The sequence below is a fragment of the Miniopterus schreibersii genome (assembly GCF_964146895.1).
Source record: "Miniopterus schreibersii genome assembly, chromosome: 14".
In the NCBI taxonomy this organism is placed as follows: domain Eukaryota; kingdom Metazoa; phylum Chordata; class Mammalia; order Chiroptera; family Miniopteridae; genus Miniopterus; species Miniopterus schreibersii.
Genome location: NC_138114.1, coordinates 44,477,619 through 44,549,707, shown reverse-complemented (window position 1 = coordinate 44,549,707; position 72,089 = coordinate 44,477,619).

Sequence of the window (72,089 nt, the reverse complement as noted above, 5' to 3'; positions counted from 1 at the left end):
TTCCATATTTGTCATCTCAGTGAATAACATCACTTTCTCATTGGTCTCCTATGCCAGAGACTTTCTTTTCAGTCTCACTCTCATAGCTCCTGCATCTAATTTCTCATGAAATTATATCAGTTTCAGATTCTAATGACCCCCCTCTCCCCTTGTCAAACTCACTGTTTAGGTCACCTCACCCCACCCTCCCATTTTTTCTTGTCAGAATGAATACAAAAGCTTGCTATGGTCTCCTGCCTCCAGCCTTGCCAACTTTCAATCCATCTTTTACAATTGTAGTATAATTTTCCTAGAATGAAAAAGGAAATTCTTTCGTTGGCTATGGCATAGCTGGGATGTGGTCCTGAGGGAAGAGGGAAAGAGAAGATGGAGAAATGTGAAGGACCGAGGTGTGGCTCTTGGTAATCCTCATGCTGTAGGTCAACAAGTCTGACACTCATAGAGATGCTACTTCCCCCTAAGTGACCTGTTTAGGGAAGTCCAAAGCCAAAAATCTTTTTGGAGAGGCCAAGAGTATTATTGGCCTCATTTGTGACAAAATACGCTTTTGAACAGAGCTATCTCAAGATACAACAGACAGGAAGTGAAATCCTCCTCAAATTCAGATTCTTTTGTATTGTTCACAGTGTCATCTGGGCCACCATTCTGGATTCTTGAAAAATCGTTGTGGAGATTATAGAAGGTGCTCTTCCCTGCAAATTTTCTGTTGAAGTTAAGTTCTTTCCTTGATAATTCGTATCCCTGTCCCACTCTACCTTTACAGGGTTGGTAATGCTTCACATACAAGAAGAACGTGTCTGCCTTTAATATTATGTAGCATTTATTGAGTATTTTTCAGGTGCCAAATCCTATATGTAGTACTTCACATGTCTTATCACATTTAATTCTCATAATCCCTGTCTCAAATAATTCTGAGAATGTATTACACAAAACCCAGCTTTTATAAATAATTTCCAAAATCCAAGTTCCCCAAATTCAGCTACTCCCTATAATCATTTTGTTCCATTTTCCCAAGACAGCCTCTTAATTCTTCCCAATTTCAGAAGGAACAGATTTTTTTCCCCCCTGACAGCCTTAGCATGCTAATGATACAGTGAAAATTATTTAAGACCCAGGTATGCCAGTGAGCAAGGCAAAGGAGGAACCAGGAGGTTTCAATACACCTCAACTTTCATATCTTAATTTTTCTCTACATTTATTAATACATTTCTCAAAAGTGTGTTGCAGAAAGAAGAAAGAGAGAATGGTAGGGTAGCTTGTAGACTGTGCTGCCAACGGTGAAAGAAAAAAGCATGAACATAGTAAGAGTGAGAATTTGGCTGGCTCCCTTGATAAAGCCCTGTTTCTACTCCTGAAGGTTATACACAAGAGAAAAATCATCCCAGGAATGTCCCCCCCCCCCCCATGTGTGTGTGCGTGTAAATGCTTAACAACTCTATATGTATAAAATACATTTAGCAAAATGCTACCCTGGGTTTCAGAATTCATAACACTGAAAAGCAGCAAGTAAGACCTCCTGTGACTCAGAACATGCAATAAGGGGTTTTTGAGTAAGATTGAAAATACAAGGAAAACTTGTGTTCTTCGCAGGGAAAATATTGCTGACAAATTTAATAATAATGAAATATAACACCTCCTCGGGGCAAAACTTAAATCCATTGTGCAGTGAAAGAAAAGATCCATTTAATTTGTTCAGGTTTCTTTGTTCGTCTTGTGTTTCTTAATAAATCAGTTTAAGGTTACGGCTGGCATTGCCAGTGTCTGAATGTTGAGGGGAGGGAGGCATGGTACGGAGAACTCACTTTCCCAGGCAGATTTTGGAAGGTGAGATGTTTATGTGAAAAGTGACTTCTCCCCCTTTGCTGTAAGAATATACTTTTGTTTACTGTTCAAAAAACCCCTTTCTTTTCTATAATCTATATTGCCCTAGATATGCATAAATTTAAGGGTATATTTCTGTTTCTGGTTTAGGTTTATATATTGTCACATTTTTGGATTTTTCTCAGGAAAGTTGTCACCACATGGATGCCTTCGTGGTGTTCAGGTAAAATATAGGATCCCAGCTGAATCTGAATTTCAGATTAATCGCATGTGATTTTAAGTATAAGTATAATTAGGTTCCAAGCGATAGGTGGGTCATACTAAAATATATATTTGCTGTTTATTTGAAATTCAAATTTAGCTGGACATCATGTCTTCTGCTTAGTGGCATCTGGCTGTCCTGCTCATTGCTCATCCTTGGGCAGGGAGAGACGGGGACACAGGGCTATGGTTTCTAGTAAATTCAGGTTCCGTAAGTCAAGCTTTAGACTTGAAGAAACACCCTATTACTTGAACTTCAATCGGCCTTAAAATGATGCAGTTTTAATGGTGCTTTAAAAAGCCTTAATGTGAAATTTAAAATTTGTGCTGCCTGTATGGACACATAGGCGCGGCTGGGTTCATGTGAATGATGGTGACAGTGTACTTACTCAGGGTGTGCTGGGTTCCAGAATAATTTTTTTTGGTACAGTATTATTTGTACCACTCAGAAAATTTCCAAAATATTTTCTACCGTATTAACTTATTTAAATATTATGAATGTTATTCAAAAAATAGTTTCAGCTTTAAATAAGTTTGTTGAACCTGGATTCTTTAAAATTTAAATATATGTGGTTCATAGCAGTTTTGGGATTTTTTAAAATGAAAATATACCAAGACTTTCTAAGGCATAGAGAGTTATGTATCTATGCTTTCCTAAGGTTATTTAATCACAGATTCCTCACCCCTTTTATCTGAAGTTCTTTCCTCCAGGAGTGGTTTCCACAGATTACTCTGTGAGCATGCTGGGTTAGGTTTGGGGAGTTCTTTTTTAGAGTTCATTATCTTGTTTACAAGACTCATCTCATCTCACCCAAGAGCTCTCCGAAACCCTCCTCAGGTGTCCGTGGGTCTCCGTGTCAAGGAAAGGTGTCCTGTCCCGCAAAGGAGGAGGCGCTTGTGTTAGTGGAGATGCCCAACTGTCTCTTGACTCATCTGACCAGCGAATTAGGTTGTAAAAAACAAACTTCTCAGTCATACGTACACTTTTTCTAACCATCCAACTAATTACCAGGAAGAGGAAGACATTAAAAAGTACTAACATTGCTGAGAAATTACAAAATCAGTTAAGCAGGGTTCTAAATGTCGTGAAGGAGATGGAGGGTGGTGAATGTCAAAAAGGTGTCTAGTTACCAAAGCTTTAGTAGGACATGACATGCAGGACATTCTTTTGTTCTCTGAGTAACACTAGTGTTTACTGAGCACCTACTATCTGACAGGCCACTTCCTAGGACATTCAGGGGTGGTGTCTCAGTCAGTCCCTGAGACAGTCCTGGGAGGTAGGACTTGTAAACCCCATCTCCATTTTTTTTTTTATTAAGCCATCTGGAGCTTAGCAAAAGTACATAAATATCCCAGTTATGGAGTTTATAAATGGCAGAGGTGGGAATGACACGGGACTTCTGGTTCTAAACCTGTGACCTCCAGCCTCCCTACCACACCCTGACCAAATTCATCTGGCCTTTCTTGGTAGTTAGAAGAACTGACCTCAGAATGGCACACACAAAAAAATAGCTGCTAATTTAAACAAAGTAAATAAATCGATTCACAGCATCACTATTTGCCCTCTGGAATCAGAAGGTCAGATTTCTAGTATTCCATTGTATAAATATACAAAAACTTGTTTATCCATTCACCTCTTGATAGAAATTTTCACTTGTTCTTGGTTCTTAGGAAGAAGGCTCCTGTAGACATTCATGTTCACACCTTGTTAAGAAACTGCCAAATTGTTTTTCAAAGTGATTGTACCTTTTACGTTCCCGCCAGAAGCACGTGAAAGTTGCAGTTGTGGTTAAGGGCTGGGGCCAGCGTGCGGGTTCACATATGTGGGCAGAGGCTTCTCGTGTGGTTTGAACGGACGCTAGTGCCAGAGGAGAGAAACCCCAGGCTTTGCACCAGCTTGCCCAGGTGGGGGGCAGGAGGGAAAGAGGGAGCGGTGCGGGCTAAAAGTTGGAAGCAGTCAAATATGTAGAAAAGAGAGTTGGACTCTTATTATCACGCTCCCCTGATGTTTGACGACTGAAACATGCCCTGTTTCATTGAATTGGACTTCAACCTAAGTGAACTAGTAATGTGTTCTATACAGAATCCTGTAAGGAAGATGGATGTTTTCTTTTCTTTTTGATTATTTTATATTCTATTATCTTTATTTTGTTTTCAGTGACTGGGAATTAATTATGTAAATCTTAAAAATTAAACATTGCCAGTAGAGACATTTAAATGGCGACTCATATCTCCTACCTCTCCCCAAATATATTTAAACAGTTTTTGACCCAATACTTGGATGGTGTAAGAGGGTTTTTTGTTTTTTTAAATGAAGACTTTATAACATGGAAGGAATAAAATTAAAATATTTGAAAAACATAAATGAAATTATTGTGGCTTTTCCCTGTAGTGACATATGCTCTATCATTTTAGGATTATTATAATTTGTGTTGGGGAAAAATAAATTGGTACAATTATGTTTAAATGATTCCAACGTCTGTTGTTTATTTCAGCTTTCACCTCTGAAAAATGTTAACAGGAAAAATTAGTTTTGTGGTGTCATTTACATCAAATAGTCCCTTCTTCACGCATCCACACCTGGGAATCTCCACCTGGAACACTGATTAGATGATTTTTCCATACCCTGTGATGTGTTGCTTTCATCATTGCCCGTAGGACCCTACATAGAGAAATCCTGATAGTACTGGTGCGATAAAGCAAAATCTGTTAATAAGTAGAAACAGTTCTGTATAGTCATTAGATTAGAGGGTATTAGCAGAGCCACGGCATGCTGTATTGTCAAAACTGTATTACAAGACCAATCAATTTCTGTATGGACTTTTAAAAATCTGTAATCAGTGTAAGTGATGCTGATGGCTCTTGAATACCGTCGGTACACAAGATAGAGGACTAGATGCTGGGAGGAATATGGATTATTTAATTGATTTCTCAGTTAAAGCTGACACATTAGGTAGAGAAATCTGCATCTCATCTTTTTTATTCTATGATTCATTTTTCAGCTGTGTGTATTGTTTTAATAAGTAAGCATATTATCTCATTAGGTCAGCAGTTTTATAAATAGAGCAATGTAGGTTACTCATACCCACCCACAACATGTGTGCCCCAAATGGAACCTCAAGAACAAGTTGTATGAAATCCAATGATGCTGAAGGTCAGGCCTTATGAGGTGGAGGCTGCAGGTGTCACGAGGTGTCACAGCAAAAAGCAACGTGTTGCTAAAGTTTTTCTCTTTCTCGAGTTCTTCTAATAATAAAGTTTTTCAGAAACATATGGTTGTTTCCCAGCAATAAATGTGTTTGGCGAATTCCGATCAATTGCAGGTGGATAAATGTATTGCATCCCACCTTAGCCCCTCTCTATGGCTCATGGGGCCACAGAGACTGAGGAGGAGAGACGGGAGCTCACCTTGGGTGCTGCAATTAAAGCTTTAAAAGCTTTAGTCTTTGAACTAGGGAAAAGTGACCTATATTCTGAAGCATACAGCTGTTCTAGTAAACTCTAAGAGCATCTCCATTAGAAGGGGTGGTAGTGGATACCGATCGAGTCCGTCAGTCAGTCAACCAGCCAACATGTTCTTACTGAACACCTGCTATTGTCCCCAGATTCAAATGCCACCTCGTTCTCTGTAAGACTTTAGTGAAGGAGAGGGTGTTGTTTCTGAGCAAAACAGGAAGGAAAAAATGTCACTGGCACACACAGAGGCTGAGAGCCGAACACTTGCTCCTGCTCTTTTCGTTTCAAAGTGTTTCAAAGAAGAAAGCAAGAGAGAGGTTTCGCGTGTTCGAGTGCGGGGCTCTTGGGTGCGGGTCCTAAAATGTCTTTGCTCGTGAGTGAGTGACTTTCATGGTTGCAGCAGAGGCTGAGTGTAAGCACTGGCTCATCTTCCACGTGACTTCTTCTTGTGACAGCTGCCGCTTCCCGATCGCTTCCTGAATTCATCGTCGCCTTTTGAACCTGCGGGATGAGGTGCATCCGCCTCATGTATCAACAAGCAGGAGGAATGAGGCCGACTCGTTAGGGGGGCTCAGGGCGTAAATGAAATAACTGCAAATTGGACACAGCCATGTCTGCCTCCAAGACCTGCTTGGATATTTGCATGTCCTCGTGGCTGGATTTCGCGGCTGGAATATGGCTTTTCCCTCATTCGCGGCGGCTGCGGGAACTCTGTCCCGCTCTCTGTGCGCGGCCTGCTTCACGCACCCCTGTTGTCGCTCAGCGGCTGAGAAAAGCAGCCAGTTCCTGCGGCGTGTGGCCATTTACCACCAGCGGGGCTGGTGGCTGTTTGAGTGGAAGGGCGATGCTACCGTTGGTTTATGCGACTGAAGTTGGGATTCACCCTGGCCTAAGATCAGGTCCTGCTGGCTTTGTGATGAGGCGATCGCACAACTAGCGACTTATTATGACTGAGCTGTGGCAAGTCCTTCCTTCAATCAGGTGGCAAATCCAGTTTGGAATTATCACAGGGGTTGTGAGGCGGCTCCTGATCCCTTCTCGGCAGCGCTGCTGGTGTAAAAACATAGGGAACATGATTTATCTTTGCCACAGGCACCAGGGTTCCATTTAGGGAGGAAAATGCATATGTGGAAAATCAAGTGTTTGGTGCAAAGCGTGGGACCCAAGGACCTCAGAAATAAGGCCCCAGGGCCTGTGCTTTGACACAGAGAGGACTTGGTGGCTCTAGACAGAAAGAAAGTGAGCAAGAGAAGAAATGGGAGAGGTTAGAAGGGAAACGGATTTTGAGGTGTGATGTGACACCCGTGTTTTACTAAGTGTAAGGTTTTGAAAGAATATAGAATTAGCTCATTTTGGAAATGTGTCCGTTTGAGTCAGGTAACGGGTAGTCCTCTGTGGTCGAGGGTCAGGGTGATGAATGTGGCTACTAGACCCTAATCCTCTGAATCAGTGAACCAGGGCCAGTGGGAGACCTAAGCAAAAGGACTTAAATAAGAACTACAACAGGGCCAGAAGGCACCGTAGACCTACCCTTCCTCCCTGATATTTAAAGGAATGCCAGCACCTCCCACGAATTTCCTCTCATTGTATCAGGTCAGGTGAAACGGACATGTCACCTGCTTCCTAGCATTGCTTGGAGAATCTCTTCTCATTTAATCAACTCTCCCTGTTTAATTGTATCTATATCCATTGTGTCTTTCTTACCATCTCTCTGCAGATCCTCCAAAATAGCACTACCTTTCTGGAAAGTACAGTCGGATAATTATATGGCACATTCCTGCTTACTCTGAAGGTCTTTCACCAGCAGACATAGCAGTGTTTAAAATAAAGGAATAGGGTGGCCTCTAGGCACGCTGTAATTCTTCTTTTTACAAGCCTTGTGCTGTCGTCAGGCCCCGGGAGTCTGTGAATTCAACTTAGTTTTTAATTCTGCAACTCACACAATTGAATTTTGAGTATGATTTTCAGTGAAAAAGAGATTCTTTTAGGGACAAGTTGAAGATGTCTTGTTCTTTGTCAGTTGAGCTAAGATTTTAAGCCCTGAGCATGTCACTTACTTTCTGGGTGCTCTCCAGTACAATGCGAAGATACCCTACCCCATATCTATCAAGAGCAGCTACTTGGTTTCACAAGTGTCCTTAGATAATTATTCACAATCAACCACAGATGACAATTTAATGAATCATAATGCATGGCATGCCAAGAATTACTGATTTGCCATTGGAGAGGAGCTCAGCACATTATTCAAGGCCAAGGGTACAACTAAACCAATCTATGATTATGAGGGTTTGTTTCCTGGGATTATTTGGTACCAACAGTATATCAGACTCGGGGCCCAGTTAGGAACAGAAAAATCATACTAAATATGGCAACAGAGAGAATTTAGTACATTGAATTGAACTAAGAGGTGTTAGAGAATGGAAATATCAAAAATAGAACCCTAGGGTACAACAGAATGATACCCCTAAGGCTTAAGGCATGAAAAGGGGGTTCCAGAATCTGGAAACTTAGAGAAGATACCCTGGAGAATTGAGACTCGGGCCTCTGAGAAGGGGGTGCCATGTGGCTGCAGCTAATCACACAGGAGCTTAGAGATGGGACTTTGCAGGGATCAGCTCCAAACTCTGGCCAGGAGCCACTGCTTGGCTATTCTTGGCACCTCAGAAGATCAAAGGTTGATCACCACAGAGTTTGGGTCCAGGCTTCTGGGAATGGGCCACCGCCCAGTCCTTCTGTAGGGACATGGCGATGTGTCTTGGAGAACCAAAAATTATTAGGGACCGGGGCTGACTGTCTATGAAGGGCCACCGCTCGAGTGAGGCTGGAGTGATGCTGGCAGGAAGAGTAGGCAAACAGAAAGGAACAAGGCTTTTCTTCCTTCTCCCTGCCTTCCAGTTTCAACCTAGAGCCCCACTGGTGGGACTAAGCAGGAAGCCCTCTGAAAAGATGAGGGCTATCGTTTTCAGAATTCCACCTGCCTTGTTAGAAAGCACAGTGTAAATGGATTGATTAGAGATTAATTATATACTTAAAATAAACTAATTTAGCTTTTAAATGATGTTTGTATATATAATGGAAGAGAGGTTGGCCAGTCACGCTCAGGGAAAGTATAAGGTTGGGATGTGGGAAAGATAGGGAATGACCATAAGATGATAATATACTATATTTATATGTTAGATGGAAGGAAAAGTTATATGTCAGAAAGTGTTTGATATTCTTTAAACCTAGTTAAGAACCATCTGTGTGTTTGTGTGTGTGCATGTGTGCGTGTGTGTGTGTCTAGGTTTTTACTTCTCCCAATAACTAGGGCTTAGGTATAAATAGTTCAACTTATATTTATCTTGAATTACCTATATCCCTGCTTTTTTGAAAATTACTTTTATTAAGTGTAATATCCTATAATACAGCAAATCATCATAAATGAAGATACCAAATCCAACATAAAAATAAGACATAAACTATGAGGTAATGAGAGCCTATTGAGAAATCCTTATGACAGCTCTTCCTTTCCCTAGGAAGATTCATCATCTATAATAAAACAGTGTATTAGAACCCAAGTGTAATATGCCATTAAATCTGCCTTTGAAAGAGTAAAAGAGAAGAGGAATTTGAAATTTCTAACTTGGTGTGTTTTTGCTTTTAGAGGGTAGGACCATCAAGAGATCATGGTAATGGTGAGAGCTTTGTGCATAAACAGTAGATCCATTCTCTCTTTACAGGAAGTGAAAAGCAACAGAGATGCCTTGTTTGAGTTAAGTATTGTGTGTCACCTATGTGTCTGGAATTTAGTAAAAGGCGGAAGAGGGTCATTCTGGACATGATTTTAGAAAGATGAATGGAAACAAAGAATGAGGAAAAGCTAGGTTTCGAGAACCAACTGAAAATTGACAGGATCAATTCTGAGTGCTTCTCAAGCTGTTGAGTTGATAGATAGTTGCATCTGTTATTGCCAAGTAGTCCTGAGTAATCAGGAGAAATGGCCATTACAGTTGTCTGGGTGGAAAAGCAAAACATCTTGCGAATGATCCTTGGTAGGCTGAGAAATTTCTGCTGGAAGATTTGGAGGCTGTGCATATCTTTTCAAATACAGCCCCTCAAGAGAATTTTCTGAATGGTGAGCAAGTTCAGGGCATCCTGAAATGACGTAACAGGGAGGAAAACAACCGTCTCTGTAAGAGAACTGAGCTTTAAAATTGCAAATAGTTATTTGAGGTTAAATAGCATAGTCTTAATCCAGGAGATAGTGATCTTTCTAGAGGGTACAAAGTGGCCAAAACAGGGAGAGGCTGTTCTAAAACTCTAGATGGAAAAATGGGCCCCACTTTGATGTTTGTCATTTTTGGAAAGGTGGAAACATTGGAAGTTGAAAAACAAACTAACTAAGAAATAGGGAGTCCTTTACATCTTTTTCTTGATTTTGGTGAGAGTACTTCTCAGGTTTGCCCTAAATGCTGGCTAGCTTCTTGGTGGCAAGAGTTTTTGAAAACAAACAAATGAGCTGTTGGCACTTTTCTGCCCAGTCAGGATGCCTTGAGAAAGAAAGAATGTGAAGCCACTGAAGGGGTTAGAATCAAAGTCAGCTGCCGTTGGTGTGATTTGGGGCTCGGCTGCATCCCACTGGTTTGCATCCAGGTCCTCAGTGGGCCCCTGCTTTAAGGGCTCTCACACTGATCAGTGCTCAACTGCCAAAATGTAACTTCCAACTACTGATTTGGAAGCCAATTGAGTGAGTAACATCTATCAAGCCCAAAAAATGCCAATGCCCTGGCAACCTCCCAGACTACGGATACTCATCCTGTCCCCTCTGAAGCTGGCTGCGGACGTCCCATGACTTCCCATGAGAAGCTCAAGTGCACTGAAAGCCAGCGGTGGACAAGATGCTGGCTCTGGATTTAAAGAGGAACAAGGCACAGCTCCTGTCCTCAGATGCTCACAGTCTTCTGAGGGGAGATAGGAAACTGTGTAATCAAGTTAAGAGCTAAAACAATAAAGGTACCTTAGGTTTTGAGGATGTGATGAGATGTGAGAAGGCAAGTCAGGTAATATTCCTGAAGACTGTATGGTCTGAGCTCTGAAATACGAATAGGGCCTTGGGAGGTGGAAAAGAGAGGAGTAGTAAGATTAACATGAAGAACTGACACACGTGAGCGCTTATTGTGTGCCAGGCACCTGCTGAGTGGTTTGTGAACAGGATACATTTACTACCTCAACATCGACGCGAGGTAGATATTATCATTATTACCCTCATTTTATGGATAAGGAAATGGAAAGTCAAGGAGGTAAGTGGTGAACAGAATATTCAAACATTTTCTGTGAAGAGCCAGATGATAAATATTTTTGGCATGCGGGGTAAGAAGGCCTCTGTGACAATTACTCAGTTCTGCCACGGTAGCATGAAAGCAGTCATGAGGACAATATGTAAATGAATGAGCGTCGCCACACTCAACTAAAATGTTATTTACACGAGCAGGCGGGGACCAAATTTGGTGGTCCTCCAAGTGGAGATGCCCAACAGAATATGTGGATCTGGGATTCGCATGAGCAATGAAATGGACTTTGCAAGAAATAATGAGGTCTTTAACCTTAGCCAAATTTCCCTGTTGGAGATGTTGGAGAGGAGATTTTATCACCAGTTGGATAGCCAGATTAGATGGCATAAATATTTCTGTGCATGTTCCAAGGGCTCAGTAATGTAGAAGGTTAATGGATCTCATAATTATTTTACATTATGGTAATGATGATACATGAGAAAGTGAACAGTGAGTACTTGCTCAATATAAAGCTGTATGGAAAGTGCCATAAGCATTCAGAGAGAGAAAAATATGATATGAGGCACTTTTAGGATTTTAAATTATATATGCATTTATAAGTAGTTTTTGTGTATTGTTATGCATATAAACATTTTTAAGTATTTATTCATTGTCCCAGGTTTGGTTTGGTCCATGTAGAGAAAGAATGTCATTTCTAGTTTCTCTAATTCTGGATTATTAGGAAGCCATTTGCTGGAATCTGAAACTATGGTCACTTAGCAAGAGCAATAACCATTCAGCCACCACTGCTTGTTCCCCGAATTAGCTTTCACATCTCCAGGCCTGGTTGATGAGAGTCATAAAGGTAAATGAAACATAGATGGTCTGTGAAGTCCTGGGGCTTATAGCCTAGTGATGGAGGTAGGATTAGCCATTTACTCATGGCATTGGATATATATTCGTAGCTGTTATTTATATTAAAAAGAGGAAGTTCATGGTTTTATGAGAGCTTGGAAAGCGGGGATTTCACCCATGAAAGGCTAGGGAGTTGGGAGGGCTCACATCAATGCAGGTAGCAGCGGCAACTTAGGTGGAGCCAGCCTAGTAAACACCTGTGCCTCAAATGAAATCTTTTTCTGTGAGGTCTCATCTTTCCCTGGCAGCTAATGATGCAGATCATGCATGGGGAGAGGTCGGCCCTTTACCAGGGGCTCATCTGCAACCAGCTCCAATGACATCCATCTAACCTCTTCTGTGCTAACATTGGCAGGAATTTATTGTATCTCTGGGACAGAGACTATGTCGGCCCATATATTAGTATTTGGAAATAGGCAGTATTTTCTGCTTTTCTCAGCTTACACTGACTAATGGGAACCTTAATAGCTCCAGATCATTTCCTCAAAGTGAAAACCTAGGAAAATTCATATTACATAAGTTGAATATGGGAACTCTCCTGCTATTAAGGTTACTGGACTTTTTCGAAATGAGCCCTTCATTTCCCTCAGTGAGCTGCAGAAAATGAGGCCCATTTTAGTATAAATCTTATCTGGATGGTAATAACATCCTAAAATAAAAATTATAGAAGGAAAAAAAATTGTTTTCTCTGGATTGAAATTTACTCTACAAATATATTTGAATTCTAGACATATGCACAATAAATCAGGAGAGACAGTTTTCCTAAAAGTGCTTTTCTTTTCTAATGTTCACTATTCTTCCATGTTGTGGGCTAAGTTGTGTCCCTTTAAAGTTCACATGTTGAAGTCCTAACCTCCTAGTACCCTGAAATGTGACTATATTTGAAGATAGGGTCTTTGAAGAGGTTACTAAGTTCAAATGAGTTCATTAGTATGGGCTCTCATCCAGTATGACTGGTAGCCCTTATAAGAAGAGGAAATTTGCCCGCTGGCATGGCTCAGTTGGTTGAGTGTCATCCTGTGCACCCGCAGGTCTCTGGTTCCATTCTTGGTGAGGACACATGCCCGGGTTGTAGGCTCAGCCCCTAGTGAGGGGTGTGCAAGAGGCAGCCAACATGTGCAGCATTGCAAACCAGTGCAAGTGAGCTCCGAAATTCTTCGTCCTTGTAATTTGGGGTTAGTCTTCAATTGTTTGTTTTTTATGGGTTGTATTAATTTGCTAGAACTGTCACAGGAAAGGACCACAGACTGGGTGTCAACAGAAATTCTTTCTTTTTCTCACAGTTCTGGAGGCTAGAAATCGAAGATCAAGACATCATCAGTGTTGGTTTCTTCCAAGGAGGCATGCGGCCCCCTCTCTCTCTCAGCTGGTAGATGGCCGTCTTCTTTCTGGGTCTTCACATGGTCTTCTCTCTGTAACTGTTCATGTTCAAATGTCCTCTTCTTTTTTTAAAAAAATATGTTTTTATTGATTTCAGAGAGAGGAAGGTAGAGGAAGAGAGAGATAGAAACGTCCATGAAAGAGAAACATCGATATTTCTGTAAAGTGAAGCCCCACACTGACACTGTGAGAACTGGGTGGATAATAGTGGCCAATAGGGTGTCACCCCCAAGAGAGTTACCATAAATCTGGGAGCACAGTTTTACCCATAGACCTTTCTGGTGTGAGGAGGCTAAGGTGTAGACCTGGAAGGTTTCTTCCAATCATCTCCCTTACCTTAGCCTTTTAGAGCTGCTGCTCCACCTATAATGTCTCTGGAAGAGGTAGAATTAGTGACGGTGATCCTGAAGTGTAGGGAAACACCAACACCAACAAGAATGTGTTTGCAGTTTCAGTGCTTAGTTTTCATTGTCGGATTGTCATTCCCTGACAATGATGGAAAACAGCACTGCTCATCAAATATTGTGCACCTTTCAGATGGCACCATTGTCTCTGCAAAAGTCGGGGGTGAGGAAGGCGCTCCCACAGCCTGGCCTGCCATTGCTTCAAGGGGTGATGGTTGAGGTCAAAACCTGTGCATCCAACACTTCATCTTCTTATTTCTATTAATATAAAAGAAGTACCAAAGAACTTTGCTTTTGGGTCTCCAAGAAAAGTCTGGCTTTGTTTCATATTGTGATTTAAAAAACAAAAACACTTTCTTGCTTTTTCTGCCTTATTGGCAAACTCTCCAATTCAATTCAATGCCATATTTATTTAAGGCTATCAAGTGCTGGTTTTTGGCATGCAGATCATAAACATTTTCAGTGGCCCTGGAGCCTCTGACTTTGTCTTCAGTCTCATCAATACATGTGATCAGGGCTGGCTTCCAGGGACTGGAACCCATGCGCTTGCACAGGGCTCCACACTCAGAAAGGAGCCCCACTCTTGGAGTTTGATGCTCTGCAATGACTGTCATGAAATTCTTAATTTTATCTTTGACTCTATGTTTTGTAAGTGAAATCTGATGGGACAATGGAGCATGCACTGGGGCTTAGGAGCCTTGTTCCCAGCAGGGGCCTGGACACAGGCAAGGGCCTGCACTTGACCTGAAAATGTCTCCGTGTCCAACGGTGTGCGACGTTAAGCAGCAAATGAAAAAACGCCACAACAGGTTGAGAAAAAGACTGTGGAAGAAAGGAAAGAAAAATCTTTTTTTTCTTTACTTTTTGAACAAGAGATCCCACATTTTTATTTTGTAGAGCACCTTGTAAATTACATAGCTGGTCCTGACCCACGGCCCTTCTACCCAGCAATAAATAAATTACCTTTGTCCCTTGATATTTTCAGCAAACCGAAGCCTCTCTCAGATGTCTCTCCTTTGACCTCATGGGCTTTGTGTCTGCCTGCTTGTCAGTTCCTTCTACCTGCCCTGCCTCAGTTCAGTGAAAGACTGCCTGCTTTGTGCTAGAGTCTGACTTGATATAGAATCAAAGTCAACTGTTGCTGCCCCTAAGAAATTTATAGTGGGTGTGGGAAGAAGAGACACGAATTTATGTCTAGGGATTTGAGAAAAAAAGAATAGGAAGTTTAAATTAATGTGATGGGGAAAATGACATGTCTTAGAATAAAAGCAGCTTAGTTGAAACCAGGATCACCAGAGGGTTAACACACACTGGAGCACTTGGCATTTCTAATTATCATTGTCCTAACCTGAAAAAACTTAGAACAAGATAAGACTGCATTATAGGGATTAAGGAAGGTAGAATGCTTCCCTGCATGTGAAACTGTCATGTAATTCTTGGCATCCTCCAGTGATAAAAAAAAAGAATATGGCTCCTGGCCAGCTGTGGCTCAGCGGTTAAGGATCGATTTATGATCCAGGCGATCTGGGTTCGATTCCCGGTCAGGGCACATGCCCGGGTTGCGGGCTTGATCCCCAGTAGGGGGCGTGCAGGAGGCAGCCGATCAATGATTTTCTCCTCATTGATGTTTCTGTCTCTCTCCCTCTCCCTTCCTCTCTCTGAAATCAATAAAATATATTTAAAAAAAAATATGATGAAGAATAATATATTCAATAAAAGAAGGCAGTGAAGTCATGAAATTTAGGTAGATACTGGCCAGAGATTTATTTTTTCTCTCTTATGGTTGATATCAACTGTTTTCCCACATTTTCCCCCATTAAAAAAAAGCCCTTTCTTCAAGTTTTCCAAACCATAGAGCAACTGGGACAAGCTCTGAGCATCCCTAAATGAGCATCAACGGTGCACTTTCTCCACTCTCTGAATCCCCAGGAAGACGCAGGCATCTGCTCGTATCAAGCAGCCATGAGGCTCAGTTAAGGGAAACTGCACCTTGCAGACACTGACTGAGGAGACCCGGGAGTTAGATGAAATCGCAAAGTGCTATAGATCCCTCTATCCAAGGTCCCTGAGAGTGAAAGGATGCTTAATGGATTTATCAGCCAATGGATGGGGTCCTTTCAGTGGTCGGGATCTATACAGTTTATTCATATCCTTCAATGATAAGGACAGATATCTCTTCAATCCAAGCAGCTGTCCTTTATGCTGAAAGTCATTAGCCCAACAAAGACAGAGCTAAGACTGGGACCCAGGCCTCCTGGATTACAATTATTCAATAAATCCAACAAATATTCCTGATCATCAACTGGGCTAACTCTGAGGATATACTAGAGAATATGACAGGATACTTTCCAGCTACCACGGAGCTCTCGCTCTGGGACGAGATTCACATTAATGAAATAATTACACATATAAATCAAATTATAGCAGAGTAATATTGCATCATGAGATTACAGAACACGAAATATTAACCTTGTCTGGAAGGTTGGGGTGAGTGAACCCGATGGGTGGCATGTTGACCAGGATATGGGGGATGCGTACTAGTTAACGAGGAGCTGATGGGGAAGGGAGAGAAAAGTGGATCAGGTGGAAGTTCCCATGGCTGGAGGGTCTGTGTGGCAAATGTGTGAGGCGTAAAGCGGGGGCAGTTGGTGTGTTTGAAGGAAAGAGAGAAGGGGTAATGCATGGTGTGAGACGGGCTGAATTACTCAGGGCCCCATGGATCATGCTAATCTTCCTCTTAGGAGCAATGGCAAACCATTAGAGTGTTAGCTTTAAGCTGGGGAACTAGAGATAAGATCTCAGATTTGCTTTTTTTTTTTTTTTTAAAAAACCTCTTTTGTTTTAGTATGGACCTGAACATGATGAATATGGAATTCCTTTGAGACATCTGTTGAGGTCGATGGGACCCCTGGTAAAATGGATCCATAGCTAGGAGGGGAGGCCTGTGGGTCACCCGCATACAGCTGGCAGTTGAAGCCACGGGTGTTATGAGTTCCCTCAGGGAGAGTGGAAAGCACCAGAAAAGACTGAGACACAGGGCTGACCATCACTAGCATTTAATGATTGAAGTTACTTGAGGTTGACTCTAAAAAGGAATCTGATAAAGGTGGCAAGAGAAAAAAAAGAAAAGTCACTGCAAAGTGGGTCATGGCAATCAAGGGACAGAACGTTCTAAGAAGTAGAGTTGGACTCATATCTCCAGTGAAATCCCACATCAGCAAATCATCTCATGAAATCAGCCCCCACTGTCCTCATGTGCCACAGTCAGGCTGCTGTTGGAAGTTTCAGAGATGAAAAGATGACATTGCACAGCCCACAGAAGGGCTTTATTTTGGTAAACAAATCTACAGCTCTGGGAAATATATTAACATAAACAAGTGATGTTTCTGTTAATATAGCTGCATTCAAGCGCTGAGAATAGTTCTATTTTCCTAACAGCCTGTTTCATTAACTAAAGTTGTTAAATTCTTAGCATGAACTCCCTGATCTTGACAGATTAGGATAAACAGACTGTATAAATATACTTATTTATGATTCCTCCAAACCCTTCTTCTCTAAAGCTTCTTTTATTTTTGAGTGAGCTTTATGTTGGTGAAACATTGTAGTCACCTGTCATTTTCTGGGGGCACTAATTTAGCATCTAATAAATGAAGTTCATAGGTTGCTGAGAAATGCAGAAGACCTGCAGCTGATGCTGGGGGTGCAGGTGGAACGTCCCGATCAGGCTGAGAAAACACTCTTCATCAAGTCCCAGGTAACGGAATAAATACAGAGGGTTTTCAAGGGAACATATTGATGGATGTCGCATGCACTAACGAGGGACACTGTTATGGTAGTAGAGTTAATGAAATAATCATAAATGGATTAAGAACTCTTATTTATCAACTCTTCAATTATGAGGTCATGCTGTGCTTTGGTGTTTGCAAGTTTATCTTATTTAATCACAGTAACAACTCTGTGAGGTTGCCAAATTGCTTAGCTTCCCTGAACTTCAGCTTATAAACCTGCAATATGGAAATAATGACAATGATTAAGTTTATAACACCAGGTTTAAAGTGAGAGAAACAAGTTTGGAAACTAGGTTCAGACTTCTTTCAGTTAAGATAGAGTGACTAGAACATATTTACTCCCTGACCTGAAATGAGCAAAAATACCAGACAACACAGGGGAAGCAATGGTTTCAACAATAGCTTTCAAAGGACTGGTAGGGTGACCGACCATCCCAATTTAAAAAGAGTTATCAGTCAAGGAAGGATACAGTTTTCAACAAGTAAAGCAGGAACAATTGGATATCCATATGCCAAAAATCAGTGTTAGTCTTTCTTTCATCACATAGAAAAATTAGCTGAAAATTGGTCATAAACATAGATGTAAAATTTAAAACTCTGAAACATCCAGAAGAAAACATGGAAGAAAAGATTACTTTGGAATAGTAAAATAATTATTTTAGATCCAATACCAAAAGCATTATCCATTAATAGAATTGCTAAATTGTACTTTATAAAAACTGGAAACTAATTTTGCTTTTAAAAGATACCATTCAGAGAATGAAAAAAACAAATAGTAGTTTGCATGTTTTAGAGGTTTGTATAATCAAGTTGCAGTATACATTCTTTTTCGTCTGGCTTCTTTCACTCATTACAGTTATTTTGAGGTTTGTTTATGTTGCTGCATGTAATAATAGTTAAGCCATTTTTATTACTGAGCAGTGTCCCATTGTACGGGTGTTCCACAGATTGCTTATACATTAACCTATGGATGAACATTTGTTTCCCAGTTTTGTCTGTTACAAACAAAGCTGCTGTAAACTTCCTTCTATAAATCTTCATACAGATATATGCTTTCTCTGTTCTTAGGAATACACTCAGGAAAGGGATGGCTGGATCCTATGGTAGGGCTGTGCTTAACTTTTTAAGAAATAGCCCTACTGTGTGCCAGAGTGGTTACACCATTTCTCATTCCCCACAGTGAGCATCCCAGCTCCTCCACATCTTGGCTAATAATTGATATAATCACACTTTTTAATTTTAGCAATTCTAATAAATGTGTAGGGATAGCTCACCGAGTAACGACAATGCTCCTCTCTGTACATACTCATTTGTCATCTGTATATCTTCTTTGAGGAAGTGTTTACTGAATTATTTCGTGCAACTTTTTTATTGGATCGTTTGTTTTCTTGGTATTGAGTTTGAGCATTCTTTTTCTGTTCTGGATACAGGTTCTTCATCAGATGTTTGCTTTGCAAATCTTTCCTCCCAGTCTGCTTACATTTGAACATCCCTTCCCTGTCCTCTTATGTTTTCACACTCTGCTCTGTCTGCCTGTAGACACCGAGCTCCCCACTTCTCATCTGTCACTGCTGATCTATACTGAAGTTTCCCTGAAGGCCCTGGCCAGGTTTTCTATCAGGTTTTCTGTCCAGTCTAGGACGCTCTCACAGCTACAGAGGTCACGCAGCTAGCTAGGGGTACAGCTGGGGTTCAGACCTCAAAAAGCTGATGCCGAAGCCTACGCTTTTAGTAACCCAGGCTGCTGGCCAGTCACGGGCCCATCAAATCATGCTCAGGTCACTCCTGACGGCAGAGTTAAATTTCAAAACCACAAGCCTTTGTTCTCAAATACAAGTGCTCTGAGTATTGGGACATAATGCTGTCCTCGCTTCCTGCACAGAGATTCAGGGCCTAGCATAAAACAAGACACCGCATAGGGTTATTTATATATTACTCATATGATGCAAATAAACATTTGGGGAGTTGGAGCAAATGCAAACCAACCAGCCGGTCCTACAGAAGGAGAAAAGCCGGTGCCTACTGACTCTCGTTTCTGTTCCTAAGCTCTAGATGGTTATCTGCCTCTCATGTGTGAAATGGGAGAGGTTTTAAGGGGAAGCCGCACCCAGATCCTGAAACATCCATGAAGGATTTCTAATGCACGCTCCATATTTTCATGCGCCAGGAAACCAATCTCAGCAAGTTGGACAGAAGAGGCCCAACTTGCATTCTCGGAGGGGCAGTTCCCCTGGGACTGAGGTCATGAGCAAGCTCTTTTGGCTCTCCCCCTGAGTAAATAAGTCACTGGTTTTCGTTCAATTTTAGACGTCTGATTTGCACCCCAGGGTTCTAGAAGCCTTTAGCGGTGGAGGGTGTCCTATTTCGTTGGCCCACGGCCACCCTCTTCGTTGTGCATGAAATTCCCTACACAGGCGATGCCATGGCTTTTGCACGCTTTTGAAAAGTGAACACCACAGCTAGACGCCCCGCAAGACTGCCTGCCACGGGGCAATTAGAGGAGAAATGAACCTCACCGCCCGGTGACAGCCTGTGAAGGGAGATGCAGAAGCCTCGGAGAGAAGGGGATCTTCTAGGCTTTGACAGGGCGATTATTACCCTCTGTCAAGTATTATGGCTTTCTTCACAAAATCATCTCTTACACTTCATGCAGATATCAATTTTGCTATAAAACATCACTTAGGAAAATATTAGCAATTTAGGAACTTCTGTATTAAAATTGGCTAAAATGGCTGTTTCAGCACATGCATGAGATGCCACCCCCATATCATCTTTTCATTCAGAGAGATTTGGGTGAAGCCTTCGGTCTCCGGGGGGCAGGACAGGACACCGGAGAGCCCAGTGGGATTCGGCTGGTCAGGCCTGGGCGCCTGGGGGTTGGGAGCCCGGGAGACGAGGGCACCGTGACTTTTCTCTTAGGGAGAGAATTGTCCTCTCAGCCATTTTAACTCCTACTTTATGTCTTTTTAACACTTAAATAAAAAACCCTCATTTTCCAGAGATTTTAGTATTTGGTTGAGGGGCACTGGTAAGGGAAAAATGTATTTTTGATGTAGTGATGATGATATGACAACTGACATTTAACAAGTTCTCACCATGAACCAAGCTCCATCCTTGATTTAATTCCCTTAACTACCCTATGAGATAAGCAATATCATTATTCTTATTTTACAGATGTGCAAACTGAGGCACAGGTTAACGAAATTAAATCACTTGATTAAGGCCACACAGATAATAAGAGATATAACCATTGTAACCACTGCATTTTACCTCTTCCCATTTATAGCTACCAATTACTGAGTATGTGCCTTTGGGTCTCATAGAAATGGTGTTTTGTTTTGTTTTTATTTGTCTTTCACCAAAAAAATGAGTAGATCACATTTTATAGATACCACAACTAAGGCTTGTAGAAATTAAACAAGTCACTCTGTTCATGTTAACCTAATTTTCCACCTAGTGATGAAATGTAAATCTCTTGGTTATTTCTCTGGAGGTCAAATTTTTCTTGTCTCCAATGACACTGCATTTCCAAGTCACCGTGGCATACACAGTGCCTTGTGCAGGTAGAAGGATTTGTTGGGGACTGGTGGAGAGTTTTCCAGTCTTTAGGATAAGACATATATTTGTCACAAAAGAGAAATGTCTCTATCTTGGTTTATCTCCATAATGAAAAAAATCTCCTGCTCTGAATCTAACTGTGTAGAATTGACATGTGAAGGGCAATTTTTGTGTGTGTGTTTCATCTTCAAGTTGTTCTTCAAGAGTTTAAATCTTTGTTCCAGTAGGAAGATAAAAGTAAATTTCAGTGCTCGGCTGCTTATGTTAATGCCTTATCTCGATCACTCGATTTCTTCCAGCAGAGCTATCTAGAGGAAAGATTTGGTTGTATTTTTCAAGAGTGTATATAGAAATGGTCATGTGCGTGGCTTGTGCTCTTTAGCACCTAGTGTGAGTGTTATAATGACCCCTCACTGTACCCAGGTCATGGATGTTGCATCCATATTATTAAGTCACACAAACAAGAAGCAAGCAGGAGGTCATATGGTCAGAAATATAACTGCCACAGGTCACATAGTCAGCAAGGGACAGAACCATTGACAGCAGAGCATTGTTAACTGGACATAGCAATTACATCATTAAAATTATAATGACGTGGGCAGGGTGACTCAAAGGACATGCTAGGAGTGGAAGCAGTGGGTGGAAGATTGAGGGGTTTCTAGTTGTCACATGAAGATGTGTGTGTGTGTGTGTGTGCACATGCACACACAGAGAGAGATGGGAATCTCTCTGGCTTAAAAAGACAGATGCTGAGAGAGAACATGAGCCATGGCAAAGAAGAGCTTTTAAAGGTACAAAATGTCTGCCAAATGAAAAGCCCGTGGGGTTTAAATAAAACTATTGTTTGCTATAATAGAAAACCATGTGAAACTCAATTCCATCACTTACCACCTGTGAACCGGGATTGGACAAGTTGTCTAATGGGGATGAGACTACTGTCTTAGTGTCACTGTGAGTTGTTCATGAGAAAATGTAGATACAACCCTTAGATGCCTTTCACAAATCTCTTACACTGTTATGTTGTTCCCTTAAAAAGGAACAGAAACAGAACAACAGGAAGACAGGAGAGCAGAGTAGTGACTGTCAAATATTTAAATGCACTCCAAACCCACAATGAGATTCCACCTCATACACAGTAGGATGGTAATAATATTAATAACAACCACAATAATAATGATATCAGAAAATGACATGTGCTGGCAGAGATGTGAAGAAATCAGAGCCCTCCCCCATTGCTGGTGGGAATGTAAAATGGTGCAGTGGTTGTCCAAGATAGTTCCTCAAAAAATTAAACAGAATTACCACATGTCCCAGAAATCCCACGCCTAGGTGTATGTCCAAATAATTGAAAACGGGTCCCGAAACAAATACATGTTACATGAATGTTCATAGCAGCCCTATTCTCAATAGTCAAAAGGGTGGATCTCTTGGAACCCAAATCCCATTAACAGATGACTGGATAGACAAACTGTGGTATATACTTAGTATAGAATACTGTGCACCCATAGAAAGAGATAAAGCACTTATACATGATACAACACAGATAAACTCTAAAAACATTATGATAAATGCAAGAGCCAGGCACTAAAAGTCACATGTTGTATGATTTCATTTATGTGCAATTTCCAGAAGAGGTAAATCCACAGGGACAGAAAGCAGATGCGTGTTTGCTGGCAGCTGGGGGGAGAGGGAATGGGGACTGACTGGGTTTACTTTCTTAGAGTGATGGAAGTGTTTTGGAACTTAGCGTGGGCGGTGGGTGCACAGTATTGTAAATATCCTAATGCCACTGATTTGTACACTTTCAGATGGTAATTTTACATTACGTGAATTTTACCTCCCTACAAAGCAAACAGAACAAACTTAAAAAATGAGTGGGTGCAGGATCTAGCTGGGAGGCTGTTGGATGAGTTCAGGCATGAGGTCAGAGTGCCTCTGACTAGTTGGAGATGGAGATGGGAAGAAGCAAATCATCAATGACAAACTGAAGGTAGGGTTGAGGTCAGAGGAAAAAGAGGGGAAAAAAGACAGACACCAGCAGACACGGACTTGGATTTGGTTCATGGCCAGCTTCATGCTGCAAAGGATATTAATTCAGTCAGATTGGACTTTCCCCCAAACTCATTATCTGACCCTTTAAAAAATGGACTTACAGACTCATAAAACTGATTTCTGGTTAGGGCCATTTATTCCTTTCCAATAAAACTTGAAGCTTTCATTTGATCCAGTAAAATTCTTAATATCATCTTTTTATCTCTCTCTTTAAAAAGCCATTTTTACATGTTCTAAGCATTATAATTATCTACTTGACAAATGTATTTCTAATTACACAATTACTTTATTATATAGTATCAGCTTATAAAAGCCTCAAGTCTGAGATCTGTCTGGGAAAGAAATTATTTTATTTAATGTATAATGTAATTTCCTCTCAGATAATTATTTAAGGATTGGGGGAGAAAATGAGTTGGGTTGAATAGCTCTGGGGTATAATTTTAGAACCGAGATGCCTGAGCGAAATCGGGTAGAATTAGGAAATGAGACAGGATGGCTTAGGGTTCCTGGCTGGGTCCTCACTTGCTGTGAAGTGCGAAGGAGCATTTCCATGGGTGCACACGCTCCAGTGTCTGTGAGAGTGCAGGTGTGTGTGCATGGGTGTATGTGTGCTTAATGAGGAAGTGTCTTTGCCACGAAGCTGCCTTGTTTAGTGTTTAAGTGGTGAGAAGTTGAAAGTAAGTGTCTGTCAATGTGGCATGAAGGCCATCCCTACCCAAACTCTGAAATATTCCCCTCCATGTCTTTCTAACAGTGGCTGGAATCCCCAGATGTTAAAAGGAAATGTAGAAACGTGAGACAGGACACTTTGATCAGCTATTAAAAACTCAATGGGAGCATAATGATCGATCTATTACGTTCTCCAACAGCTTAGAATAAATCATAGGGGCAATAGGAGTTTTAATGGAAAGTATGTTGAAACCATAAATTGGGAGCCTCAGGCACTTCTGGGAACTTTGATGGACAAATGGAGCCTGACAGTTGGGGGAACAGTAACCAAAGGCCACGTTTTCTAACTTGACAGTTTTGCAGAGGTCAGTATCAACCTTTAATGAGTTCCGCTTATATGGAAAGTCTTTTCAAGGATTATCTTGACTCCCATGACTGACCTAGAAGTTGGTTGTTCTCTGGGTCAGAAATGTGACCAGGCTCTGGACCATTTTTCCTTAACAACTATTAAGTCCTGATAATTCCCTTGGGGACACTGGACTGGTCAGTAGAAACCCCACTATTACCCTCAGACTACTTAGGTTACACTGGGGGGGCCTAGAGTGGACTCATTGATCTGAACTATTTATTTATATTCCATTTACATTTGTCTCCTAAATTAATTCACTTTCTCACTTTCTCTTCCCTTCTCTCTCCCTCTCTCCCTCTCTCCCTCTCTCCCTCTCTCTTCCCCCCCATCTTCCAATTTTCTCTGGCTCAACGTTAATGTTGTTTTCTGTGGAAAGTCTCAAGTGTGCGTATGTCTGTGTGTGTGTGTGTAGAAGGGAGGGTGGGAAGGGAGAGAGAGAAAGAGAAAGAGAGAGAGAGAGAGAGAGCAGTTTCCACCCCTTGTGTACAAGAATCCAAGTTCTAAAGTTCCAGGAGGGAGGGGGGAACACACTGTTTATACAAACTCCACAATCTTGACCTCCCTAAGGGAGAGGAGTGTGTCGTCATTCAGTGGGTTACTGAATCTTGCTATTTTTTCAGTGGAAGAGAAATCCGTGTCAGTGTGGCATAGGCAGAAAGGGTTGCGATGGGCATCAAGGGGCCAAGTTCTAGCCCTACTCCTGCACTGCCTCTGTGTTGCCTTGGGTGAGTCATTTGATCACTGGGCCTTACTGAACTCATCTGTCAAAGGAGGAGTTAAATGTTGATGATTTATTGCATCATCTAATTTAAAACAAACACAAACAGATACTGGTTACCCTGGCTGGGGATGGGATAGCCAGAAGTGGGGCACAGGACTGCGGTTCTGTGGTTCTGCAATGTCCTATTTTATGATCTGCATGCTGGTTACAGGGGTTGTTCAATCATTCTGTATCAGTACTCTCTTCTATATGTATTTTATCATTCCAGGAAATTTTACAATAAAAATATGTAAACCAAAAACATTCTAGCCACCTGAAATTACTTAGAAAAAAGACCAAGAATAAACACATCAAAAAAACAACAACTCAAAAATGATTTAAAACCTTCTAAGATAGCTCATCTCATTTGAGGGACTGCAGTTTCCCAAGGAGACCGGAGGTGAGTAGTCATGGGGAAAGGAAGGACCAGTAGTAACATGGCAATAATTTAGGACAGCATCTCCATCACAGAAAAGATCTGTCACGGATTTCTGTTGAATGTGGCCTGGCTGCTACACAGTCTGATTTATTTTAATAAACTACCGTCTGCTTTATTTTAATAAGCTGCATTCTGAAGCATCACAGTATTTAATCAGTTTCAGGAAGGAGGCGGTAGATTGAATCCAGTGTTGAAACTCAGCAGTGATGTCGCCCTGGGACGCTATGATCCCACAACACAATGCAACGGGCTATTAATGTAATCAGAACACGGGGGAACCAGCAGCTTATGAAAAGGACTGCGATCAGTCCTGCTAACTCAGAGCACATGGAGATAAATACATCTCTTTCTTTGCCATTAAAGACAACTTGTAATTAATGTGGGAATCTGTGTTTAAAATAAGAGGGCTCTAGCAGTTGAGAGTTAGAAGGAAAAAAAATCCCTTATATCTCAAGCCCCAATCAATCACTGTGGCTTGTGGTCATGACACTGTGGTTGAGGAATGGGATCCGTTTGTACCCTGGTGGGCTGGTGTCCCCGACTTTGAACAGATACCAGCACATCTCAGAAGCTTTAAGACGCCGTCCTTGGCAAGCTCGGCAGCAAAGAGCATTCTTTCTTGAAGACAAGTGCCCAAATGCCTAGAAGTTGGTGTTGCAAAGCTGAAATCTTACAAAATGTAGATTTGAGAGAATAAATTGGTGTAACATTTTTGGAGAGTTGTTCAGTGATCCCTGGTATAATGGAGAATGCACATTCTCTATGACCCTGCAACGCCACCCCTCGGGATGTACCCTATAAAAATCTACTCATGTCTGCACACAGAGGCATGGATAAAAATGTTTATAACAGCTTCGTGTGGAATAGTGAAAAACTGGGAAAAAGCCAAAATTCCATTCATGTGAGAAAGATAAATAAATTATGGTATATTCATACAATGAAATACAATTCAGAATTGAAATTTATTGAATTAGAATACTATATATCAACATGAAATTACCTCATTATATTCTGATTATATGTGCAATTTGCAGACAAATACAGGAGAATACAATATGCAGAAATAATACTGGAAAAGTACATAGCGACTTACAGGTCTTTCGTAAAGGTGTAAAGAGACGAATGGGAACGATAAACCCTGAGAGTGGTGTGGTGGGCACTGAGGGGGGGGTGTGAGCAGGGAGGGGCTCAGGAGTTCAGTATGTGGGTGTTTGCGGTGGTTTCACAGTCCTTCCTGATATTACCATTATATTTCTGAATGGCTGAAATAAATTATAAGACAACTTTTAGAAGTTAGTTTGAAAATGAGATTCGAATTCATCTATCATCTATCTACTTTTCGCCCAGTGAACGTGTCCGGACCTCCTGCTTTACGTAGGCGCTCTTTTAGGAGCTGTGAGAGGAGCAGAAGTAAAAGGCGTAGTCTGGGACCCCGAGGGGCTGAGAGACTAGCTGGGGGACAAGACGCAGGGACATCTAGGCATGACTATGATAAAGGGGGAATCTAAAAGGAAGACGCAGCTTGAAGCAAGAGTCCGCACAGAGCCTGATTGCAGGAATGTGGGAAAAGGCAAGGGACATCATGGTTCTGAGACAAAAGCGTTCCTGGGACGTGAGTCCGCCCGCTGGGTTCCTGGCCCGTTTCCAGGGGGGGCTGGCACACGCTCGGCAGGCGCCCCTGTGCTGCGCTGGGCCGCTCAGGCCCCCCGCGGCCACGACTCCGGGGCTGGGGCTGCCCTAGGCTGGGTGCTCTCCGCACGGAGCTGTAACAGTGCAGGGCCATGTCCACAGTCACCCCGAGGCCTTCCCTCTGTAGAGCTCTTTGTGACTTTATTTAACCCAAGGAACAGATAAGAACATACTGGGTTGGACCCGAGCGGCTTCACCCCTCTGCCGAGGATGAAATACAGGAAGGAGGCTTAGCTGTCCTTGGACAACCATTGGTGTGGGGCCCAGTGAGGGATGTTATGGGAAAGGTAGATTATATTTTCTGCTTCAGCTTCCAAATGGAAAGGCTCCTTGAGTCCACGGATGCCTCTAACCCGCTTTTAACTTGTATTTCTTTAGTTACTGACCTAGATGGTCTTGAAAAGAACAAGCTCCATTTTCGCTGATGGCTTATTTTCATCTCTCCTGAAACTGTCTCTTTTGAGATTTGAAGTGGACGTCAAATAGCTAGTATTTCACAGTGAACCGAATTAAGTCCACCTCACCCAGAGTTTCCATGTAGTTTATAGCCTTAAACTTAGCTCTTCAGTCTACTTTTATTTTTCTGGAATGAGGAGCTATTAACTTTCTCCCATATTTTCTATATACTCTATTTAAAAAATTGTGGTGTCCTAAAAAAAGTAAATGGGGCATGTTCTGTTGATTCTGTGTGTGTGTGTGTGTGTGTGTGTGTGTGTGTGTGTGTGTGTGGCTTTATATGGGAGTATTAGGGGAATTAAATTATATGCTATGCCACCTCAGTTATATCTTGTGACAGATTATGGCAGATAAATCGGGGGAGAAAACCAGAATCAGGATTTATGAATTCTGAGTCATAAATTAGGAAGTCTTACACTGTATCTTCACCATATTTCTAATCCATGCAAATATCTGTCTGTCAAGATTTCATAAAATATTTAATCCAAAAAGACCCCTCAGAGAGTATCATGTTTGAGGTTTCCCAAAGTGAGTCCAGGGATTGTTACTGCTGAGAAGCCACTAAATGGCTTTTACTCAGAAATAAAGGATCCGTCATCGATTGTTTCTGTGATAAGCTGGGTGAATTGAAGTTAAGGCAGGATTTTGTTCTGTAGCACTTTCTAGAGCCTTTCTAACACTGATGTGTAGGCGAGCCTCTGAGGAGGGATAGAGTTTGCAGCATTTTCTGAACATTGTTGTTTATATATATTTTTTGTCATTGTTTGTATACCGCTGCTTATAACAAGTGTCTTGGGAAACACAGATCTAACTCAACTTTATTATATTATGCAAGGAAAATTAAGGCAGAGAGATGTTAAAGCAATTTCCTAAAGCCATGCGATGGGTCAGGGTGGCAACTGAGCCGAGAGGGCGGGGAGGCCGCATTGAATAACGCGTTTGCAGGCAGGTGTGGGGAGCAGGGAGCAGACATTTGCAGTCTGGTTACTGCTAATGACAGAAATGTACTTGCCTGTGAACTAAACAGGGGGTCATGTACCGTGCAGATTATATTACCAAGCAGGGCCCTCATCACAAAACCAGAAATACTTTACGGTGGCAACAATGCCCCCGAATTAAATACGTATTACAGCATCCAGGATAACGAGATTGGGCAGCTTAACATTACTAACTGCATTACACACACACACACACACACACACACACACACTCACACACACACACATGCTTTAGTAACATGCACTCACCAGCTACTGCATTTCATAGGTTAATAGCTTATTAAAAAGGAGGAGCTGAGTAGACCTCCAGGGCCTTAAAATTGAACTCTTTCAGTTTTTAGATGAGGAAACTGAAGCCCAAAGGGATTGAACAACAAGGTCACACAACTGGTCTGTGAAAGAGCTGGGAGGAGCCCCGGGTTGTTGCGTGGCGCCTCCCACCCATCTGCGGGCTGCTGCGACGCCAAATTATTGGAGACAGCTCCTGTGCTACCGCATCTGATTCTCACTTAAACTGTCATTTGTTTCTGCAGGTTAAAGCATGATTCGGAAATAAAGTGACTTGTCATTCCTGGGTGGCCAGATCTCCCGTTCGCTTAAGTCAGAGAATGAAGGCTGTTACCCCTGCCAGTGAAGGCTGAGAAGTGACTGTTTGTCGAATGCAGTATTTATTAGTCATGAGACTAGTAAAACTATTTTCTCTATTATGTCTTTCAAACACAGTTCCAGTTTATTGTTTACTTTCTACTCTTTTAAAATGATATTTATTTTTATTTGTGTAATTATTTTAGAAATAAAAAGAGAGGGGAAAAACCTATTTTTTCTAAAACAATCTATTTGCAGCATAAAAATTCAACATCCACATGCTGACGTAAAAGATAGCATCACAAAATGGATTTCCACAGGGTAGCACATTTGGCATTTGGTTTTTTTCTCTTTGCCGTCTTTCTGGACAAGAGGCGCACCTAATTCACAGCCTATGTTCTCTCGCCCAACAGTTAAAGAGACTGATGTTCTTGCATGCAAACAATAAATCTGCAGGAAACTGCCCATAACGTCCCTTTCGAGATGCTTAGTGGTATAGACTTTGGTAGAAAGAGAAAATTCCAACCATATTGTTTCAAAATTCTTTGATAAATCAGCAGTTGAGGTGTGATTGATGGGCATTTCCTACATCATTGATGCCCAGCGTCTCTGCAGTTTACTTCTGAAAACTCTAATACATTTTCCCAGTGGAAATAAAGTGCTTTTTCAGGTTATGAGATCTTTTTGCTTCCTGTACCTAATGCACACAGCAGGCAGGCTGGGAAACTACCCCCCCTCCGATGTATATCAGACATAGAGACAATCGACAAGAAAATAATAGATAATCATAAAATTAAATCAAACTAATAATGAGCTCTTTTGATTCTTAGCCCACAGCTGTCTTTAAATGTCTGTGAAGTCCTTTTTCTTGTACCAGGTGACATGATTCTTGTCTATTCAAAACAGAAGAGTACCTACCATCAACTGGAGTCAATCAATTGGGAGAGAAGTAAAAATGTTTTGTTTTACTGCAAGTTTAAGGTCAAATCCACTCTTGAATAAAATCTTTCCTCAACATCTTGCACTTCTATTTAAAATTATACAATCTCAGGAATATTTATACAATTTCAGGAATATAGGGGGGCCTTTGGGTCTTTTAAAAATGCAGAGTGTAGATGCGTGCTCTTGTCCATCCCAAGTGAATGAGAAATCTTTTCCACATGGGGCTAGACAAGAATGGATTTTCCAGATCAGTGGGAACATACCATGCACCTAAAGGTGGTGTTAATTTGCTTTAGCAAAGAAGCTACATTTGACACAGCAGCTGCAACTGGGATGCTCCTGGGTTGAATTTGTATTTGTTTACTGTCACCCTTTGGGTTGCAGCTGATTTTTCTAGTGACCGGACTAGTATATGACATAGGGATACGGTAGGAGCTACCCCCATGCCATCATTTGGCCTTGAAGGGTGGTACTGATCTCTACTCCCCTTCCTATGAGGACAGCTTCTGATGCTTTCACTTGGTTTTCTCCACCATTGCAGCTCTTGGCCCATAGGCTAAGGAACTGGTGTGGGTGTCCTGCCAACTAGCAAGTATGTACATTCCAATTACAAATTCTGAGCCTAGGGAAGTGACCCCTGGTATATTCCTGGACTAAGTGGATTCCCTGTGAGCTAGCCTGGGTCATGACTCCATTTATTAACTGGCAGCTTACTGTAATTAGGCGAGGCATGGTGACACTCTGGGTCCCCAGATACTCATGTCAATTAGGACCATGTATCCAGTAGTTTTTGGTTATCCATTATATGGTTACCAAATTGTACGCTCATAGTTCTCTATGGTGAAGGATTAGGAGTATTAGGGGAAGAATCACATATGCTTTCGTCATACGGTAGGTCCTTCCTTCTGGGAGGTAGGACTCTCCGTCAGTTGGTTCTGGGTCTGGAACCTTCCTTAGGTCCTGGCAACTGGGCAAGGGATCATGACTTTTTGTTGGGAATTTTCCCTCAGCCTCCTGTTGTTCATCCTTTGGATTTCATTGGAGCATGTAGAACTGCCATGCCATCTACAAAACTCCCTGCAGGTCAGGCCCCCTTGGCTTCTATTTTTAGTTTGCTACTCAGCGCATTATAACTATTCTCCCTTTGTTTTTAGAGTTAAATACCATCATCTGACCTCTACTGTTTCAGGACCTAACACTTCCATTGATTATAACGAAATCAATGACCATTAGCTCTGGCAACCAGAGGACAGCTACTCCTGACTTTAGCATCTCCCCATTTCTTCCGTCACAGCTCTGAACTTCTATATGGTGTCACATCCGGGCTCACGGCCAAGTATGTATTGGAAAAGTGTTGACAAATGTGGATAAGTTTATTATGCAGAGTTGGGTTTGCCGTTTGAATACAGTGAAGGAAGGTGCTTGCAAATGGGTGAATATAAGGAGCCTTGGAATCTAACTGGGCAAGAAGGGAGAGATAACTTTTTTGATTTCAATCCTTTGACTATATACTCAGGCTTCAGATTGCTGGATCACATGGCAGTTTTATATTTAAGTTTTTGAAGAAACTTAGTACTGTTTTTCATAGTGGCTGCACCAATTTCCATTCCTACCAACACTTACAGAGGTTCCCTTTTCTCTGCGGCCTTGCCAACACTGCTGTCTTTCATTTTTTCAATAATAACCGTCCTGATGGGTATGAAGGTATCCCGCTGGCTATTTGTATGTTTTGTGTTTGCTCCGACATTATTCAAAATAGCCCAGGCATGGAAACAGCTTTGCCCAAGGTCACTCAACCAGCAAGTGGCAGTGCTGGGACTCGAATAGGCAGTCTGGACCCATGTCCATGTTGCTTTCCCAGAGCCGACGCTGCAGGAAGTTGAAGGGACAAGGGTGATAAGACAGGATGGGAGAACGTTTTAGGAATAGAAAAGGTGGGATCCTGTACCCACAACAGAGGATGAAGGTAGCATTTTGCCTACTGTATCAGGCTGCAGTGGGGATTAAATGAGTTATATCATATAACCTACAATATAAAAACATATGTGATATAATGCATATATAATATTATATATACATATACACAGAATACATTTTAAACAGTGCATAATATGCAATAGAAGTTATTATTCAATGATTCAAGGATTATTCAATAAGAAGATCTGTTATCCTATAACTTAGGACATTTAACTATTTCTATTATTTTGTAAGGGTAAAATATATTTTGGAGATGTTAAGTATAAGAATGTTTATAGTAACTATTTATCACTCATCCTATATAATGGCAGACATATTGCTTAGCTTATCTCATTTCATTCTCACAACATGAAATCATTCCATTATCTTTCAACATATTTATTGAGCACCTATTTTGTGACAGACGCCTCTAAAGCACTGGAAATTCAGCGGTGAAGCCATCAGAAAAAAGAAGAACAAAACTATTCTCTTACAAAGCTTATATTCCATTGGAGGAAAGCAGAGAATTTTTATATTAATAGATAAATAAGATATAGCCAATTAGGATGCTAGGAAAAAATGGTGAATGACAGGTGTGATTGTTTCCATTTATGTAGGGAAAATTGCAGAGAGAGCAGTTGTTAGTTGTGGTCGTGGTAGGTCTTTTTGTTTGTTTGTTTGTTTGTTTTTTAAGGCATCTGATCTCATTTTCTAGAATGTTCAAGAAAAAACTGAATAGCAGCTGTATTTTTAGTCTATATGTCACACCTGGTTACTGGATTAAGATAGAGAGGGTATTTGTTGCCTGCAAGGCTGATTATATTGTTTCTCTTAGGAATTTTGTAATTTAAGTCAAAACTTTCAGATATTGCCAGTTGGTAGTGGTTTGGACAGGTGCCTGTCTGAGTTTTCAGAGTGAATGCAAATGACTGAGCTCATGTACATTAGCTTAAGTGACAAAGTTATCACTGTAAGAATATGTCAGCAGAGGGGTAGAAGATGCTGACACATGTACGACGACCTGAGTGTTCTGCAGATCCGTGGGACTGGCAATGCCCAAGGGGCTGAAGTTGTCCATGTGGCACCTCTGGGTGTGCGAGCCTTGAGTGGTAAATATAACCATGCTCACCTCAACACATCAACCCAACAACACTCCTCAGGGAGCTGAGCGTGTGGAGATACCCTCCACATAAACTCCACTGAGCCCACCAATAAAAACCGAGATACCTTGGTGTCTCAGATACTGGTTGGCAAGATATACCAACATCTTTTTTTATTTGCTTACCATGTCTGCGGTTACCTGAGAACAAAAGAGCCTAATAAAAAATATAACATATGTGTAACTACATATACATACACATTCATAAATATATGTGCATACACACACAACTAATAAATAGCTGTAGGGATTTGAACTCATATCTTTGTGTTTTCTGTATATACTTATTTTAAAGAATAGAACATATGAATAAATACTTATTTTAAACAATAAAATACAGTTTATCTCATTAATTTTTAGATTTAATTTTTTTCATTTCACAGTCTTTTTTTTTTTTAAATGTTAAAAAAAGCCATCTTAAGAATTTAGGAACTTTTTTTCCCTTCCCCCCTCCCCAATTACCCATGCACACATCTCCCATTTCAAAAGGCTTTCTTGCATGACCCTGAATTCCATCCAGTTCCCCAGAGGATTTTTAGAGTGATCAGGTCACCAGCAGTGGGCCGAGAAGGGGAATGAGCTGCTTGCTGCCTGCCACCCCACACAGCAGGCGCTGGCCACACACGCCATTGGTTTTCTGGAGGTGCAGATTCCACAAGAATGACTGATAATTCTGAGCTTCTCTCGTTTCAGAAGATCATTTTTCTCTGCGGATTAAAGCCAAGGACCCCAGCTCACCAGCAAACATCTGCTGTTTCTCAGTAGCTCTGCCAGACACTTATTTTGACTCCTTGCCTGTGATCTTCCCTGTAGCTGCCTCCCTGGCGTTGTTTATTCTGAAAGTACCTGCTGGAGGTCTCCCCCTTACACTGGTTGGGTTGCTTCTCTCTTAGCTTTAGGAGGGCTTCCTAGGAGAGTGATTGGTTTTAATGTATCCCTGCCTTTGCCCTGCTCAATTAGTTGCTTTATGAATTGTTGATCTTCTGTTTTAATTTGCAGAGGTGCCATAAAGTTACAGTGGCCCTGGAGCAGCCAAATCCGAGTATGGTGGCGAAGTGAGTACCGAACTGAGGCACCAACATCTGTGTGATGTTCAGTAAGTCACAGAGTCTAAGGCTCAGTTTTCTCATTGGTAAATAAAATACCTACCCTCATCTCCCTCCAGGCGCTTGTGCTTCTTAAAGGAGATATATGTGGAAATCACAGCTTTATTTAAGAGATTAAGTAAATTATTAGACATTTTGTTTGATTATAATTATTTGTTATTTAAAAAAGTCATTGTACAGCCTTGAATTCATGGCTTTGTGCTTTTTTGAAAAAACTATGTTTAGGATCAATTCCCAGGGAAATTATTTCTGTAACAAAGATTATGAACGCTTAACAAAACTTGTTAAATTGAAAAAGATTGGTTTCATAAGTTTAGAGTTTAACACTCAAAATGCCCTGGGGGTGAAAAAAACACATATTATTTCCCCCAGTTTATAGATAGAAAACCTGAGCCTAAGACGATCCAATGGCTAGTTGAGACTGTATATGAAGAATGCAAGAAGCGGTCATTGCAGGAAGATAAGCAGAGTAGATGTTTAATAAATCCAAGTTTGCCCATGTAGGCGGGTCACAAAGTTATCACTGGTAATTGCTTATGGGCAAAGCCTCTAATTTAAGGTCTTCTAGGCAGCAAAAGGTATGTGCGGGGAGCAGAAGTTTCTCTTGAGTTTGTGGCTAATGTTGCCTTTAGCTCAACACAATCTGAATACCACAAAGGCACATCTTGGGGAGACTCATTCTGGGCCCCCACATGGTAAAAAATGCCATTGAAATTTTGATAAGGATTACATTGGATCTATAGATGACTCTATTGTGTGCAATTCTGTATATTGTGTTGTGTGTTCATCATCCAAAGTCAAGTCTCTTTCCATCACTATTCATTCCCCCCTTACTCTCTTCTACCTGCCCCATCCCTCTTTCCCTCTGGTAATCACCCTACTGTTGTCTGTGACTATGATTTTATTTCTTAATCTCTTTACCTATTTTACCTAGGCCCTCCAAGCCCCCTCCCCTCTGACATCTGTCAGTCTGTTTTCTGCATCTGTGAGTCTGTTTCTTTTGTTTGTTTGTTTATTTTGTTAGTTGGTTTCCACATATAAGTGAAATTATGTGGTATTTGTTTTTCTCTGACTGGTTTATTTCACACAAAACATAATACATTGTGTCTTGATTGAAACAAAATAGTGCAGATGGCTGAAGAGGGCCATGGAATTAAAGGGGACATGCTAGGTTTCGGATTTTACATTTCTTAATCTCAGGTGGGAGGTGATGTGGTACAGTTTGGATCTCATTGTCTTTCGTGGATCAATTGTACCTCTAGGTGGGTGAGGCTGGGCTGAAACTGGCGAGCTTTGGTTGGTTCAGCCTTGAAGCCCTCTTCTCTCTGTGTTCCTTCAATAATCTGTGGCTTTGTCGTGTGAGTTGATGGCAAAAAAAAAATTAAAAAATCCCTATTTTTATTAGTGATTCCAGTGTCTCAAGGCATAAGGAGTTTACCCAAGGTTTTTGAATGAGTCTCCAGCTATGTGGTTCTCCTGAGTCCATTAGGGTGGCCAGGTTCCCATGATGAACGAACTAAAAAATCCTGGTTTGTGACTCAGGAAACGGTGGATGTTCAGCTTGTTTTGGCAGTGGGTTGTCATGTGACTCCATCATATTTGGTAATGAACAATCATGATTTTCCTTATGCAAATCTCTTTCCTCCCTCCCTTAATGAGAATGGGCTTCTTAATATCTTTGTTCTTCTACGTGTTATCTTTTACAGTGCCAGATATTCAGAGTAGAATCTTTTTAAAATAAATCTTCCTCTCTGCTCTGTTCCAGATGGCTACTGTAATTGGTTTATTACTTTTGCAGATGTTACAGGGAAATTTAGAAAATGAGCCAACAATGGATTGCAGCAGCTAGTGAAAGGGGCTTTTTCCTGTTGATCACTCTGTTTGGAAACAAATAGAATCCGTGTATCAGCTGAGGCATTGTAGGCCATAAACTCAGCACTGGGGAGGTTTTTGGAACTGCAGATTTATCACTTGGTATGAGAAGCTGGTCTTATTGGTTCTTGGAAGACTGGGTCCCTGCGAATGTGTTTAGTAGGAACAAATTATATTTCCCATTAAAATGACTTCTGGAAAAGGTGCATAATTATGATCCCTTATATTTAAAATCACTTTTTATAGTTTTAAGAGTATTTTGTTAATAATCTTGGAGAGAAAAATCAGGTGGTCTTAATTATTACTATTGTTATCCCTGAGAGACATAATAGGACTTCTTAAGGTCATATAACTTTCAAGAGGTGGAATAATTCAGGTCTGCTGGCTCTTGGGAAAGTCCTTTTGCTTTCCACTATTACCATACCACGTCTCTAGTATTCAGGAGCCCTGAGTCCCATGAGATAGACATTCTACCTCCAATAGAAGGTGGTTTTCACATTTCTAAGCTTCAGGGAAGGAATCAACTCAACTTTTCACTAAAATACTCTCCACTCTGTGATATGGTATGGCCTTAAATGTCATTAGATCCAGCTGCCCATCCAGTGTGGAGATCTTTCCTGCAGCATCCCTGACTGATGCCATCCAGTCTCTAGCAAAATGTGTCTAGTGATAAATTGATTTGATTCATTTGGGCATAATTCTGAATTATTCGAATGAATTAAAATGAGTCTTTTACTGCTTCAGATTGGTCTTAGGACAGCCATCTGCATTTTCATGGAGACAGCATGCTTGTGGGTTTCAAAACATTTCTGGGTAAGATGATTTACAGTTTACTCTAGCTCAAAATTTCAAACTAAAAATACTTCTTATATTAGAAATTGGTCATCTTGTTTATGCTATGAGTTTTTACTTACTACATCCTGACCCTCTACTAGAGTGCTCTTTTACCTTCACGCTCCATCATTTTAGACCCAGGAAATGCCTACACAGTTTATGTTTTTTCTTGGTTCCTTCTCCCAGCTGAACAACTCTATAACTTTCCTTATTTATTCTTTCCTGGCTCAGCTGGGCTTTCCCCAGTGTTTACCACTCCCTGAGTGTGAATGGCCACAAGTGGAGAGGAAGACATTTAAGGTTGAGAGGCTCAGGCTGTGGGCGTGGGATAGGCTGGCTTGGCTTGGCAGCCAGTGGCCCTAGGTTCTGCCCACTTTGCTCTCCTGTCCCTTCCCTTCCTACCTATGCCATGCTGCTGACAGCCTGCCACCTTGCTGTGGGCTCCTTGCCATCGTCACAGATGGGCCTACTCTGCTGGAGTAGGGAAATCACGAATGAGAACGAAATGTGGTCATTGAAATTACTGCTGTTGCTGCTATAGGATAAATTAGTCTACCTGCTAGGTTGAGTCTTTTAAGCAATGTGCTGTACTTTAGGCATTTTATACAGAATTTTCCAGCCACTTAAAATAATGTGGGTTACACTAAAATGGGATGAGAGAAGTCTATCTTTAACTTTTGCTATGTGATATTTTTAGAGAAAGTATTTTTTTTTACAGAAAGTAATTGCAGATAGTTCAAGTCTCTCTCAATTTGGCAATGCTATTCTCAACCATTAATTAATTATTCCATATAATGTATGCAGGTTGTTTATCATGTGTCAATCACCATGCTGAGTGCTGGGAATATAGATAATATAATTAAAACAAGTCCCCTGTCCTTAAGGAGCTCCCACCATATTAAACATATAGGAATAGAGAACTTGAGTGGTGTTCACCATTTTAGATAATTTTTAGCCTACATTCTTCATACCAAGGAATATAATATTTCCAGAAATGCACATACAGGCAAAACATGGAATTAAAGATAAATTATGTGTATTTGTTGACTAATGAAATTTGAATTATATTAAAGCATTCGACCTGGAGGAAGTGAGCATAAGGCTTTTTTTTGGTACAGAAGTGGCATGGTGGTTAACATTTTATTTATTTATTTATTTTATTTTATTTTTTAAAAATATACCCTTATTGATTTTAGAGAGAGGAAAGGAGAGGGAGAGAGAGATAGAAACATCGATGATGAGAGAGTCATTGATCGAGCCCGCAACCCGGGCATATGCCCTGACCAGGAATCGAACCCTGATCACCTGGATCCTAAGTCGACGCTTTTAACCACTGAGCCATGCCCGGCCGGGCAGTGGTTAACATTTTAAATTTAGAGAACCTCGTTGATCCCTGGCATTTCAGAAAACTAACAAGTAGAGAAAAGAATTCTACTTATTTTGCACATATGCAGGGTTGAAAGGATTTGAATCAACTGCACTAGATGCTTGATGTTGTGTGTTTTTTTAATTCAAATAATACACAGGTGCCAGAGTTTATTTTGCTTCAAATTTGAGCAAACTGCTATCTTCTTTTGAGCAAACTAAGTGTCTCCCTGGGTTGCAAATAATGTTGCCCAGATGGGATCTAAAATTTTTCATTTGGCTGAAAATTCTTCACCCTCCCTTGGTGGTAAAATTACAAACAACCAGCATGGCCAAGTTTTCCAGTTTATCCAGGAAATTCCCACTTTATGTCTGTTTGACCTGACATCTTGTCCAATTGGCATCCCCTTTCTCCATCAAAAAACTCTCAGTTTGGATGAATTGTATAACCAATCAACAGACCTATTTTTCTACATTTCCCAACAATTCCAAAAAGCCCCAAGCAATCATGGTGCCCCACACATTCGAGGAAGAGATTTGGAGTCATAACAGAAAGTACCTCTTTTCCTGCTTGCTGTAGTTAGACTCTCCTGCCAACAAAGACATTTTCATATACTCAGAAGCCTACTAAATATGATATTTGCCTTATTGCTTTACAATGCAGGGTGTGTTGATGGGGCAGGCAGAAATAAAATTAAAATAAAGCTCAATTGCATATTTAAATGGATTCCCACTTCTGGCACCGAAAGACTTTAACAGATCATGGTAGCTAAACATTATGTAGCTATAAAGAGTCAAGTGGCTGAAAACAGCACGCTGGACCAGTCATGCTTTCCAGGTTGCTGAGTGTGGCTGCCTCTGCCTGGAGTTGGAGCTCTTATTTCTCCCCAGGAGAGCTGGGAGGTCTTGGGCAGCAATTTCAACAACAAAAAAAGCAAGGTCTGCAAAGGCTGTTTCTTAAAAGAACAGCAGAGTGCTGAAAACAAGGGCTTTGAAATGACATAGATCTGGGTTTGAATCCTGCGACTAGAAATAATTTCTAGGTAATAGTTTGCACCTCGGGTTCCTAATCTCTGTGAGGTGGATAATAATTCCTGTTATAGAATTATTTTAAGGTAATGAGCCTAGAGTGCCAAATGTTTCAGACTCCTGGTAGGAGCTTAATGAGTGGGTACTTAGGACCATTTCCCAGTTTGGGACTGCAGCCCTCTGCCACCCCTGTCCTTCCTCTTTGCTTTCTCCCCTTTTTTGCGTTTAACCATGTCTGGGCTGGCCATAGAATTTCCTTGCTGTGTGTAGCTTCAAAGACTATTTGGGCCCTTTGAAAGAGCCCGTGTTTACACTGTAGATAAGGCAGCCCCTTTGCTTTCCTTTTCATCGCCTGCCTCATTTGACTCCGCAGCAGGATTTTTTGGGTATTTTCAACTCTCTTGATTGGTGTGGGGTGTGTGTGTGTGTCCTTTCGGTCCAGCATTCATTATCCAGATAGGTGAAATGCAGATAAATGGCCTCAGACCCCTGCAGCTCTCTGAGACATGCCTCAGGCCTCTCCTCGCCCTCTGTTTGGGATTCAAGCCCGCGGGCATCTGTGATCACCGCTTAACGACCCCACTGGGTTTCGGAATATTTTGTTCCTGTTTTGAGAAGCACTAGGAGGCTGAATTTAGAAATTAATAGTGGCTCTGTTTGGGTGGAAATGGAAGCCCCACGGCCTCTCTTTGGAACACGGCTTGGTCCCAGAGCATCCCTATACTTGAAAATTGTCCACAAATGAGCAAGAAGTGTCTGAGGAAGAAGGAAAATGACAAACCAGGATGTCCCAAATACGATGGCAGTGCCTCATATATGTTAGCTCATTGAGCTCCTACAACACGAGAGTGGGCATTACTACCAGCCCCCTCCACCTGAGAGAAAGGAGAATGGAAGGCTGGAAGGAGCCCAGTGATTTGTTCAAGATCAGATGCCCAGTAAGCAGCAGAGAGAAAATTACACCTTTAGTCCACATGCCTCCAAGTCCTGTTTCCCGCCCCACCATGTATATCATATTGTATTCAATACAAGATAAATAATTTTATATTGAATACAATAGCTGATTACACTGATAAATTATAATAACCGATAACTCTAATTATGCCTGTTTTCTAAATAGAATATGTCATCAATATACGTGGAGAATTTAAATAATGCAAGAAAACAGTACAGCATTAGAAGGGCTGGATACACCATTTAAATGGAGCAGCGCCTAATGACATCTCTCCGTGTAGCCACACTAACGCACAGAGATACACTCTTCGAAGGTATGACCAATGAGGTATCCAATATCCACTCCTTTTCCAATTGCCCTTCTTCTTAAGACCAAAGAGCATGAAAGGATCCTGAAAGCAATCTCTGGTTGTTCCATGCCTTCCTGTAGAGAGGCTCATCAACACCGCGCGGAGCAGCCAGCTTTCTTACCCGTGCGGGACACTTCATTCTTTTTTTTTTTTTTCTTTTAAAAATATATCTTTATTGATTTCAGAGAGAGGAAAGGAGGGGGAGAGAGAGAGACAGAAACATCAATGATGAGAGAGTCATTGATTGGCTTCCTGGCCTGCAACCCAGGCATGTGCCCTGACCGGGAATCGAACCCCGATCGCCTGGATCCCAGGTCGATGCTCAACCGCTGAGCCACGCCCGGCCGGGCGGGACACTTCATTCTTACACACGGTGTTTACTAACTATACAAACATATCATTAGTTTCTCAACATGAGACACCCCAAGAGGAGTCTTCATACACACCTGTTCTTTTCACATTAATTCATTGTTTCGACAAATATTTATTAAATGCGTGATTGGTTTCAGTACCTGTTCTAAGTGCTGTCGATAGAGCAGCAAGTAAAAAAAGAAAACAAAATAAACACAAAAACCCCTCTGGTCTCCTGTAGCTTATATTCCAGCGACAGGGGACAGATAATGAATGGTGGGGACACAGTAAGCATGTGCGTTATATAATATGTTAGGCAATACCTGACGGGGAAACAAAAAAGAGGGATCAGAAATGCCAGCCTTTGGGGTGTCACATTTATAATGGGTGTTTAGGAAATGCCATGCTGGATGTGACATTTAAGTCAAGACCTGAGAAAGGCGAAGAAGTGAGCCATGGGGCTGTCCGTGGAGGAACATGCTCGACGGAAGGAAGAGGTGGCAGCAAGGCTGGGGCTGAGTGAGAAGAGGGGACATGAGTAAGATTGGTGGCCAGAGACATAGCAGAGGGTCAGGCGGCGTAGGGCACTGTTGCCCATTTTAAGGGCTTTAAGGACATTTTATCCTAAGAGCAACGGGGAGCCCATTGGAGGTTTTGGAGCAGAGAAGGGACGTGACTTGACTTCCCCTTCTCGGGATTAGCTGGGCAACGGTGCTCAGAATGGACTTCGCTTTGCAGCTTTTACTCCATTGTTTCCCCACCTCTTTTCCATGTTAATGGAACCATCTAGAATCAGGCAGTTCTTCTGAATCTTAAAAGGACTCAAAGTCTAGACTGAAAACTCTCGGGAGGAAGAATTGTCCTTTCTCTTACCTTTTAAATTTCAGTGTCTAACACAGTGCCTGCCGCATAGAAGATACTAAATATTTGTTTAATGTGAGCTGAAGGAATGACTGGCCATTTCTGCCCTTTCAGGGGTCTTGATGCTTAAGAAGATGGATTATTTTTGCTTTTCTCCTTTATTTTCAAGATGCCCCTCAAACACTGGATGCTATTAAAGCTTTCCCCACCCTCTTTTCTCTAATGTTTACTAATTAATGCAGGGAATTTATTACAAGTCTCCAACCTGGCATTTCTAATATTTATTTACTGGTTTTTATCAGGGATATCTTATCTCTTGTTTATTTAACCCTTCTTCTTGACTTCTCTCTTGTTTTCATTCTCACATATTTTCTTTTAAATGAATATATATTTTCTGTAAATATAATTTATTGTAAAACTTTTGCTCTTCTTGTTTACTGACTTCTTAAGACTGGAGACTCACCGAGTCCCCCCCTCTCCTTCCCTCCTTCCCTTCCTTTGAATAGATTTAAATGGCATTGGAGTTACTTTGATGAGAGGAGAAACGCCAAGCTATGAAAATACCGTGTATGTAGTTTTGCTGGGTTCTGCCACATCAGTGGAACATACTTGATGCACAAGCCATGTGTCCTCTCCTGCAACAATGAGGTCTTCTCTTGCTCCCCCCCTGGAGAAGCCTTTCCTAGGTGTGAAACAATATTAGAGAAACCAAAGTCAAGGTTACTTTGCAACCTTTCTTTCTCTTTTTGTGCAAGATACCTTTTCTATAATCTTATACGAAGATGCAGTTTTCAAGATAATGCCATCTTCCCTCCAACATTCTGTCCCCATCTGCATTGCAATTCTCTGACAACATTTATTTTCTAAACATTTGCTGACTGCCCTTCCAGACACATACAAATGAGAAGCTTCCATGGATAGGGAAATGACTGAGAAGAGGTTATGGCACTCAGGTTTTTTTAACATTTCAGCTCAAGTAAGCAGATTTACTAAAGGTTTTTAGAGATTCTGCCTTGGTTTCTGTTACGATGGCAATTATAATAAAATAAGCTGAATAAAGCGATACATTATATAATAACTCAAATGGCCATGAAGATGAACAGCTTTTAAAGGAAAGAACAAAATTGTTTAAAATTATTATTAAGATTTGGGATCAGAGGTCAGAGTATTAATGCTCTCCACATGTAAATATAATTTTTAATTGGAGTAGCATGTACAAAATTAAGGTCACAATTATAATGGATACTCACTGCAAGAAAGATGAGAGATAATTGGTTATGTTCTTGTATCAGCTCTGCTATTGAACGTCTGTCTATTTTAGAGGCCAATCCAATAAATTTCTTACTTGACATTATTTTTTGTGTGTCCTTGGCATATGCTTTAGGTGAACTGAACCCTGATTATTGCAGCAACCTCTCAAGGGTGCTGATATCCTAGCTATTGTAACACACTATCTGAGGCTTCTTTTTCTTTGTCTCTCCTGAGACCAGTAAGTAATTTCTAGTATGAAATGCCTGGATGTGCAGGCACTGAGATAATGGTGGTATCTGATTTTACTATCCCTCTCTAATACCTACTCTGCTAAGTCTCCAATTATGTGACTATTCAATATTGTCATCAGGGACTTCAACTGACACAGTGTGAGTGATCTTAACCCACTTTCAAGAAGAGGGTCTAATATTTTTAATGAAAAGGGAAGAAATCTTTTGATAACACCAGCATTAAGCCTCACAATTTTGGAGAAGATCATGGACTGTTAGAAAACAGACTCCAAAATCTTAATTTCATAGGTTGAATCATTAAAAATGATTGTGTTTCTCTGTGTGAAGATAAGTGAATTAATCATTTAGCCTTCAGTGAAAGTGAACCCATGAATTTGCTTCTGTGCTATCAAATGATGATTTGCAAACCCTTTTAGTAAATGGCATAAAACAGTATAATGGAATAACTTAATGGCTTGAGGTTTTTCCTTCCCTTTGCTTTAAACTATCTGGTTTACTTCTCTGTTAGCATGAATTACACACTTGAAAAACAATATAGAGTTTAAGAGTGCAGATCCTGGTGCAAGGTGACCAATGCTTTGGCTGCTCTATGACCTTAAATAATTCATTTACTTCTATGTGCTATTGTTATTGAGATGTAAGAAAAGGCATGGTAATATTATTTTCCTCATGATGTCTCGAAGGCAAAATGAGTTAATATGTAGAAAGTGTTTAGAACAGTGCCTGGCACAGAGTGAGTACTCTATAGTGTTCGCTCTTATTATGAAGAAAGTTGGCTATTACGCCATAACCATCTGCAGGATCTGTCTACTGTTTAGACAGCCAAGTATTTCCTTCTCTTTGCTTTGGAAGGATTTCTGGATTTTTCTTTGGGAACCATGTCTTCTACAGTGTGTATGGTCTTGTTTGGACTCTCAGTCATGGCAGCAGTTCTACCTTTAGACTCAGGTGAGAGGGACCATCTGTCTCAGGAGTCCCCAAACTTTGCAGCCTTATGGTGCTTAGACCAGTCAACATGGAGGTACCACTCAGGCAAGTTACCCAGCCTAGACCAAGATCCCTGTGATCTTTGGTCCTTTCTCTTTGGGGGTGCTCTCCAACCATCTACATTATATAGAGGGTTAGCCAAAGAGGCTATAAGATGATAAATAAGCACATGAAAGGTATTTAAAGTCATTAGCCATTGCAAATTAAAATCATGATGAGATATTACTTCACATCCAATAGCTTAAAGCAAAGCATTCAAGGAAAGAGCTGACAAGGAATGCATACTGGAAATCTTCATAAATTGCTGGTGGGAATGAAAACTCGTACAGCCACTCTGGAAAATGGTTTGGCATTTTGTTTTATTTTTTTGTTTTTTTTTGGTAAGGTTACTGTGGGGCTCAGCAATTCTACTCTTGGGAAGATATCTTAAAAAATAAAAATATGTGTTCATGCAAATTCTCTACATGGATGGTTATAACAGCTCTATTAATAATTGACCTAAACTGGAAACAACCCAGATGTCCTTTGGTAGGTGAATGGACACACAAACTGAGGTACAGCCACACAACGGAGTACAGAGCAGCCTCAGGATACAGCGGAACAGAATTGGGATACAGGCAACTTACGTGAGTCTCAAAGGCATTATAGTAAGAGAAAGAACCTGGTCCCCAAAGGTTACTACTGCATAAATACGCTATGACGTTCTCAAGATGATAAAACTGTAGTTATGGAGACTATACAAGTGGTTTCTAGGGGTTACAATTGGGAAGACAGGCTGAATATTAAAAGACAGCATGAGGGAGTTTGTTTGTTTTTAAGTGATTGAAATTTCTGTACACTGATTACTTTGTTTACATGGACCTCTGTATATGTTAGAATTCATAGAACTGTGCACCACCACCAAGCCATTTTTTTGGGTATAAATTAAAATAAAGACATTGTTAAAAAAGAGGAGACATAAACTGAGAAAACATTTTCAACACCCGTGACTAATAAAGGACATGAGTCTGGAATACATAGCAACCTCTCAGAACTCTATCATGTGAAAACACTCAACCCAATTAAAAAATAAGTTTGAACAATGTTTCAGCAAAGAACACAAATATCAAATATGCACTCAGCATCATTCATCATTAGAAAAATTCAAATTTAATCACAATAAAAAAACGCTAGTCACCTATTTGACTGGCTTTAAAAAAAGCTGATGTTACAAGGTGTTTGTGAGGATGCAGAGAATCTAGACCAGGAATGTAAATGTTACAGCCACCCTGGAAAACAGGTTTGTAGTTTGTTTATGAAGTTAAATATATACTAATCAATATGACCCAGTAATCCCATTCCTAGGGTTTTATCTGAAAAATAAAAAATTATGTTCACATAAACACGGGCATCAATGTTTATGGCAACTATATTCATAATCACCCCAATTTCAGCTGGTGAGTGGATAAATGAACTCAGGCACACTCTTACAATTGGATAGTGCTCAGTGATAAAAAGGAACAAGCTACTGATACAAGTAATGATATGGATGAATCTCAAACGCATTATGCTAAATTGTAGAAGCCAGATTCAAAGGGCTGTGTTCTATGTGATTGCATTTATATGACATTCTGGAAAAAAGAAAAAATATACAGGGGGGAAAAAACACCAGCTCTTGCCAGGGACTAAGACGTGAGGGGAATGTTTGATTATAAAGGGATTATAAAGGGGCCTGCCGTAACTTTAGAGTGTGATGGAAAGCTCTGTATTGTAACTTCTTTAATGGTTATATAGAGATATGCATTCGTGAAGGCTCAAAAGACTGCACACTAAAAAGAATACATTTTCTACATATAAATGATACCTCAATAAACTGAGTTAAAATATAAGGCTGCAGAGGTGGTTGAATACAGGGTGGGGCGAAAGTAGGTTTTTCAGTTGTTTGTATAGAGAATAATACAATAATTAATAATAGTACAAGAATAAACTCTGTATTTAGCATACTCACAACTGTAAACCTGCTTTTGCCCCACACTGTATGTGATACTTAAGTAAAAGATTAAAAACAAATTAGAACAACATGCTATGTTAAATAGGGTAATAAATAATAGTCACTATATACTGGATTGCAGAATCTCAATGGCTTAACACAATAACATTGTATTTTTTACTGATATTTCTGAGACTGTTGCTGTCAGGGAATACTCCTGAGTATTTCTTCTCCAAGCACTGGCTCAAGAATCCAGGTTCCTTCTAACTTCAGAATGGCTCCCATCAGCAAAGGTTTCTCTGTGGACAGCGGATGATACTGAAGCATCGTGAACAGGCGGATGCTTAGGGATCAGGCTCGGGAATGGTGAACATCACCTTCGCTCACATCCTATCAGATAAAAGTAATCAAATGACTTCAACTCGAGGGGAGAAAATCTAGTCTTCCGTCTTCTGTTCGGGAGATAATGTGATTTGATAAACATGTAACATTATTTTGCCTTGTGTAGACTCTACTTTAAAATATGTAATGCAATCCATCTGCAGGAAGCAAGGTTAACATTTGAAACACAAACAAACAGCACAAGACTGAACGATTTCAGAAGGCTTCATGGAGAAAGCAGACCTTCAGCTGCGCCCTTAGAGGTGAGGGTGACCTGGACAGGTGGAGGGACCAGGGAAAGCTTTGGTTCTGGGGACTCCTGACTTGTTATAGATTTATCTACACAGAGAACAGCCTGGGAGCCTCAGGACTACAGAGCAGTGGATGGATGGATATACCCCTCATTTCCAGAGGGTCCCTTGGAATGAAAATTAAATGAAAAATTGGAGTTGGAAGTTGAGCTTGCCTCTGCTGTACCTAGGTGCCAGCTTAGCAACTTATTTCCCCATCAGGAATGTAACCATCTTTTGTATGCCATCTCTTCACACAAGAGAATTTATCGATCTGGTTTAAGGACGCTTTGTCACATATCTTCCTCCTTCCATGATATTTTCTGACCACTTCATCAGGCCCTGTGTTCTGTCACTCTGTTTGGACTCTTTCTCTCTGCTTTGCATAAATTGTAGTCTCCCCCTCTGTAATCGATTATTTTCTTTGAAAACGGATATTTTTGTTTCTCAGCACTAAGCACAGCGTGGGAGGCATCCTGGTTGTAAAAAATTAAGACATTTTTATTTCTTCACTCATTGGGTCTTAGAAAATACCTGACGTCATGAATTTGAATCTTTCTAGCCCTTTCATCTTTGCAGTTAGTCAGCGAGGGAGCGAGAGGCGAGGCTGCGATGGTTACCATCATGAAGCTACACAGGGTCCGCATCTTGGGAGACCAGGCGCAGAGCTGAACTTTATGAAAATAGGATGCCTCCCCCCCGCCTTTCTCATACAGCCACGAGTAATCCACGGTGTGCCGAATGCTTCGTGCTCCAGTGTGTTACTCATTTAATGCTCTGCCACACTTGCAGGTTGGAGCCCTGTGCGCCCGTATGTGCATTCAAGATTCGCTGCGAGTTTTAGTGCTATCGCTCGCAAGACTTAAGGGAATTTGGCGCAACTGTGATTATCTCCTAGGCTTTCCTTTGCCAAGTTGGAAGCATAGATGAGCAAAGAAATAGGAATAAAATGTCACGCAAAATCCAATACATATCCAATTTGTGTGCCTCCAAGAAAAGAATCTTTATGTTAAACTAGCATCTTAGGTTAATTGATGAGTCTGTTAAATAGAGTCAATTGAATCAGAGAAGACTAAACCCAGCTAATTTTTACTGTCTAATATAAAACCTGATCTCTCTAGGGATGTGAATAATTTGGTCTTCATTCTAATTATCCTCAAATTATTACATCGCTAGGCATCTTGGCAGCCACAGTAACAGGTGCTGGAGGGCAGTGTTTTCGCTGCTGAGTCACCCCACGGCTCTCTGGAGTTCTTTGTCTTGAGCACTGGGGCCAGGTTCTGAGCATCTGTAGTATTTGTCATGTACTTCTGTAACTAAGAGTGTCATTTTGTAATTAAAGATCAGGTCTTTCTAGGGTCAAGGGCAGAAAGCCCAGGCAAGGGTTTTAAGGTGTTAAATAGGAACGTTCTTGACTTTCCAAAGAACACAAAGATGGATTATTGTGCCAACCCAAGCAGGTGGGACTAATGACAAGCCAGACAAGCCTTTTGGGAGCCGTAGCTTGAGCTCTCTCAGTTTCCTGTTTGTTCAGTAGTGCAAATGCCCAGGAAGAAGTTTCCCTGAAGCGCACTGCTCTTCTCACCCTTCCTTACTTGGATCAGAGATTAGTTTACTAGCTACGCCACTTGAAATTGTTCCTCGGCAGTCCTGTGGTTATCCAAGACCCTCAGCAGATCTGAATCGCCGTAGTTCTGTTTTGCAGTCTCCCCACTGCTGTTTTTTAAGAAAGCCTGGTCATCCCTGCACCGCTGCTGCCAAAAGTCTTTTTCAGTTTTGCTCTCTGGCAGGCCTTCAGAGATGCTGGCAGTAGTCCCATTAATTTCAGAATGTGGATAACTGACAACATGCATTAGTTTTGGATCCGTTCCCCTCCCTGGAATCAACCCAACGTTGGCCGAAGGAGGAATTGGCTGGCTCCAAAGTCAAGGTCAAGAGGAACGCAGCCAGAAGGATGAGACGGATGTGGAAGGGAAGAATGAAGGAGGAGAGGAGGGGCGCTCCAGTGTTTCCTGAGGCTGAAAATGGACTTGGATAATTAAATACTTTAGGACCAGGAAAAACAAACAACAGCAAGATAGTCTGGAACTTAGGCATTAAGGAAATGTCAAAATCTCGAGGTTTACTAAAGAATGTTCTCTCTCCAGCAGTGGTGGAAACGAGGGGGACGATGGTGATGATAACTGACATTTATTGAGCGATTATTACACAGAAGGCGCAGGTTGCAGTGCTTCATGCGCATTTTCTCATTTAGTCCTGTAAGCGTGGCGTGGCCTTTACTATCACATGCATTTTACGCACGAGGAAACCAAGGACCAAGGAGCTGCAGCCCCTTGCTTGATGTGACAGGTAATAAGTGCTCAGGTGGACTCAGACTCCGCTGTTTGGTAATATAGTAGGTGCTTCCATCTTTCCCCATCTGTTTGAAATACCGAGCAAACTCTGTTGATGCTCCCAGATCTCCTTTACCGGCTATGCGGGGCAATCCTGCCTTTCTGTGAGCTCCTCCTAAGGGTTTGCTCCCGCACACTGCTGAGTGCGCTCTGTTGAGAAGACTTTCGGGCTTCTGGAAGTCCTTTGCTCTGACACACCCGAAGCCAGAAATGCCTGAGAGTGCAATCGCAGCTGGAGGGTCTTGAGGCACTCCTGAGGGGGTGCAGAGGCCCAGCTCCCTTGCCTTGGGAGGGGACAGGTGCCTGGAGCTGTACCCCGCCCGCCCCGCGTCTTCCCCTTTGCTTTCCTGCTTCTTTCCCTCCCCTCTGGTTTCTCCCGGCTGTGCCCCCTTAATCACTGGAACACGGATCCCCGTCTTTGTGCTTGCCTGTCGGGTAATCTGAACAACCTCAGTTATGCTGTGGTCTCATTCTAAGCTCAATACCACAACTCAGACAACATTAATGAAAGGCAATATGAAATAATAACTGAACACAGCTAATCAAGAGACTTTAGAGCTTGTTCTGCATGTCGATTTGGCCTCACGGTTACTGTCATTTTGTTCATTCAATCATTCATTCAACAGAAATGTATTTTCTACCAAGTGCGTAGGACCGATGTTGATGTGTCTACACCCCTTCCTGTGGGTAGGGAACAAAATACCCTTTGCAGCATACACACTCAGGGCATTCTGAAGGAATCCAGGGCAAAGTCTCACTAAAATTCAGTCCTTTGCAAGCATGTGCACCACTGCAGTTTCCACAATATAATTTCTTCTAGATCGGAATTCACGATTTTCATCGCTGGGTGGTGTAAGAGAGAGAGAAGCCTGAGGAAGGGGTTCGCTTCAGTCCGGAAGCCTTCACTCATAAGAGGTTGAGTAAATGTCTTCTATATAGTAATGATAAAACCACCCCTCTTGCAATTTTTAGAGATTTGTCTTGAGAAAAAAGGCGAGTCATAGAAATGAAAGAATTCATCAAGGGAAAATTTTATTAATAGCATGATTAATTATGGAAGGGCTGCAACTTACTCCTCTGCTCCAAATTTATTTTGTAATTTGGGGTGAGAGGTGGAGTTCGGAATAAAATTCTGAAAGGGGGGTGAAGAAGCTGAGAATGTTGAACCTCTGTTTCTCCACGTTAGAAGCCCCTGAGGGTTGTGACTTACGGATGTTGCTCGCAAGCGGCCCTGCCTCTCGCGTCTCTCTCTTTTGGGCTTCCCTCATTCCTTCATGGTGTAAAGCTTCTCACTCCTTGGGAATATCCCGCCTGTAATACAATCTCTCTACTTTCAGAGCGCAAGGCTGCCCCTGCCTCTCCCACACGTGCCTTTTGGTTGTTTTCCCGTTTATTTCTCAGTGACATTTTACTCATTTCTTCTTAATGAAGTTTACTCTTTATTCATCATTCTGGAATTAACAGTCATGTCACGTTGCCTGCCCCTGGACAGATGAATAAATATATATAAGGCAAACAGGTAAGTTCAGGGCGATCTGCAGACTGACTCCAAGGGAGCATTTCTGAGCCCGAATACATGCTTTGCTACCAGAAATGTCAAGGAAAGAACCCAAATCATTAGCAGCACCTTCACTTATACGTAGTGTCAGAATGAACTCGGCATTAAAAAACTATTGAAGAGAGATTCAAATTTGTGCGCATGGCCACAGGGGTTAGCGAATGGCTCGTCTTTCCAGGACTCATCTTGAATGGGTGCGTTTAGAAATGATAGAGACACCATCTCTCATGGATTCAAAAAATGCAAGGCCGTATGTAAAGGTGGGTGTTGAAGAAGCTTCAGCTCAAAAGGTCACAGACTCAGATTCAGCGGGTCAGGGGCAAGGTGGGACTGCCAGGTCACCATCCATGGCGGAGGAAATGACCCCTGAGTAGCTCAGAGTCCCTGGTTACTGATGAGTGATCATTGCAGTGATAATGATGCTTATGGTGATGATGATGATATTAATGTGAGAGTGATCACTGAAACTCCTCTTTAAGCCAGGCTCTGCTTTAAGTGTGTTATCTTACTTACTTATTTAATCTTCAGAACTACTCTACCAGGAAGGTGGTGCTATTAACCAGTTTGATAGACATGGGTAATGAGCAGAATTTAAATAGGCTGCCTGAGCCTTCAAAACCAGTAAGTACTGAGGAAGAAAAAAATAGTGCTGTAATCAAAAGCTGAGTTCTAAAAGTGCTCTAGTTGGGGTGGATAGGATCAGTGGACCTTAATAATTTCTTTGGCGTGTCCCCCAAAGTACCTCAGAACTTCCCCACAGATCTTTTTAGGAGGCACACCGCTCTGAATCCAAGCAGGGACTGCATCCTGCAGAGAGAGGGAGTTGTCATGAAGCCCAGTGCTGAGGGCTGTGATTCTCCCGCTCCTGAGATTTTGCTGAGTGGCTTTCACCATTCACTCAAAATGAACATTTCCAAGTCAGACTATAGTAACCACTAGCTAAACCATAAGGGTGATGAGTTCGGGATTTCTTTTCCTTAATAAAAGTGTCATCTATTTCTTTCTCATGCTGGAAGAGTGTATAAGAATTTCTCCCCACTTTCCTTGCTCAGTCCTTTAGATTGCTCATTTGATGACACTGCATATATATTTGTGAGAGGTATAGTTTTTTAAAAAAAATAAAAGTTTTTGTTTTTCTGAAACCACATAGGAGACACATTTGAGAATCATCTCCCTTCAGATAAAAAGTTCCTCCAACATGTGTTTTCAAAACTTGTAAAATCTCTATCACTTACTGTTTTATAGCTGGGCTTAATCACCCAACTATAAATTTAATACCTTTGCATTATTGTAGATGGTAGTTCAGTGTGAGATCTGGCAAAAATGGTGCCATCTAATAAATGTGATGAAAATGGTGAGCTTTCTCTCACAATGTTGGCATTGAAAATTTTGGTTAATTGAAAAATGATTTGTTCTCACAGGTGTCCCGAAGAAGAGTTCATGGTCTCATATATTAATTAATAACTAATAACTGGTATTATATGTCATTAAAGAATCATAAATATTTCTATACAACAGAGCTAGAGAACCTTGTGTGCTATAGCTGAATAAATCACTAAACTTGACCATACTCTTGAATATTTATTGAGTAAATATTTAAATAAGAAAAGGAGGAGGCTTCCACAGGGTCCGTGAAGCTCTTGGAGATCAGTGTTCTTGGTCACTGGGCTTCATTTTTGCTCATGACATTTGTGTGTGTGTGTGTGTGTGTGTGTGTGTGTGCAGACTCTGAGTAGCAGCTCCAGTTTCTCCAGTTTCATTGCTACCACCTGCTGTTTTTGACCAGGGCCATCCCCTTCCTGAATCTTCTGTGGAACTCAAGGGCTTATCTTAGATTTTCTTGTCTTTCAGTTGCTAACATATGCGTAGTAACTAAGGAGGGTCTCTAAGGTTTTTGCTCTGTTGGTTACCACAGGCATGAGATAGGAAGTAAAATGATGCCCGTTTCTTTCCATTTGCTCAGTCAACACACAAACCAAAACATGTTTGGGCCTCCACAGTGGAAACAGACACAAATGAGGAAACTAAGAGCGAGAGGGCTTGTGGGGCTAGGGGCAAACGAGCTGTTTCCTCTACTCCAAGTTCATTGCTTAGGCACATAATGAGCTTTCTTCTGCTTCCTCTTATGAGTCTCCAGTGGGCAAGGCTGGTTTAGAATGTTGTCACAGTTGTCAGTTTTTAATACTAAATTAAAAGCTGCAAAAGGATCAAAGACAAAGATCATCAGAGTGAAAATTATACTTTTCCCAAAAGTCTTAGATCTAAGTTCCACTTCAGTTCCATAGTCTTTTTTCCTCATACAGTGCCAAAGCCGATTTTAGCAACAAACAAACAACAGGCTTCTTTAAGATATGAGGCCAGAGAATTAGGACAGAGAGAGGAGCAGCTCATGGGAGTGCTTGGAGACCTGATGGTCACTCCCCGGGACAAATCTCTCAGACCATGACCATGTAGACAAATATCAGCTTCACTGGCTTTTAACTGTTCTCTCAAAACATGCATAAGATTATCTTGGCCTAAGAGTAGAATCAGATCATGAGCTCCACAAAGGACATAGCATGAAGTACGGGGAAGCCATTAACACAGTTTAAGCAGAGAAGGGACAAGATCTGATTTATGGTGAATAACCCCGCTCTGGCCAAGAGGGAAGCAGGGAGACGAGTGGTCGGGAACTGTGGCAGTGGTCCTGGTGAAAGCTCCCCGCCAGCCCATTGGAAGGTGATATAAATAAAACTCAGACATCCCTGCGACTCTGCCCACCTCAGCCACTGAGCCAGGCTCTACCCGGTTTGGGAATGCTCTCCAGGCTGCAGTCACAGAACACTCCCTCTCTTGATCAACTTTTGAGCAATCATTGCCTCTGAGAATATTTTTGAGAACTTTCTATTTCTATCTTTTAATTTTAATTTTTAAAAATCCTCACCTGAGGATATTTTTCATTGATTCTAGGGAAAGGGGAAGAGAGAGAGAGACAGAGAAAGAGAGAGAGGGAGAGAAATATCAACTGGTTGCCTTCTGTACGTGCCCGAACAAAAATCGAACCTGAAGCCTGGGTATATGCCCTGACTGGGAATAGAACCCGCGACATTTTAGTGCATGAGACGATGTTCCAACCAACTGTGCCACATGGGCCAGGGCTATTTCTAGCTTTTAAACAGACAGAGAATGAAAAGGAATAACTTCGCATGCTTATGAGCAAATGTAATAGGAAGAAAATAAAAATCTTTCAATGTAAAAGTAATTACCCCAAATCAAAGGTATGAAAGTGCTGACTGGCTCTCATAAATATGTTTTGCATCATGTAAATCATGTTAAGTTTGAAATTTGAGAAATGATATTTCACTGGAAGGCTATAGATTTTCAGCCACATAAATTTATGTTCTCTCAAGCTCTGGGCAGGTGTCACTGCAACCTGCAACCTAATGTGAGAAGCATTAGCCAGGTCAATGTAACCATGAAACACAGAAGATGAGGAGCTGTCTCCTGTGCCTGGAATGTATCTTCTTAGTAATATTAGGCTGACATTGTTTAATAGAAGCTATTATGGAGCTAGTTCTACATTTCTATTCTGATGGCCAGAAAATGGGTGGCTGCCTTTCAGGAAAATACATTTCTGACATCCATAAAAAGTGCTATGGGACTATGGGGAGAGGGGCTCAAACTAATTCTGCCTGAGAAATCAGGAAGGTCTTATAAAAGGATGTGATGTTGAACAGACTCTTTTAAGAAGGGAAATGATTGCTCCAGGTACGTCGATGTGGGTGGAATTGGGTGTCATCTATATGGCTGCACATGGCACAGAGAAAAGTTTTGTTTTTCCAGTAACAGAAAAAGAAGAAATAAATTTTGAGAACAGAATTAAGCATTTCCCCATATACTGAGGAAATCAGTACATTTCTCCGTCTAAGTGTGGGCACGGGTGGCTCTCTCCATCTCTCTGCCTCCCTTTGCCGAATTCTAACCAGCCTTCAGGGCTTTGCCTCATGAAGCTTTCTCTGAGCACCCGGGTCAGGAAGTAAATTTTCCTTCCTTCCTAATCCAGAGCACTTACCTTTGTTGAACATAAACATTTTTTCTCATAGGTTTCTGATCTGAAACATCTTTGTAGCACCCCAAAACATCGAGCAGAATTCCTTATACCTAATAATCACACTATAGCTATCCCCTGCGTGCCAGGTAGTACTGTGTGATTGTCACTCCACAGGTTCTCTTCTTTAATTCTAACAATTCTCTTATCAGGTGCACAGCATTGTCACTAATCTCATTTTATAGATCTGGCATATAAAGCTCTGTTCAGAGAATATTTTGCTGTGAATGACTCATTAATCTCATTTTATAGATCTGGAATATAAAGCTGTTTAGAGAATATTTTGCCCAGAGAGTAGCAGAGCTAGAATTAAAACTCTGTGACTGCAATGCAATTAAAATCTACTCGTGGTGGATGAATGTTGCTGATTCAAAGTTGCTGCAAATTCTTTGAACTTTTTTCATTTCCTGGTTGGAGCTTCTGTCTCCTCTCCAGGAATTTGGGTGGACTCTGTGACTCCATTGATTTGTAATATACAGTGGGTTGACATTATGCTAGATTATGAGTTTAAGCCTTTAGAAATAGAACTTTATTCTTTTTACTGTCTCGGAGTCCTCAGATATCATGGAAGATTCCTGATGATGTTCTGTTGGAGGAACTACCTGAGAAGCCCTGAGATTATGGAGAGTGAGAGGTTTTCAGTTGAGCCCAGCTTTCCAAGGAGTCAAGGCACCAGGCATTTGAGTGAACTAGTTGGGCCCCCTCTAGACTAGCCCAATAGCTCACTGAATGCCATTGAATGACCCCAGCCAATGATTCATAGAGCCGCAGGATCATCTAGCTGAGCATTTCACAAATTCATGAGATGCTATGAAATGGTTGTTGCTTTAAGCTATCAAGGATGTTTTTTTAATGCAGCAGTTGGTAGGCGAAATAGCGTGTCATATCTGAAAACTTTGCTTAGGAGCCTGCAAGTGCTTTTCTTGTGCGCCCACTCATGGCAGTCTTATATGAGATATTATGAGAGAATAAGAAAAATCAGAAGACGGTTTCCAACTGTCAGGACCTTACTATTTTCTTGTTGTGTGGTTAGTGAAAGTTGGTGATGGTGGGGGTGGGGAGGGAGGTGTAGTCACCAAAATCTCGGGGGTATGAATATCTACCACTGAATGAAATCCTCAGGTAAGTGGGACAGGTCTCCACCACCTGGCCGAAGACTAACCTTTAATCTCAGGGTAGGGTTTTAGAGCCAGAAGAGAGTCTACAAACCACTTAGTAGGCCGCTGGGAATAGAGCCGATAGGGGAGTGAATTCTAATGCTGTATTGTGCATAGGGATATGGATAAATTAATTGCCCTAAGTTGCTATCACCACGATTACATATTAATGCTGCAGAGTTAATGAATAAATTGAGATTCTCAAACAAGGAACGTAATGAACAACCAGTGTTTCTCCTATTTGTCTGCATATTAAAATCACTATAGTTATTTTCTTAAAATCACTGTTCAGGTCAGCCTATACATTGCAATTTGTTTGTGGGTGGCTGGGGAAATTGGTCATTTTTGGCAACAACCTTGGTAACTAACAACCACTTTATTATTAATAACTAGTAATTTCGGAGTTTACAGTTTAATGAACTGGTATGATATTAATGGTGTTTTTCTCTGTTCCTTGGCTGTGCATAATTTCAGTGGTTTCTTATTCAAATAATTTGTATATCTTCATTGTTTTTTAAAATTATGTTTCTGTTGTTTGAGCTACATGCTCTTAACATGAGCTCAACGTTAACGTACTTAACATGCACTTAGCATAAACCTTTCTCTTTTAATCTTAATCCCTGGGAAAGTAATTATACTTTCTGCCATCCTTCTCTCAGCCTTCAGTGAAAGAGCTAAATGCAAAACAGGACTAGGCTCAGTCTGCTGTAGGACCATTTCACACTAAGCTGATGTATCATCCAAGCAGGAGTTATTTGTTCAACATACATATACTTGAATAAATTAGCTTTCTGTGAGGAGTGTGCTGGAATCATTAGCTAGTGGTTACTAATAATTTATCACACCCTCATTTGTTTGAAATATAATCCAGACACAGCCCATAATTAGATTAAATAATAATACCTGTATCTAGGACTAATGCATTGGAGGAAATGTAATTATAGTTCACGGCCATATCATAAAAAACATTACGGTGATTCTAATTGCCTAGTGTTTGCTAGTGTATTTCAAAATGGGCATAATATACACCATTTATTTACATTTTTATTTACAAATATAAGTTTTAAAAATGGCTGAACCATTGGGAGAAACTGGGTAAAGGGCACAATGGGGCACATAGCAACTTACAATTGCTCGTGAACCTAAATTATCTCAAACTAATATGTTTTTAAGATGATAGTCTCCATTGCTACACACATTACTCCCTCCCCTAGGCCTTCCTGCTTCTGAGATGAGAATAATACTCGCGTATGTACAGTGATTTGAAACAGTCTTTGGCGTTTCCCTGAGATCCTGACTAAATTCCAACATTTGAGGATTTACTGCATCTTGATAGGATATCTCTGACCTGTTCCTGTACTCAAAGGAGAATATAGTACCTACTGTTATAAAACTCAGGGATGGAGGAATGCTCTGACTTGATATACCGGGTGGTTTCGGTGGTGTCTCTGCATTAGGACCAGTGGGTTGGTTTTTGCTCACGTGGCCCAGAAAATAGAAAGGACTGCAGAATAGCCTAGTGGTTAAGTGTACAGTCTCCAGAGTCAGGCTGTTGAAAGTAGGTTTCCTTTTAAAACATGCTCTGGCTTTAAACTCAGACACAGCTAAGTAAAAGAGAACTTGAATCCTTGCATGTATTGACCCCAAAGTTAATACGACCTGGTACCACCTCTTTGCACCTTTTAAGGCTTCAATACTAAATCAATTCCTTCCTGCTAAATGGAAATGGAGGAGATTGTAAACATCTTCCGAGTCGGGCCGGAGACCACTTTTCAGCTGTTTCAGGGCTCAGAGTGAGGCCAATCAATGGACTCGATGGAGACAGACACGCATTTCATTCGTGTATCTAAAACCTCAGTACAACATTTACTTTCACTTCTTTCCTGCCTAACACCTCTATTTTTGTTCACGCCTTACCTACAGAGATAAAGTTCTCATTTAGAATTTTAAAAATCTCTCTTCGTATGAAAAGGGTTTATGAAAGCATTTTGGTGGGAATGCTCCTAAACAAGGATATACATTTAATTAGTTCTTCTCAGTTGCTCACATGGCATAATTAAAGTTCATAGAAGCCAATCCAAAGGAAGAACTGTCTTTATTTACTAAAGCACCGTTTAAAGTGGTTTTAAACTGATTGCCCGTTCTTCGGGATGAGCGCTGGTGATGAAAGGAGGGAAAGTGGGATCAGCCTGGTGGTTGATGCAGGTTTGTTGTTGCTCTTTTGTGTTCTTTTGTTTGGGTGTTGACCCTCAGACTGATCATGTGACCTTTGCTATCAACCAAAGCCCTGGTAATATGCACTTGTTCACATCAGGTAACCAGAGCCTGGTCGCTCTGGGTTTGAAGGGAACTTTCCCAAGAGAAGTGAAAGGATGAAAGGATGTGACCCCAAATTCACATCCATCCAAAATCAAGAAGCCTGGCTCCTCAGCTTTTCCTTCCCCACAGATGTCTAAGACCTCAAACCTCACAAGGTACTTACCCTATTTATTCATGATACAAACAGACAAAGGAATCAGCCCATAATTAAGCTAAACCCATCTCTGACTGAGGCAAACATGCAGGATCTGAGGAACCCAGGACAACTGTTATATATGAGTTCTCTTCATGGTGCTTTTGTTACCAGACCCCAGTATTTGAGTCTGTCTGCCCATGTGCTATGGCCAAAAGAAATGCTCCAGCAGGAGTTTGCAGTGTAGAGAGGAAGTAGTTTACAGAATTGGCTAATCTGGAGTGTGGGCAAGCTCACACCCTGAAAGACCCAACTCCCTGAGGGCCTGTAGGTTACAGATTTTGTAGGGCAAAATCACAACACACCCTGGGATAGGGGTTCAGGGTCATGCTAGGAGCAGATTGGTTGGAGGTGAGGTAATAAATCATTTCTTCAGGTCTTGAGGACAGCTCTGAGGTCTGCTCTGGCATCCCTCTGTCTGATTTTATGGAAAAATAAATGGTATCATTCCACCTAAGGATTCAAGAAAATCTCTAAGTAACAGAAATGGAGGAAGAAAACCAGAAAGCAAATGCACTATCCTGCTGGCTGCAGGTGTGAGAAGAGACTCCAGGAACAGGGGGAGGCTGCTTATGTGGGAGGCTGATAGGGGGAGGGACTGGAGAGCGAGCTGACCATATTGTATTTTAAGCAGCAGGATTCCTTCTGTATTTGATTTGGGTCACTTCTAGAACTAAAGGTGTAGAATGACAAATGTCGGCTATAAAGAGGAAAGCAAGAACACAAACATCCTTGGCATTCTTTATAAGAACGTGGCATGTACCAATCCTGTTCTGAGGTGCTCTACAAGCAGTTGTGAAATTTTCATTCAATCTGTCTTATACAGCACCTCAAGATAGATCTCAAAAATTTCACCACAACCCTATTGAGTAGGTACTATTATCAATCCATTTTATAGATAAGGGCATCAAAGTTTAAATAATTTAAGTAACTTATACAAAGTTTCACTATTAAAAATGTAGTGATGGGGTTTGAATCTAGATTTATAAGACCAGAAATCTCTGAATTATTATTCTGAATTGCTATGACACTGTTAGTATAAAGCAAATTTTTTAGAAAATTAGAATTAAGTGAATACTATTCACATCTTAAAATGAGATTTTAAAAGAATAGTAACAGGCATCCAAGTGCTATATTTTGTGCACTTAGTAATTTGTGCCTTTTGCTTGCCATGAAGTGCCCATGCAATTAACCAAGCATCATTGAAGTAACTGAAATTTACAGACACGTGTTGGCAAGCAATTGTATGAGTCTGCAGTAAAAGTCAGCAGTTTTTAAGCAGAAAGGAAAAGATTTAGAAAGAAAGCTCTATTATAAAATCATCAACTTCTTGCTTAAGGTAAAAATCTTACAACACACTGGAAAAATATATTACAAATGAGCACAAAGCATCATCTAGATTTTTGCTCTTGTTGTGTTTATGCCTGAGGCCTTTTTATTTTATCATTGTTTTATTAATGGACTTGAACCAATGAACAAGCTGGTGAAAGCGGCAATACCCATCTGAAAAATGACTTTTTTCCCCCACATCCAGTTGTAATACATTACAGAAGGCAACTTCGTGTGGGTAGTGCTACTACAGGGTTGAGGGCTAGGAAATTTTTCAAGGAAGTAAGCAAAGCCAAATTAATCGATATTGGAAGAAGAAATTCACCAGATTGGAGAGCTCTTCTCCAATGTATACTTGGTTATAGTATTAAGGCCAAACTTCTAGTATCAAAGGGTTATGCTATAAAAGGGAAAATCAGTCTGTCATTTGCATAATATGTAAATGTGCAAATAGACTGTGCATTCAAGATCAATATATAAATTACTGTATATACGATATATATATTACTGTATATACTTAAGTCCCCATTTTTTAGAAAATAAAGGCCCAGAGAAATTAATAATCATATAAACTCACCTTTTAGAAAATAGAAGAGCTGGAATTAGAACACAGCTTTTCTGACATTCCCTTTAGTACACAAATTCCCCCAATAATTTAAGCTCATAAAATAGAATAAAATAGAATGTAGTTTTTCTCCAATTCTGATGACATGTGAAAAGACAAGTCACAGTGTGGGAGAAAATATTTGCAAATTGTACACATGAGGGACTTTTACTCAGAATGCATAATTCTTACAACTCAATAATGAAAAGACATAACTCAATTTAAAATTGGAGAATGGATTTGAGTAGACATAACTCCACGTAAGATTTACAAATGGCCAAAAGCACTAATCATAGGATTAGTCATTAGGGAAATGCAAATAAAAACCACAAGCTACAACTTCACACCAGCTGGGATGGCTAAAATAAAATAAAAAGATAGACAATAACAAGTGTTGACAAGGATGTAGAGATATTGGAACTCGCATACATTGTTGATGGAATTCTAGAAAGGTGCAGCCACTTTGGAAAATAGTTTGTCAGTTCCTTAAAATACTAAATATAAAGTTATTATATGACCCAGCCATTCCACTCCTAGGTCTATACCCAAGAGAAATGAAAACATATGTCCACAAAAAAACTTGTACAGAAATGTTTATGGAAACATTACTAAAGAAAAAGTTATTTAATGATTGTATTAATTTCCTGTGGCTGCTGTAACAGATTACCACAAACTTCGCTTAAGCAATTGAGATTTATTTTCTCATAGTTCTGGAGTTTAGAAGAAGTCTGAAATCAGTATCACTGGATCACAAGGAAGGAGTCAGCAGGGCCACACTCCTTCTGGAGGCTTTCGTGGACAATCTAGTGCTTGCCTCTTTCAGCTCTGGGCTGCTGGCACTCCTTGGTTCCTGGCAGCAGCACCTTAGCCTTCAAGGCCAGTCTCTTTAAATGCTCACTGCTCCATGTTCACATTTCCTTCTCTATTAGATTTCCCTCTGCCTTTCTCTGACAGTGATTCATGCTACTGCATCAAGGGCCCAGTCAGATAATCCAAGATGAGCTCTTCATCTCAATATCCTTAATTTAAAACATCTGCAGTCTTTGCCATATAAGTAATATTTACACATTCTGGGGATTAGGACCCAATATGTTGGGGGACTATTATTCAATGTACTATAAGTAGTTTCCAAAGGGACAATGATAACCAGTGAAGATCCCATACCTGCTTTTGAATGGATTCATGCAGCATGAAGCTCTAATTTCATATCTTGCATGTCTATATTTAGATGAATGCATGGCCAATATTCCTGGGATAGTTCTATAGAATTATTAACACACCCTCTTCACTTTCAACAGTGTCTTAGTTTGTGTGATAAATTATATGGTCACCCTCCATATGCCACAGCATATGTCTGCACAGCCAGGCTCTTTTAGGTTTATGGGGATCATGATCTTGGGGCCAGAGACCCTCGCTGGGAACAAAGTGTGGTCACCACATTCCACCATACACCTCCTCTGAAAGCAGCTGCCAAGTGATAATGAGAAGGCGTCTCAGCAGATTGGAGCTGGAGCCCAAGTGCCTTCTCAGTGGGACTGAGCATGTGTGCAGGCAGAGTGGCTGGTGACAGGCATTTAAGCTGCTCTTTCACTTTTACTTGCCCTTGTAAAGGTGTCTGTAATCGCAGAGCAAGGGCAAAGCCATTCATCTGCTGATGCTCTCACATCTCAGCATCTTCTCTTCCCACCACCACCATCATTATATGTGCTTGACACTTGGATGGCCTCTGGGCACTGGCTCTTCGAAGGCTGATGCTCCTTCCACATTCACGTCCTCTTCTGTCTTCTAATTCATGTTGCCCATGAATTACCAGTGAAAACAGAGAACAAGAATAAGCTCTGGGAGGAAGGCTCTGGGGAAAAGATCTCCAGCTCATTCGATTGCGGATCATTTGTACAAATAGTTGACTTCAGACAATTTTCTTTCCTTCCTTCCTTCCTTCCTTCCTTCCTTCCTTCCTTCCTTCCTTCCTTCCTTCCTTCCTCCCTTCCTCCCTTCCTCCCTTCCTCCCTTCCTCCCTTCCTTTCTTCTTTCCACTGAATAGTCTTTCTCATAAACCTAATACAGGTATTACTATCATATCCTCTTTGTAAGTAAGGTGTCATAGACTCACATATTTTAAATACTTTACCCAAAGTTTACTCAGCTACAGGCTGAGCTGAGATTCAAACCTAATCTATTGACTCTGGAGTTCACACTGTTAACTATTGTACTCTACTGCTTAATTCCCAAATAGGGTATCAGTTTTAAAATGGACAATTTTACAAGCTACAAAGTCCAGGGAGGACATCTATGTGTTAACAATGGTTTGGGCTAGCTCTACTCTGGAAGCTACAGCTGATAATAGTTGAGAACTAGGCTCATTGATAGTAATGGGATCAGATAACACTAAATAAAAGAGGTCAGTTGGTAGCTCTTAACCTCAAATAAATAGCCTGTAAGCCAGGATTTGAGGAAGGATATGATGTTACAGAAAAGTCCCAGGAGACTACTAGACATTTGAAATAAAGTTAGGAAAGCCAGAAAGGTAGCTTATGAAGAGGCTTTCATCTCTGGCATTAGGAAGGCATGGAAAGCTGAGGACCAGGTACAGAGTCAGAGTGGCTGAGCTGCAGAGAAGGTTAAAAGCCCAACCAGGGGAGGCCTGCTTTGCTGAGAACTAATGAAAAGAATGCGACCCTTTCAAGGGAGATGTTGCTGTGCCAGCTTCCAGCAGCCAGACTTCAGCTGGCAGTTTATTCATGATTTGCTTTACCACAGAGCTACCTCCTCTAAGGGCTCGGCCAAAAGCCCAGACATTTCAGCCCAACAGGGGACTACTTGGGCAAGCCATACCTATCCCATACTTATGGTGGGGTTGGCCAAGGCCTTGTATGACCTGCTTTGCAGTTAGACTTCCCCCTCTTACTGATCTCACTTCCTCCAACACTCTTCCACAGGTGTTGATACCTAATAGATATCTAGCATGCCAAATGCCATCCTTTTATCTGCTTCTCGAATACGGACCTCCAATAGATCCTGAGAATCCTCAGGCCCAGCTCTTCTTTGGACAGAATTAATATTCTTCTCTCTCCCATGCTAAGATAAATTCATTCAGTCAGAAGGGTAGAGTGTCCTAGATCGGCAAGGGAGGAGGGCCCTTTTCTGAAACCCCTACTCCAGGGCACGGTCTGAACTACCACCCGGAGACCTCATTCATTCCTCTTTTTCTTTTTAGGTTATGGTGCCTAAACACTGCTTTCTGGAAGAAGACAGATGGAATACAAACTATAGAGAACTCGTTTTGCTAAAGCATGATCATGCCTGGATTATCGATGGCTTTTTCACACGAGAGAGTGTGTTAGATCAAAATGTTTCCCAATCTGACACCTTCACAATGCTTCAATTCCCATAGCTAAGAGATGCCAAATTTGGGAACAAAAACATCATCTCTTCCCAGTCTTTTGGGTAGTAATCACAAACCACTTCTAGAGAATCACATGGCTCTGAGTTCTTTCATCCAACCTCCCCAACCATTGAAACAACCATTGAAAGAATGAACCACAGTCAAGCTGGGCAGTTGCCACAGCTGCCTGGGGTTGGTGTCTTTAGGTTGATTTTAAAGAGGACCTTCCAAGAGGGTCAGGAACCTCAAATGCTCCATCCCATTTCCATCTTGGAGAATGGCTGTCCTAACAACCTTGCTGTCCTCTACTGTAAAATGCCACATGGGGAGGTGTGTGTTATCTTTAGAGCCGCCACAACTCAGGGCCTCAGGCTGCTACCATTTATGGCATCAAGTCATATTTAATAGGTCTCTATCTGACAGATTTAATGTCCAACAACTCTTGGGGAAACTTTATCCAAAGGGCCTAAAGATGAACAAATTTGCCTGTCTACAAAGAGGAGTGAAATATTTCCGCACAGTGTTCAGCAGGTTATAATCCATTAATCTGCCAGCAATCTTTACCCTCCATGTGTGTGAAATTATGCAAGCTTCTTTTTTCTTCACTGTCATTTTGAGTTATGCACTCTGTGTTGTAGATAGATCAGCTCTGCCTAGGCAGCTAACGGAGCCGTTGGAAGGGAAGGATGTGTTTTATTTTCACATCAACTTGCTCTGATTCAGTGTTTAGGGTGACATATAATGAGGCAATGAATTAAGAAAAAAAAAGATCCGTATTAAGTGTAAACTGCTTTCCATCATGACCAATGAGAGGTAATTGGTGCTATTGACAGCACTCTGGGCTGCTCTGATTTTCCTACTGGCCTAAAACCTTGAGGAGAACTCTTTCTTTCTTTCTTTCTTTCTTTCTTTCTTTCTTTCTTTCTTTCTTTCTTTCTTTCTTTCTTTCTTTCTTTCTTTCTTTCTTTCTTTCTTTCTTTCTTTCTTTCTTTCTTTCTTTCTTTCTTTCTTTCTTTCTTTCTCCCTCCCTCCCTCCCTCCCTCCCTCCCTCCCTCCCTCCCTCCCTCCCTCCCTCCTTCCTTCCTTCCTTCCTTCCTTCCTTCCTTCCTTCCTTCCTTCCTTCCTTTTTCTTTCTTTCCCTCAACTACAGTCATGGGCTACATAATGGTATTTTGGTCAATGACAGACCACATATGTAATAATGGTCCCATAAGATTATATGGAGCTGAAAAATTTTATTGCCTAGTGACTTCATAGCCATCATAATGTAGCACAATACATTACTCCTGTGTTTGTGATGATGCTGGTGTACAGTGTTTATAGAGTCCACAGTAGTGAACAGGAATGTCCTGGCCTTCACATTCACTCACCACTCACTCACTGACTCACCCAGAGCAACTTTCAGTCCTGCAAGCTCCATTCATGTTAAGTGCCCTATACAGGTATAGCATTTTTTGTCTTTTATACCATGTTTTTACTGCGCCTTTTCTATGTTTAGATACACAAATGCTTACTATTGTGTTACAATTGCTTACAGTACTCAGTAGAGCAACATACTATACAGGCTTGTAGTCTAGGAGCAAGAGGCTGCATCATACAGCCTAGGTGTGTAGTGGGCTATACCATCTAGGTTTGTGTAAGTGCACGCTATGATATTCCCACAAGGACAAAAATCACCTACCCAGACATTTCTCAGAATATATGCCTCTCATTAAGCAGAACATCACTGTATTTAATTAGTTATGAATCATCGCAAAGGAAAAATTATGTAAATTTTTATATGCATTCTATAAATAATCTAGCTATGCTGCTTTTCCAAAAGAACCAAACTTGGACCTAAATTATCTGCTACAGCAACATAATAATGACCACTTAGTGACTGTTAAGCAGGCTTCCCATGCACTGCTCTTCAGGGACCCTACCTGCCAGTGGTTTGCCCAGAAGAAAAGTGCATTTTTCTTATTCCATTGTGAGCTGGTGGAAGGCCTGCTACCGTGTGCCCACATGCTGAAATGAAAGTTCAATGCACTATCATGTTTAATTTATGTGGAACTCACATAAGGTCCATAGTATTACCTCCAATTTACACCTGCAGAAGATGAATTGTATAGAGGTGATATAACTCATCCAAGGTCAGATGAGCAGTAAAGTGGAGGAGTCATTTCAAGTCTTAATCTGTGAAACTGCAGCAGCCTGGCTCATACCCCCTCAGGTGCAGGGTCTGCATTGCACCAGAGATGCCTTTCTGTGGCAAGGAGCTCTGCCTTTCATTTGTTGGATTAGATCCCAGTTGGCTTACCTGCAGTTCTCCCCAGCTGTTGTTGATACTTTTGTTTATGGTCTTCCTGGATAATCCCAAAGCATTAGCAAGCATGAAGTGAAACTTTAGGAAGGGAAAGCTTTGCTTAGTTGGCTCCTTCAAATCTTTGCTTTTGGAATTAATATAGGGGTCCTGATCTATTTGGAAAAAAGGAAAGCAAGTAGAAATGAAGGGGATGGAGGGGAAGCCATGATAATACTACAGTGAGATTTCATGGAACTCTAGGAAGAGCTGAACACCATGCCTCAAGAATATCCGGAACTGAACCTCCGGAAGGTCGGCTCTGGAACGTGGCTGCTCTCTGAACTTACTCTTTCTTGTCATCTCTCTGAACACTTATTCTGTTAATTTTCCTCAATCTGTATCGTTTGGGACTTTACTGTGACAATGTTTTGTATATGGGCTGGTAACCACCACTTTTATGGATCTCTCAGTTCTACTCTCTGGAATTGGAATTTCACTGTTTGAATTCCCAACAGAAGGGTTCTGGATTGTGAGCCAGAAACTGGCCAGTCCGTGGATGACCAGCCTCTAAACTCAGATGTTACCCTTGGGCTGGGTTGGGAGAAGGTGGACAGCCATGCAGTCGTGTGGTATTCCGTATCCTCTGCAGCATACATGGCTGGAGACCCAGATAGTGGAAGGGCTTCAGCCCCTGAACACAAGCTCTGAAAGTCCTCCACACTCTAGTTCCCACTCTCTACTTCAAATATCTTTCCCTTTCTGTTCCCCTTGGGCGTAGAGCCCCTGGGCATCACTCATTTTCCTGACAAGTCTATTGGATTGGCAGTAACATTTTAAGTGATCTTTTAAGCTCTGATGTGACACTCTTTGAGATGCTATTTCCCATATACATTCCTGAGTCCCACTAATCATACACAGTTTTGATTTTATTCCTGTGAGGTTTTGCTTGTCACTACTACTACGGTTGCTGCTACTACTACAAATAGCTAATATTACATGCCTGGGAATTTACAGACTATCAAACATTGTTCTGCTCTTTTTATGTGTTAGCTCATTTAATCTTGAGGTATAAATGAAGTATGGTCCTTAGCACAATGTCTGACACATAGTATGTCCCCACAAGTTGTGGCTATTATAATTTCATTACTGTTATTATTAGGTGAATTAGTAAACATAAAATTGATCTGAAATGATAAAAATCTTTGCATGCTCAGGACTCCCAGGTAGCTCTCATCTTTTAGACAGTCCCCCAAGACCTTTGCCCTGCTCTAATTTTCCCCAGAACTCTGCATTTAAGTGGAACAACTAAACCAGAAGGAATTTCCTCAGGGGCTTCCTGAAGGTCAGTGCTCTCCTCAATGAATGAGGCTGAGCCCAGGGGGTTATGATTGCATTAGACCAGAGCCTGGATCACTAAAGCCTAACCCAACTACTGTCTAAATCATAAAGCCTGAAAAAATAAAAAATAAATAAATAAATAAAAATCATAAAGTCTGTCCCTGCAGAGAGAGGGCAACATGGTTGATCTCTGACAAGGGCAGCCCTTCTAGGTATCTTCAAGTAAGAGCTCATTTATAATTGACAAGATCCAAGGACATCTCCATCATCTACCACTTAATTCAATGAAATATCTTGTTAACTAAAACAGTGATGCCTGAAAGGTCTATTGATTCTAAAGGCTGTCATCTTGAACCAACCTTAGAGCCACAATTAGTTAAATAAGCCAAACGATGACATCTTAAGCACAAGCAAACTAAGAAAATACTCTCAGTGAAATATTTGCAGGAGCAAAACGGGCAATTACCATGGCCCATGTCTCCTTGCTGGAGCCTGCATTCTCCAATCTTGTGCAGATTTAACATCCCGGCTCAGCACAGAAAAGGAAGGTCAGCATTTAATTACTTGTTATTGGTCCTATATTTAAAGAGTACTTGAAACACCTGGAGAGCAGAAAAATGTGATTGTTTCAGTGGGCACTTAGCCAAGAAAACTGGGATGAGATTTTTGTAAATGCCGAGATCCCACGGCCTTCATACGTCCCTCTTGCTGGGGTGGAGAGCTCTTGGAAAAAGATCAGAAGAGTTTGATGACTGTATCTCACAATTGCAGTTTGGAGAACTATTTAATGAGGGGCTCTTCAGTGCACTTGAGAAGTCATTAAGCTACTGCTTCGTTGAAGGTCATCTTGAGACTGTCTTTGGACCAATAGAGTCAAGAGGGTTTTTGTCAAAAATATTTATTTTCTTGGGAAAATAAAATGAAGACAATAATAATTCAGTGAATAATTACATAGGACTAGTAATAATAAATGATGAAGAATTATAAGAAGACTCGACAGAGTTCACTTCCCTTACCTTACTAGGCCATCACAATAAAACCATGGAGACAAGCAGCATGAGGTAGGCAATGCATCCTTCCTCAAAGAGTGCCTGCAGACAAACCGCAAGAAACTAGCTCCTAGTTGGGGTCGGGGGTTGGAGTGAGGAGGGTAGGGAAATGGGATGGGAGTGGGGGCTGCTTGTTTAAAATGAAGGTGTTTGAGGGTTCTCTTTTCTCTGCAGCCTCAACAACACTTGTTGTTTGTTGATTTATTGGTGGTGGCCATTCTGACAGGTGTGAGGTGATATCTCATTGTGGTTCTAATTTGCGCTTCTCTGATGATTAGTGACGTTGGGCATCTTTTCATGTCTTTTGGCCGTCTGTATGTCCTTTATGGAGAAGTGTCTATTCGTGCCCTCTACCCATTTTTTAATTGGATTGTTTGAGTGATTTTTGGTGTTGAGTAGTACGAATTCTTTATAAATTTTGAATTTTAACCCTTTCATAAATTCCCCCTCTCTCCTCAGTCCAAGGTTTATTATTATTATTATTACTGTTATTATTAATCTTTCCTTAGCATAGATAAAGTTGTTTGTTCCTCAAGCATGATGGGTTTTCTTTCTTCATTGACTGGTACTTCGAAAACACCTGCTCTAATTCATGTCAAAAGAGACACACCCAAGAACTCCTTGGCAGGGGGAATCTCTTCCCATAAGTCCCAGGGCAAACAAATGCCTCCTCCATGAACGTTCCTTTTATTTATCAACCAATAGTTGCTCCTTCCATTTATCCTCCAGAAATTGCTTCTTTTAACATTATTGAAAGCTAATGTCATTGTACCTCATATCAGTAATTTGTATATTATTTCTCTTGCTAAATGGAAGCCCTTTAGAAGCAAGGATTGTGGGGGTTTGTTTTCTTTGTGTACACCTGTTTTCTAATCCTAATTCAGAAAAAAGTACGTGATTTGGGGCATGAAAGGCCTCAAGCTTCTGTCCCAGGGACCAACATCGAAGGCCCGTGAGCTGATGCTTAGAATGTGGTGTGTATAGGTCTGGGTCTGAGCCACACTGAAGCGTGGAGGGAGTGCCCCGACTCAGACTGAAGGGGGAGGACGGGGCATTACACTGATGGATCAAGCTCACAGTGGCTGCGGCGTTTCTGACCAGAGTGGCATCTGTCCAGTAGTGTGGGAGAGACGAAAGGTAAAACTGGAGGGCTTACTGCTTCCCTACTGTGCAAACAATTGCAGACAGTCTTTGGGGAGAGCACCGAGTCTACATTGACTGTGTTTGCAGATCTACCCAATTTGTAATCATGCATTTGTATGGGGCTGTTTATCCAGAAAAAAGAAAGTTTGTATGAAAAGATGGTTGTTTATTCACAGTTACTGGAGCTGAGAAAAATGTTTGTATATGGTGCTGATCAGGCATGAACCAGGCAGCAAGCCACTCATATTAAAACAAGGCAATTTAATTGCATTCGGTATAAAATAACTTATTTAGAAACTGCTATTCTATGCATTTGTGTCCTATAATACATTTTCTTGCAGCCTGGTGCTGTATGTGCCTCCTTGTATTATATAGTATGAAGTCATTAACCTGCAGTTTCAGTTGCCATCTTATTACATGGCATTCTGTCCTGTTTAGGATGGAATTGTTATGTCTGTTAGGTTGTTTGTTTATTTTGACTTAATGTATCTGTGAACCTCTCTAAGGCTGTGATTACAGCTACTTTAGCAAGTGTGGTCTGCACTGTGAGCGGTTGGCTTTCCTTAAATATCTGGAAGGGTCCGGAATGGATTCTGCTCCCCACTGTCTCTCCTTCCTCACATGTGTCCCTGGATGTCTGCTCTTCACCTGTCTCCCCTTCCTCGTGTTGTTCTTGGGTGTTAGTGATCCTGGAAGCACAATACATTTTCCCAAGTCCTGAAATGTCATCGTTCTGCGCACCTTTATGACCACTGAGAACACGGAGAAGTGAATCGCGGATAAACTCTGTAAGCAAAATGCGACTCCGTTTTCCGAAGCCAGCGCATGACTAGGCTTTGGGCGGTCTGGTCTGGCGAGCTGAGCACGTAGGGTTAGAATGTGGAACAAGTCTAGAGTGCAGCAGAAACCCCATGCTGACAGCTTCTCCCAGATAAAACCTGCTTAACAAAATATACATGCACACCCAGTCCAGAGCAGCCAGCCCTGGCACCCTGCAGACCAAATATGTGGATGGATCCACACACGTCTGCCTCCACTGCAGGCAGAGTGACCGAATGCTCCTAGGGACAGGACGGGGCTACCATTTATTGAGGTCATGCTATCAACGTGCCAAGAACTGCAGAGCTAGGCAGTTTTCATTTGCTATTTCAATCCAATTTTCCAACACTGGACGCTAGGTATTATTGAAAACTTCATTTCATAGCCAAAGAAACTATGGCTGAGAGAGGGACAATTACTTGTTCCAGGTTACACAGTTTCTAGGTAGCTGAGTGAAGCTTTAAACCCAGCTCTCCTGCACACAAAACTCTCTGCAGGACAATACCCCGCTGCAGCTACAGTGACTGAATCGTATTGGCCGCTCCTGGGGAATGAATATTTCTGAATAAACAAGTTTTCTTTATTTATGAAACAGAATGCCCATATTTATTCCCTAAAAGTGAAAAACAAGATTCTTTGACTATTTTTTCTAAGATGAATTTTATTTCCTGTCTTTTTGAAGATAAGCACTTTTTATAAGTATTTGTGGTAGGTTTTTTTGTTTGTTTGTTTTTTAACTATCCGCCCTTAGCACAGGACGGTAACTCCATAATGGCTGTGACGCTGATGGCAATATTAATTATACATCCCCAATTCAACTGTCATACTAACATGCTCGGTAACTGATGGATTAATGAAGGCCTGTTACGGCGATTATTTATTATCCTGGATGCGAATGTAATGCGCCTTTCAGGGTATCGAAAAGTATAAGACTGTCTGTTTCTCATCCTCGAGATCTATGTGTATTGCTCTGTCTCTTTCCCGCAGCCTTGCGGTCTCCTTCGCTGCCAGCTCTTACCACTCTGCGGTCATTGATGTCATGTTCAGCATATGTCTGCCAAAAGGAGGCATCTGCTGCGTCCCATATGAAAGCTATAGTGAATCAGGGAACCAGACGCATTTCCTTATACACATTTTCTAAAGGTCCGAGGCCTGTCCCAGGAGAGAGCAGACTTGTTTAAGTGGGAGCCTGTGGCATCTTTCACAAGGAAAGAAGCGTTGAGTGCTCAAGGACACCTTTCTTAGCAAGCTTCTCGGTCTAGATCTATTTTAGAAATCGATAAGTAAGTGATTATAGAAGACACTGCGGGTGCCCTGACTGCATCCCCTCGCCCTTAGCTGTTGACTGCGTGGTGGCCCAACTTCCACCCGCCTTACCTGCCTCTGGCTGGCTGAGGCTTTCTCTGGCCACCAGAACCTGCTCTGCCGGTAGCCTCAGTGAGCCAGATGTGCTGGGGAATTACCACTCCCAGTGAGGGCTGGGCCCTCACCCAGTGACTGATGGGACTGGTGCATAAGTGCCCCATGTGGCAAAACTCTAGGGTGTACACTCCCTACTGAGTCCCACAGCCTCCTAGTGTGATTATACTCTAAGCACCCATAATGCGAACTTGCCTGCTAACTCATCGATGTTG